The 71,816-nt window shown below is 44.5% G+C and overlaps 1 protein-coding gene and 5 non-coding genes across 6 annotated transcripts; all 6 read right to left on the bottom strand.

The window, feature by feature from the left end:
- Nucleotides 1–28,770: 28,770 nt before the first annotated feature.
- RPS3 (ribosomal protein S3) lies at nt 28,771–47,075 on the bottom strand. The gene is made up of 7 exons (XM_069203853.1): nt 46,956–47,075; nt 44,686–44,816; nt 43,974–44,067; nt 40,581–40,675; nt 39,667–39,854; nt 38,749–38,981; nt 28,771–28,834 (listed from the first exon to the last, which is right to left on the bottom strand). The coding sequence occupies exons 1-6, from the start codon at nt 46,983–46,985 to the stop codon at nt 38,752–38,754; spliced, it is 768 nt and encodes a 255-aa protein (XP_069059954.1). The 5' UTR covers nt 46,986–47,075; the 3' UTR covers nt 28,771–28,834; nt 38,749–38,751.
- Nucleotides 28,963–29,110, bottom strand: LOC138252464 (small nucleolar RNA SNORD15). Its single transcript, XR_011195209.1, has one exon. It is a non-coding gene; the product is annotated as a small nucleolar RNA SNORD15 (small nucleolar RNA).
- Nucleotides 39,207–39,351, bottom strand: LOC138252465 (small nucleolar RNA SNORD15). The gene has a single exon (XR_011195210.1). It is a non-coding gene; the product is annotated as a small nucleolar RNA SNORD15 (small nucleolar RNA).
- LOC138252468 (small nucleolar RNA SNORD15) lies at nt 40,360–40,505 on the bottom strand. Its single transcript, XR_011195213.1, has one exon. It is a non-coding gene; the product is annotated as a small nucleolar RNA SNORD15 (small nucleolar RNA).
- LOC138252474 (small nucleolar RNA SNORA29) lies at nt 42,784–42,920 on the bottom strand. Its single transcript, XR_011195218.1, has one exon. It is a non-coding gene; the product is annotated as a small nucleolar RNA SNORA29 (small nucleolar RNA).
- Nucleotides 44,183–44,327, bottom strand: LOC138252466 (small nucleolar RNA SNORD15). The gene has a single exon (XR_011195211.1). It is a non-coding gene; the product is annotated as a small nucleolar RNA SNORD15 (small nucleolar RNA).
- Nucleotides 47,076–71,816: the final 24,741 nt, after the last annotated feature.

Below are 71,816 nucleotides of genomic sequence, written 5' to 3'. Positions count from 1 at the left end.
GGGGAATGAAAGACTGTTGTCCATTTACTTGAGGTTCTGGACATAGTCATGCCCATGCTGGGCAGCCCCCATCCCTAAATTATAATAAAATAAAAAAAATATCCAGAGCTTCTAGTGGTCGTTCTGTCGCCCTTGGGCATATCAGGGGTAATTACCCCCAATCTGTCCCTCCACAGGGGGCAGAAAGACGTTTTTCCCATTTCTTATGAGGCTGCTGGCATGACCATGCTGGGCAGGCCTTGTCCCTACAATTTAAAAAAAGATAAAAAGTAATCCCTAATGCGTAGTGGGCTTTCTGCCCACCGGGGGAACAGATGGGGTTAATTGAAAAATTATCCTTCTAAGTGGGGGCAACTGTGTTTCCTTGCCTGCACTGGTGTAGGCAGGGAAAGAAAACCTGTTTGGGGTGGGCTCCCTGGGATACAGCAACTGAGCCAGGCCTGGTGTCACCAGGAGCTTTAGGGGCTCAGAGTGGCCCTGCCTTCTTTTTTTTTTTTTTCATTTGACCCCAGTGGGATGGTGGTGGTGGTGTCGGGGACTTTTTTAGGCGGGGTGATGACACAAACCCCTCTCCCCTTTTTATGAATTGGGTCCTGAGGGATGGCATCCCCAGGCCTAATAAGGCTCCAAGAGGACAGATGCGTGCCACTCTCACCTTTTTATAGTACAGTAGAGTAGATAAGTGAGTTGCATACAGAGGAGAAGCAGAGTTTTAAAAAGTTCTAATTTGGAAGGGCATTCCAAAGAACCAAGATACCTCTGCCACATTGGAGGAGGGGAGGGAGGAGGGGAAATCCAAACAACTAGGGTACAAACATATTTTTTTGGGGGCGGGGGTGGGAGACAACCTTCATGTAACAGTTGCAAAATAGGGGCGAGGAAATTTACCCCTCCTCTGCCAATAGATCCAATCCTCTAAGTCAACTTTTCATCCCACCTCTCAATCTTCCACCTCTTCCATCTCTCTTGACACTGCAGTATCAACTGGCACCTTCCTCTCTGAAACCATACCATTGGCTGATTTTCCACACTACTGGTTACTATCCTCTTACTGCTCTGCCATCAAACTATGTGAACACAGACTACTCCTAGCCTACTTCTCAAACCACCCATCCTAAAACCCTCAGGCACTGCCTTTCGCCCCTTTCCCACTGTCACCACCCGTCATTGCTGGATTGACAGTACATCCTCCACCACCTCTCTTCTATGATGAAGTCAACTTCCACACCTAGTCCTACACCACTCCTTTGGAGACTATCCCTCTTCACACGTAGTACCTCCTTGGAGGTCCATGTTATACCCTCATATTCCATTACCCTACAGGTTAGTCTATATTCCCAAATCCACAGCTAACTTATACTGGGAGAGTTAGAAACAACAAATATTGGCAAAGCCAATAGGTATAACCTTTTTGAATGATAAGTATTTAAGAAAGCGAACAGCAGCTCCTCTCAGGAGTGTCCTGGCACTAAGAACTACAGAAACCTAACAACCCTTGCTGCCATTAAAGAGAACTGTCATGTCTTAACTTTTCTGCAAAAAACAGTGATTCAGGGCCCAGGATCTGAAGTTCAAATGAGCAGATTTCAGGCCTTGGCTGCAAAAAAAAAAAAAAAAAAAAATGAATTAAAAAAATCCCTCTTCCTCATCCGCACTTGGCACTACCAACAAGGTAGCCTTGGCTGAACGCTGGTCTTTTGACTGCCGATAAAACAAAAACATTTTGGAAAGATACCAAGTACCCAAAGCGGAAAGGGCCCAGGGAACCAGGACCACGGCCTTGAAGAGGATCCTCTTCTTAACTGGCAGCCAATGAAAAGAGCCAAGATGCGCGCCTGGGTAATTTCAGAATTAGGCTAGCTGCAGCATTCTGGACCACTTGCAGCCATCTCATCCATCCTTCAGATAGCTAGAGGTGGGCAGCATTAGCATGATTGAGTCTAGAGGTTAACAGTGCATGAACCACTGTCTTCCTTGAGTTAAGTGGGAGCTTGAAAAGGAATATTTTAAGGGTGCAAGGAAGAGCAAAACAAAAACCTACCTTTGCAGATACCAGAGGTTAGAAAGAAAGTTGATTATCAAACTTGACGGATATTTTTTAGCCACTGTGGCTGGCAGCAAAGGGGATGGTAGAGTTGTTGGCCTACCCAAATCTTACCAGTTGGCACCATTGGACCCGAACAAGAGAATTTAGTCTCATCTCAACTGCACTTCAGCTAGCTCATTTGCATCCAGTTGAAGACTGCATGGAGACAGGCTTTCAAAAACGTCCCATCATAGTCTGAGATCCTCAAGAGCGAAGCAGCAGATCATCAGCACAGATTTTACACTCAAATGTGTCAACCAGAGGCACCAAAGAAGCCATATATATTATAATAGGGCTCAGAGAAGCATGCTGTTGCACCCCCTTGCTTAGGTGGTTTGATGACCAACGAAAAAAGGACATCCGGACCAACTGCACCCTGGAGCTCAAAATGGATTTAATCCAGCTCAATACTCAACACTAACCCTCAGATTGGCAAGAAGTTACGACAGGATGGAGAGGAAGACTGTACCAAATGCAGCTGAAAGAATAAGTAAGATCAAAATGGCATTCCTCCCCTGATCAAGGGTCAGCTTGATATGATCAGACACTTCTAACAGGGCCAGAGGCAAAACCCAGATTGACTAGGATGAAAAGCCTGGCTGCTCTAACACATCCAAGAGCTGAGTATTGATAAGCTTTTCAATTTTTAGATAAGGAGAGGAATGGGCAAGAAATTTGATAGCGGGTTGGGGTCCAGTGAAGGTTTATTTATTTTGGATTTTAATAATAATGGAACAACCTTAGCTGTTTCCAAGAAGCTTATTAATTGCCTGTAAACAGCGAGATATTGAAAACCGTATTTAAAGCCAGATTGTTCACCTCAACCACCATCACAGGAGGACGACAGGGTTCAGTGTTGGTGACCCAGACTTACAGTTCAGTTTTGCCCAGTGCTTAATTTGCGCTTGTTGTTTCCGGTGCGGAGCACCGGCACTTATTTTTAATGGGCCGGCACTTATTTTTCTGCCTCAAGCATTTACTGCGAGCAAAAAACACATTCGGAGGAAGAGAAAAACGAAAAAGTGTCACAATGGGAGAAATCAGAAAGCTGCAAGAGTGAGCTGAAGGGGCAGGGAGTGGCTGTAAATGGATTGAAGAGGCCCGAGATGGCTTCAGGATTACCCTGCCCCAGTATTCCGTGCTCACACATTTAATTGCAGCAGCGCATGTTTAAGTGGAGGGCTTTGGGCACCGGCACATTTGTATTTACAAATTAAGCACTGGTTTTGCCATTTCAGATTCTCTGTGAGAGCCAACTGCTTTTTTTTCCAGGCAGAGAAGGTTCAAGCAGACTCCTGAGAAGAAGTAAGCTTCTCACAAGCCTTAAGAGACAGGAATATTTTAGCTATCTGAAAAAATTCTCTAGGGCCATTGTAAACGGAACTGATTTTAAATTAAAAATAAGAAGCCAGAGCTGATTTATTAGCGTGTGACAGCACCTCAGGAAATCTTTGTAAATGCTCTCGCCAGGACAGTAGTTCTTTAGGCTCTCGTTCCAGCCCTCCTTTCCAAGGCAAGAGGGAGAAAAGAAAAGGGTCAGAGGTCACGCTCACTCTCCTCCTTCAGCTGGAGTAGGGCAAGAGCCTAATTGATAATCTATGGCATCTGAGAGAAAAGGAGCTGTATTGGAAAGGAAACCGGTGATCTCCTTAGCCATTATTTTATTCCAGGTGTGAAAAAAGTTTCTTTTAACGAGCCTGGTATGTTGCAAATATCTTTAAAAAAAAAATCCAAAAGGAATGAATGAAATACTGGTCAAACCAAACAACCAGCGAGCCCAAACTCCGGAGATTGGAGATTATCGGGCAACAGCGTGTCCGTTTAGTGAGTGATGACAGTGACTTCATTGGTCAGATTAGGGGAGGCCAGCTTGTCTACCAAGCAAAAAAGAAGTCCATCTGTCGAGTTATCCGTCTGTAAATTAAAATTCCGTAGCAGTGCACAGTTGGCATATTAGAGGGTCAGGTGAGCTAAGGCATCGTCCAATAAATGAATGAATTACATTGCATAAACTGGCAGCAGACCAGATTACCTGCTAGAGAGAATTGAGCAGAAACACAAACCTAGACTCACCTCCTCCCCCCGTATTTCAGGCAGCTGTAAAGTGGTTCAGTGCAGCACCGGTTTATAAGCAATCACTACCTCCCACCTTTCCTGTTCACCCTGTCTAGGTGCATCAAAAAAAAAACCACCAAACCCTTCAGTAATGTCCATTGTAACGTTAGGAGCATCTGAATCTTTCAGCCATGTTTCAGTCATAAAGAGAAAACCTGGCCTTGATTTACTCTGCTGGCTTTGAGAATGAGCTATAAAGAATTGTTTAATAAAAAAATTTAAAAAAGCAAAAGAAAAAAAATACTGTAGGAAAAGTAAACATCTTATGACAGCTCCAAAAAGTTTCAATCAACCTCTGAACCGAATTTATAAAGATACGGATTTGTCCGAATCTGAAGAGAAACACTTGCAAGACCCAACTTACTTCGCACAGGATTTAGCCATTTCCTTCTCTGCTCGAGCCCAGGGTGCAGGTTTATTGGCTTCCAAGCCACCAGCTAACCGAGTGCAGCAGGCAGCCCTTGATCCAAAGCCATAAAGCCTGTCAAAGCTTGTGCTTTCACACAAAATGTGGAATGCAGGAAATAAAGCAAAACAACCCTTAAAGTATGCTTTTCAGTCACACCGCAGCAAAAATATCCCAGTTGCGTTTTTACTGACAAGCTGGGAGGTGTGGAGAGCAATGCATTGCACCAGGGGGGGGGGGGAGGGGGAAACTACTTGAGGGGTAAAGCAGCACAAGAGGGAGAGAGCTTGCAAACACACCCACACTTATGAGTGTTGAATGGAAAAGGAAACCAGCATTTGCAAAGCCAATGGGTCTCCCGACTGGCTTTGGCAACATGGTTTAGCTATGTTGTACACCTTTGTGGCTGCTGTTCAGAATGGCTAAAAGTTGGTACAGTGGGGTAAAGTGAGGTGCGGTGGAGTGGGTTTGACAGGACTGGAGTGGGGTGGGGTAGATTTTAGTGGATAGTGGAGGTGTGAGGTATATTGGAGTAGTGTGGGGGTAGAGTAGATTGTGGAAGATTGGAGAGGAATGAGGTAGACTGCTGTGGAGTAGATTGGAGTTGAGTGGGGTAGATTAGGGTGGAGTGACAGATTGGGTCGATTAGAGTACGGTAGATTGGAATGGAGTGGGCTTCACTGGGGTAGAAAGAAGTGCAGTAGGGAAACTGGGGAGAATAGGAGTGCAACAGATTCGAGAGGGGGGTAGAGAGGCATGGGGTGGTGTAGAGTGGAGTAGACTGGTGTGGAGTCAGGTGGAGTAGGGTATACTGAAGTGTGGTAGATTAAGGTGCAGTCAAGTTAGGCGATTAGGGCAGAGTGAAGTGTGGTAGTTAGGGGAGTGGGATAGATTGTACTGGATCAATACTGGAGTGGAGTCGGGTAGACTGGAGTGGAGTAGACTGAAGTGGAGTACGTTGAAGTGGGGAAGACTGAGCAGAGTATGCATGGTCAGACATTTTTTGATTGAAATAACCATTACATTTGGACCGACATACTGTTTTACTGCGCACAAACGATAAAGTGTGCAAACGTCTTCACCTAGTGGATTGATCATATTCAAATATTTGTGTCCACACACTTGAGAACTACATAAAAGGTGCTTCATTTGTACTTTCCTAATTCTGGAATATACTGAAACATTACCTGTTCATTTTTGTTGCAATCTATTAAAAAAATAACATGCTACATCCTCTCCTCGCATTTAGGTACTCAGCAGGATTTGCACAAATTCTCACGGTGAAGTTAGAGAAAGAAAAGTAAGCACCAAGCTCCCTCATAAGACAGAGCCTGACATTTGACCTTCATCTTTCAATGCACGGCAAATGTGACAAAATGAGAGATTTCAAGCCCTGTTTACAGAAAGTTATTACTAAGAAGCCTACAGTAAACATGAGATGCTCACAGGAGGGACGAACTAACAAACTGGTCAGCCTAAAGCAAATAAAGCAGCAAAGAGAAATCAAGCAAGCAACAGAGTTACAAACCACAAAGCATGCAATGGGCGAAATGGATTCCCATGGGAGCTTACAGAATGCCCACAAGAGATCGTAAGCAAACCAGACAGCTGCACTGTCTAGTAGGCTTTGACCTAAAAAGGGTTTCCTTAAATGCCAGCATTGGAAGGATACAAGTCAGACAATCAAAAGGATCGTAAAGATGCTATGCTCCAGTGGAGAGAAAAAGCACAAGAGGAAAAGAAGCCACTGAAAAAGGAGAAAACAAACAAGGATGACAAGTCATCCAATAGTAAGCAGAGGGATTTTTAAGCCCACCATAACCTCACAACATCTTTCACAACCAGAAAGCTTATGCTGTCCGGTAGGCTCCATCTAAAATTGTGTGACAGCACTGGAAATCTCTACTCTGAAATCCATCCCTCTTTATCCTCTTCTCTCATATTCCTATAGACTCATCACTCAATCTATCTGCTGTCACCCAACATCGGTGGACCTTCTCTTGTGCCCTTACCATCTTCATAATCGCATTTAATTTTTATAATCAATCACCCCAGGACACCACAGCTTGCCTTCATAAGACCCCACTGTGCAAACTTCATTAAGTCAAATGCATCCCACAATATCCACCTGCTCTAAACCTTTTCTCTGCCTAAAGTGGGTTCTCCTAGCAGATCTGCTGCCTCAAACTACACTAACATCTCCACCATTCTTGACTATGATCCAGACTTAATCACCAGTCTAATTCCTAACATCATGCTACCCTTCCCCTCCCACACCCAACAGATGGGATAGACAAGGTAAAAATGGGGGTACAGTCACCATCAAGAGTAATCCACCCTGCTAAACTATTTCTTCACCATTAATCTCTTTTTAACTCCTTCAAAATCAGTCTGTCACTACCACATGTGCACAGACTAACTCATACTATCTCCCTAAAAACACTACTTTCCTAAATAAGTTTACAGAATTTCTCTACTTCAGCTTTCACTCATATGAGGATATCCGTCCTTGAGATTTCAATAATAAATGGACCAAACCTGTGGAGCTGACCACTTCTCACTCAACATCCTTTCTCAGCGGGCTTTTTAAATTCCTGCACAGGCTCGATTCTAGAGTTTATCCGCAAACAAGCTCTTGTTCAAGTCCTAGATCCAATTATCTTGGACTGGTCTGGTCATCTTAACACTTTTACATTTACAACCAACTTCCAACTATTACCTACTTTCAGACCAGTACATTTATTACTTGTTGTGCCATAACCATCAACTTTTAGACAAACTGACACCCCCCCCCCCCCATCTCATGTACCCCTCCCCCCAATTAAATCTCTTAAAAACACATTTAAAAACCAGCTCTTCTGTTGAAGCCACTGACAGAACTCATGTTTTCAGGTAAATCATGTACAAAAAAAAACAAAAATCAAGAATTTGAGTTGATTCTAACTCCGTCTCAATACACTACATCAGAAGAGCGGTCAGTGGAGAATTAAGAAAACTGTACTCACCCAGCTCCAACGGAAAGGCAAGCTACAAATTCTCCATCATCATCTCTTTCTGCCATTCACGTAGCAATTTTTCTTTTTTTTTTTGCAGTTTTACAGAGCACTTCAGATGTGCAGCACTTACAGTACAAAAGATCACATTCTTTTTTTTTATGTGGGTGGGAGTGAGGTTGAGTGATTTTTGAAAAATCATGGTAGGTTGAGCTGATGCCAAGACTCGAACCGGGATCCAAAATCAGATGCTCCAGACATACTACCACTTCCTCTCCACTAAATTGTTCTAATTGGAATTCTTTCTCATTTATTTGAAAAGTAATTCCTGCCTCAAATACTTTGCCATTCTCATAGTCCAGTGCCCAGTCTCCAAAATACATTCTCCTGGTCTTCTTTCCTCACTGCTTTGCCTTCACAAAACATTGTCAGAGAATGTGTTGAATCAAACTGAAGAAAATCCCTGAATGATGTAACTTACAAGGCAGTCTTAACTGCCTTATCTGGAAAAGGTTATTGAGAAACATGCCTCCTCACAATTGAGCAAAGAAAATAAAAAATTATAATGGGAAGGTTGGAGCTTTTCAAAATTTGGGTTATTTTTAAAACGTAAAGGCTAGACATTAGCCCTTTTTTTGTTTTTTTTTTGCTCTGAATGCATCCTTTTTTCGTCAGTGTATAGTAAGGCTTCTAATAGTGTTACCAATCATCAATATTACTGTTAGCTGTACTTGTGCGGCTCCCATGAATCAAGCTAAGGATACAAATACGATTCGTTTTTTTTTTTTTTTTTTTTACATTCAGTTTTGCTTGAGTGTATATGCACACTTCATTAGCTGCTAATATTTAATTTTCCAACACATAGGGGACCCACGGACCACAGGTGCAGAACCACTGGGGGGGGGGGGGGAGGTTCCGAATTACAACATTTTCAAGAATTCATTTGATGCACACTTGTTTCTGTTTAATTTTTTAAGCTCAACGTGTAGAAAATGCTTTGGCCAGGGTCACCAGCTTCCTTCAGAGATTCAAGGTGAGGAGTCCACAGAAGTCAATACTTTGAACCGCTGATCTCTTGCATTTGTTCCAAGCTGACTTTGGGGCTGAACATTGTACGGAAGGAAATGTTTAGTTACCAGCACAAATAGTTTTGCAGCTTGAAGAATTTTCTAGATTCACATGCTTTGCATTATTCCAACATTTGGTTTGGTCCAGAAACATGTTTTTCTTGTGTGCATCAACCACCACCATTTGGTGTTAAGGTCATCCTGGTAGGATTCTTTGATCAACTACATCCTCTGCACCTTTGTTAAAGGACACCTCATCTTATTAGGTTTAACAGTAGTCTTTTCAAACATTTGACCACTAAATGCCTTTAACACTCAAACAAGATGGGCCTTGAGAAAATTGTTTAGAAGTGGTTTCACTCCGACCTCGGTGTGGTTACAAATGGTAAAAATTAAAAAAAAAAATCTGCTCCCTCCTACATCTTGTGGTGCTGATGAATGCTTTATCCTTGAGCCTATTTGCTTTAATACATCTATGTAAAAACACAGGATGAACTTAAAACATCAAATCACTTCCTTCCACTAACTGGATACCTCTCATTATCCCCCCAATTGTGGGTCATCAATCTTTCATGTGCTGAACACCCACACCAAAAAGATTGTAAATTGGGCTTGCCTCCAAAACATCAGGTTCAGAAAAGGAGGAGGGAGAATGCGTGAAACAGAGCTTATTAAATCATACCAATGATGCTCCTTTGTTTAATGCCAGTCTCCCCTTTTCGTGAAAGTTATTAGCTCAAATGCATCATGGGGAAAAAAGCAAGAATATTTAGAAGCCTTTTTCCATAAATGAACACAATAGTTTTGAGCCAGTCCACAAACTGTTGCGCCAATGTAACCCTTCACATCTCCCTCCCACCTTTTCCTGGATCTTCACTTCTGACCCTTAACAGTTGTCCCACCACCTAATATGGCTCCACATTCCACCTACCTGTTCTATAAGGCACTACCTTCCACCTGCCATTTATAACTGCTGTAAATAGCAAAGGTTAACAAAATACTGCACCTCTTCCACCTCCTCTAGGCTCATGGACGGAGGACCTTAAGCTGGTTTTATCTCTGCCTTTCTGAACGAACACACTTGCATCAGGCTCACTGTTCAGAACCCCCAGAAGTCAGGGCACACAGCCAGACAAGGTTACTACTAACAAGTAGTTTTCCGGTATCACTGGTATTTTCCTGTCAAAACACGAAGCAGAAGGAAAATGTTACTTACCAGTAGATGTCTCTTCGTGTAGTGCTGCAGATTCACATGCTGTGCATAAGCTCCCCATCCAGTGTTGGGTTCGGAGTGGTACAACTTGTTTTTCTTCAAAGAAGCTTTCGGAGTCACAGGATCGAGTGACTTCTCTCTGTAATACTGCACATAGGCAAGGTGACCCTTGTGAAATTGTTTCTCCGCAGACGGGAGAGGTAAGTAGTGAAGAGGATAGAAAAGATGTCCATGCAACATATACACATATGTACAATATTTACATGTTAATAAATTGCAACAGCAACACACGTCTGGGGAGGAGGGAGGGTGCATGTGAATCTACAGCACTACAAGCCACAAACAGTTGTCTACTGGTAAGTAATATTTTCCGTTCAATTGCATGTGTGGCTGTAGATAAACAATATGCATAGACTGTAAAGCAGTCCTACCATGAAGGGGTGGCTAGAGTGCGGGAGTTGAAAAAGTGTTTTTAGTACTGCTTGTCCAACATTTGCCCGTTGACGTGCAAATATATCTACACAATGTTTTGTAAAAGTATGTGCTGTAGGCCAGGTAGCTGCTTTACAAATATCTGCTATAGGTATGTTACCTAAAAAAAAAAAATGCCATAGATGCACCTTTTTTTCCTAGTGGAGTGTTGATTGGCTTTATCATAGAAAGTTTGATTACACTTGACTATCCATCTAGCTATACTTACGTTAAAAACAAGCTCTCCTTTATGGGGCATTGAAAGAGCCACAAAATGTTGTTTTGTTTTTCTAAAGCCTTTGGTTCTGTCTATATAATACATACAAGTTATTTTAATATCAAGAGTCTGTAGAGCCCTTTCCGCTACAGGAAGTGGTTGGGGGAAAAAAAAAAGCCTGGTAATTCTATGGACTGAATTGTGAGGCTACTTTTGGATTAGTTCTTAATACAAGTTTTTCCTTTTGAATTTGGAATAAAGGTTCTTTTAAAGTTAAAGCCTGGAGTTCACTCACACATTTAAAGGAATTGATAACAACAAAAAAGGCTACTTTCCATTACAGGCATTGTAAAGAACAGGAGTGTAGTGACTCAAAAGGGAGACCCATAAGCCTTGTGAGGACAATGTCAAGATTCCAGGATGGGACTGGAGGAACCATTGATGGAATGACTCTTCCTTCCATAAACGCTTTAATAACCGGAACTTTAAACAAAGAAGTATGCTGTTTTAATGATATACAGCTAAAGCTGCTAAATGAAGACAAATGGATGTATAAGCAAGATTAGCTTTGAGTAAGTACAGTAAGTAAGAATCTCATGAACCATTGGCTTGAGAGGGTAAATCATTTTGGGTGGCAATAGCAAATAAAACGTTTCCATTTCACCACATAACATTGTTTAGTTGTAGGTTTATGTGCCTCCTTGAGAATATTCATACATTCTTGTGGAAGATGTAAATACCCACATTCTATGACCTAAGGAGCCATATTGCTAGGTTGAGCTATTTGGGGGTCTGGATGTCTTATTTGTCCTTGATTCTGTGTTAGAAGGTCAGATCTGTTGGGGGAGCTGCTGATGCGGAACTGTAGAAGCCTAATTATTCAGCACCCATCCAGATACAAACGACCGTTAGCCGGCTCTTCTAGATAAACAAAGAATTTATTAGTGATAGAATAGAAAGACATGTACATGGAGGATGCTCTGTACTAGTTGTACACGAACAGCCCGATTAAAGGAAGTAATACACGATCTTTTAGAACATTAAACCACAAACATAATTTGACGTTCTATTGGTTCTTAGGCATTGACGTAGGATTATTTCTACATTATGGCGGAAGGTGGTTCTTTCCTATCACACCATATATAGCAATGTAAAGCATAGACAAGGATTTTACACAAGGTGGCCTACGTGCCTAATATCACATGGTCCATCTTGTGACAGAACTTGAGAACATCACGTACTCAGACCGGTACTTTCTAGAAGGGATATTGCTTCAGTTAGCATGCAATGACGATGATATTTCATGGTGGCTGTTCAGAGAGCAAGCCTTGCAACATAATGCGTTCCTACCAGTAGCGAATTACATTTGTAGGCCTCTTTACTTAATGATAGGCCTGTGCAGAGATTGTCATTGTATATCACAGGGGCCACTAGGCATAGCATACATAAGAACTGTAAAATGAATTCCACAGAACTAATGTGTGAACCAGGGTTGACACGACCAAGTACGAACTACCAAGATTATAAGAGAAGATGGAGCTTCTCAACTAGAAAATGAATGAGTGGGAAAAGAGTAAGCAAATATTCCTGACCAACTCATCCATAGATCATTGCCTTTGGACTGAGGGTGAGGATACCTGGAGGCGAAGTGTGGGTATTTTGTGTTTTTAGATGTGGAAAATAGGTCTATTTGAAATGTTCCCATTTTAGAAAGTATTGGTGAAAGACTTGTGGGTGACATACCCAATCGTTGACTTATTGCTGCATCCTGCAGGGCTGCAACTTGATTGTCTGTCCCTGGGAGATATTGTATGTAGGAAGTTGGCTCTGTATGCACTATTTCAAAGTAAGGAATAGTATGCACAGAGTCGAAGGGTTCCCCCTTAGAGGTAAGATAGTGGCAAAAAGAGAATTCTAATGCTCTATTTTGTGGTAGTGTGGTCGAGCAGTAGGCTTATCAAAGGAGTAGTGTTAAGCATTTGTTGTACACACACAAGCAATAAATGAGGAACACACACTCAGAGACAATTCCAGGCCAATAGGTTTTTGTATAGAAAAATATATTTTCTTAGTTTATTTTAAAAACTACAGGTTCAAATTTTACATGTAATACTTCAAATGAAAGGTATTGCAGGTAGGTACTTTAGGAACTTTGAATAATCAAAATAGCATATACAGTCTTCACATAAATCACATATAGCTATTTTAAAACTAGACACTTAGTGCAACTTTCACAGTTCCTAGGGAGAGTAAGAGTTAGTTAGTTTTTGCAGGTAAGTAAACCACCTACGGGGTTCAAGTTTGGGTCCAAGGTAGCCCACCGTTGGGGGTTCAGAGCAACCTCAAAGTTACCACACCAGCAGCTCAGGGCCGGTCAGGTGCAGAGTTCAAAGTGGTGCCCAAAACGCATAGGCTTCAATGGAGAAGGGGGTGCCCCGGTTCCAGTCTGCCAGCAGGTAAGTACCCGCGTCTTCGGAGGGCAGACCAGGGGGGTTTTGTAGGGCACCGGGGGGGGACACAAGTCCACACAGAAAGTACACCCTCAGCAGCGCGGGGGCGGCCGGGTGCAGTGTGCAAACAAGCGTCAGGTTTGTAATAGGAATCAATGGGAGACCAAGGGGTCTCTTCAGCGGTGCAGGCAGGCAAGGGGGGGCTCCTCGGGGTAGCCACCACCTGGGCAAGGGAGAGGGCCTCCTGGGGGTCACTCCTGCACTGGAGTTCCGATCCTTCAGGTCCTGGGGGCTGCGGGTGCAGGGTCTTTTCCAGGCGTCGGGATCTGGGAATCAGACAGTCGCGGTCAGGGGGAGCCTTGGGATTCCCTCTGCAGGCGTCACTGTGGGGGCTCAGGGGGGACAACTTTGGCTACTCAGTCTTGGAGTCGCCTGGGGGTCCTCCCTGTAGCGTTGTTTCTTCACCAGTCGAGTCTGGATCGCCGGGTGCAGTGTTGCAAGTCTCACGCTTCTGGCGGGAATTGCAGGGGTCTTTAAAGTTGCTCCTCTGGAAACAAAGTTGCAGTCTTTGTTGAACAGGGCCGCTGTTCTCGGGAGTTTCTTGGTCCTTTTAGAGCAGGGCAGTCCTCTGAGGATTCAGAGGTCGCTGGTCCTGGGGAAAGCGTCGCTGGAGCAGTTTTCTTCTGAAGGGAAGGGGGGGGGGGGGGGGGGGGGGGGAAGACAGGCCGTTAGGGCTGGGGCCAAAGCAGTTGGTGTCTCCGTCTTCTCTGCAGGGTTTTCAGCTCAGCAGTCCTCTTCTTTAGGTTGCAGGAATCAGAGTTCCTTGGTTCTGGGGAGCCCTTAAATACTAAATTTAAGGGCGTGTTTAGGTCTGGGGGGTTAGTAGCCAATGGCTACTAGCCCTGAGGGTGGGTACACCCTCTTTGTGCCTCCACCCTGAGGGGAGGGGGGCACATCCCTAATCCTATTGGGGGAATCCTCGATCTGCAAGATGGAGGATTTCTAAAAGTCAGAGTCACCTCAGCTCAGGATACCTTAGGGGCTGTCCTCACTGGCCAGTGACGACTCCTTGTTTTTCTCATTATCTCTCCTGGACTTGCCGCCAAAAGTGGGGGCTGGGTCCAGGGGGCGGGCATCTCCACTAGCTGGAGTGCCCTGGGGCATTGTAACACGAAGCTTGAGCCTTTGAAGCTCACTGCTAGGTGTTACAGTTCCTGCAAGGGGGAGGTGTGAAGCACCTCCACCCAGAGCAGGCTTTGTGACTCGTGTCTCAGCAGCAGGCTGGCACAGACCAGTCAGTCCTGCACTGAACAATTGGGTAAAATACAGGGGGTATCTCTAAGATGCCCTCTGTGTGCATTTTTTAATAAATCCAACACTGGCATCAGTGTGGGTTTATTATTCTGAGAAGTTTGGTGCCAAACTTCGCAGTATTCAGTGTAGCCATTATGGAGCTGTGGAGTTCTTTTTTGACATACTCCCAGGCCATATACTCTTATGGCTACCCTGCACTTACAATGTCTAAGGTTTTTGCTTAGACACTGTAGGGGCATAGTGCTCATGCACCTATGCCCTCCCCTGTGGTATAGTGCACCCTGCCTTAGGGCTGTAAGGCCTGCAAGAGGGGGGACTTACCTATGCCACAGGCAGTGTGAGGCTGGCATGGCACCCTGAGGGGAGTGCCATGTCGACTTAGTCATTTTCTCCCCACCAGCACACACAAGCTGGCAAGCAGTGTGTCTGTGCTGAGTGAGGGGTCCCCAGGGTGGCATAAGACATGCTGCAGCCCTTAGAGACCTTCGCTGGCATCAGGGCCCTTGGTACCAGGGGTACCAGTTACAAGGGGCTTACCTGGGTGCCAGGGTTGTGCCAATTGTGGAGACAATGGTACATTTTAGGTGAAAGAACACTGGTGCTGGGGCCTGGTTAGCAGGGTCCCAGCACACTTCTCAGTCAAGTCAGCATCAGTATCAGGCAAAAAGTGGGGGTAACTGCAACAGGGAGCCATTTCTTGAGACTGTACTACTATGTGAATGTGGTGATAAAATGCCCATTTCCATATTGTTTGTGCAAGATGGGATAGTTGAGGCAATTGTGCCCCCCACCCCTCCCCATTTTTTAAGATAGTACATGACAGTCATGTCTGTACGTACCAACACCACCTTGTAGTGCAAATGTGGAAGGAACACTTTCTTTGCTAGGAACACTTTCATTGCTTGAATGACTGCTTGCAGTTCCATATGACTGATGTGTAGAGTGGTGTTCCATAGGCCCTGTACTATGAGGTTGTGGAGAGGAGCTCCCCACCCAGTATGTGAGGTGTCTGTAGTGAGAGTGATCTGAGGCACAGGGTCTAAAAAGGGCAGCCCCTTTCATAAGGTTAGTGCTGTTCCACCGATGCAGAGAAAAAGGAGTGTAGCAGTTCAACAAAACTAGATCTTCCATCTGACCCTGTGCATGAGACCTTTGACAAGAGAGGCACTGTGGAGAGGATGCATATGAAGTCTGGTATGAGGTACAATGGCAATGCAGGATGCCATCATCCCTACTGGGCGCGTAACAGTCCTTACTGTATATGAGTTGCTCTCCATTAATAGAGCAATCATTGTTTGAAAGGCTTGAACACAGGCTGAGCTGGGAAACACTAGTCCTAATTGTGTATTGAGAATCGCTCCCAGATAGGGCTGTATATGGAATGATTGAAGATGCGATTTGAGGTAACTGATGGTGAATCTCAGTGTGTAGGAGATGAATTGAGTTGAGTGTGGTGTTGACATTGTTGGTAGGCGATGGCTTTGATATGCGAATCATCCAAGTAAGGGAAGACCTGAATGTGTGGTCTTCTGAGGTGTGCAGCCACTACTGCAAGACATTTTATGAATACTCTGGGAGCAGTTGTGACCCCAAAAGGTAAGGCCTTGAATTGGTAATGTTTTCCTGCAACCACAAATCATAGGTATTTGCAGCGTGCCGGATGAATGGTAATGTGAAATTAATCGGCCTTTAGGTATAACGCAGTCATAAAATCTCCCTGTTGGAGAACGGGAAAGACATCTTGAAGAGTGACCATATTGAAGTGCTCTGAAAGGATGTAATAGTTCATGGGTAGGAGACCTACGATTAGTCTAAGACCCATCTTTTTTGGGTATTAGGAAATAGTGCGAGTTAACTCCTGTACCCTTGTGCTGTAATGGAACTGGCTCTGTAGCCCCGCTGAGAAGGGTGTACTTTCTCTTTGATAAAAGTTGAATGTTCCCGGGAAAGTTTGTGAGTACGAGGGGGTATGTTTGGCAGAATGGAAGTATGTTCCCAACAGTTACCATTTTGGAAAATTGAAAATACCCATTGATCTATGTAGTTTGAGTCCATTGCAGATAAAAATGTTGTAGCCTTCCCCCTACTGGAGTGCTGAGGTTTAAGCAGTCATTGTTTAGTGGCGGATGAGGAGCCTCAAAATGTAATTGTTTTTCTCAGCCATGGTTATTGTTCCCGCAATAGGAACCTCTATAACCTCAGGGGTATGTTTGAGAGGTGGGTGGGTTTTGTTTGTGTAGAAGACTTCAGTAAGGGATGACCGAAAGCCTCTTGAGAATCCTGGACAACGAAAATTACCCCCATGTGTGCTAGCTTGGAGTGTCCCTATAGCTTTGGCAGTTTCTTTGTTGAGTTTTCTAGTGTGGTGTCAACTTCTGGGCTAAATAAACACTTTTTATCGAAGGGTATGTGTAACACTGCCTGCTGTACTTCTGGTTTAAACCCAGAGCAGGTCATGCGTCTTATGGTGACGGTATGAATACTGCGTGCTGCTGTATCAGAAGCATCAAGCGCACATCTAGTAGAATTAGTAATAATTTGCCCTTTACCTAAAATTTCTGCACCCCTCTTACGATGCTCCTTAGGAAGATATTGTAGAAGCTCTTTCATGGCATCCCTGTGTGCCGTTATAGCGGGATAGTAATGCCTGTGCATTAGCAATACACCAGTGATTGGCTGCTTGAGGTGCCACCCTTTTACTTGCCGCATCTAGCTTTTTACTTTACTTCTCAGGAGGGTGTAGGTCTCCGGTTGATTGACTGTTGCAGCTGCTCTACACCTATGACCTGCTGAATGGAGGTGGAATCCTCAGATGGCGAGGGCCTAGCTGGGTAGATATCTAGATCATTAGGTTATAGGATCCTGATCATATGTATCCCATGGATCTGGGTCATCGAACATGTCTTGCAAGTCATGAGCCCCACTTAGCGGTGAATTAGGTGGTGTAAACCTCAAGGAGGGGGAGGGAGATGGATGAGAAGGATCTGGAGAGGAATAAGGAGAAGGCTGTGTAAGAGAGCTTTGTCCTTGGTAGGGGTTTTTGGAGACAGAGAGGAGTCAAGCGCCTCTTGAAAAGACAATTTCCTCTTTAAAGGGACGGGGTGATTTTAGAATACACCCTGTCCCCTCTTGAATCTGAAGTCTGCGCTGACGAGCATCTATAACTTCTAGAATTAGTTCCACTGGTGAAAGACTGTCCAGAAATCAAATGTATTCTTTAAAATTTTCAATACCAAAGATTTTACTTTGTGGGATTTTATCGGCACTGAAACAGAGGATGGAATAGCTTTGGTCCATGCCAAAATGGCCAGTACCATAGCACTGTGTGTTATTGGTCAGGTTGGTGCCAAAGTTGAGATACGGGCACACAAGGTGGATGCCGAAGATTTGTCTTTGGCTTTTTTTGGAGCCGATCCACAGGGCGGGGCATCCAAAGGGGTTTCTAAGCTCCAACCGACCATGGGCAGAAGGCAGTGGCGGATCAGTGACCTCTAACTGTAGTCTTTACAGTGGTAGAAGGGGGCTTTTTACTCCCGATCTGTGCCACCTGCGATGGCAGACTTTTTATGTCAGATGTAACATCCGAGGCTTCAAAATTAAAGGCATGTTCTTGTTGCGACTCCTCTTATGCAAGCTCTTCACCAAAGATATTCAGTGTGTCACCTGGAGTCCGAGACAACATTTGCATCCAACTAAGACTTCGGTCTCCCGAGTGTTTTCTTTGACAGAAAGGATCGACATGCTGCACATGTCTGCTCTTTCTGGTCAAGGGAAGACACACTAATTACACAACTGGTGGTGGCCGGTGTGTGGAAATTTGGAGTGACGTCGCAAAATCAAAATTGTCCCCTTTCCATTAGGTTTGCAAAGTTGGATGCCATACAGAGGAGATAGGCCAGAAGAGGGCCTTGTATGCCCAAACTCTGTTCAGGCGCCAAGTTAGATCTGAAGGCAGAGAGAAGGGAGAAAACACAAACAATACAGACGGTGATAGAAAGACGGAGAGAAAAACATTTTGGATTGTATAGAGCCAAGAACTCAGAGCGAGAGGAACACACGTCCTAATCCGACAGCAGAAAGAAACAATCTAACAAGGGACTAGATGCCCATGCGCAGTATTACCAAGGAGTCACTGCTCGATCCCGTGACTCTGAAAGCTTCTTCGAAGAAAAACAAGTTGTATCACTCCAAACCAAACACTAGATAATGAGCTTATGCATAGCATGTGTATCTACAGCCACACACCATCGAACAGTGTATCTTACACAATCAACAGCAAATAAAGTAAGAAAGCACATGAAGGTTATTTTATTTTAGCCATTTTAGTTATAGCTCCATGCACATTTTAGCATACTAGGCCTGCTGCTGTGCACTTTAACCTAGATATATTTTATTCAGCTTCATTCATTTTAACAATAGCCACTTTTGTGGTCTTGTTTTATTTCTCTCTATCTCGCTATTTTTTGCTTAGGCCAGCACTACGTTCTCAAACAAGACATTCTTGCTTACTTTACTCTGTGCTTCTTTCAAGGCTGCAGTAAGATAGGTTGCCAGTGAACGTGGTAAGTTTTGTGTCTGACATTCAGATAAAACACACATCCTTACGTAGGGACATTTTCTCTGAACATCAGTCAGAAATTCCAGCAAGAGCACAACTGTATGCCAATTGACGAACGCTTCGTTACATCGGCTTATGCAGACTTCAGGCCTTTGCTCAGGTATGGGGGATGTCGTCTTCCCAGGGGAACCTGAAGGGCAGAAATAGAGCTTAACATGCTTGGCTTTATTACACCTTAGGTAGGAATTAGTCTATTGACTCTAGTGACAATATGGTAGCGTTGTTTCTATGCTTCACTCTCCTTGCCACAATTCTAATCTGGTCATGATGTATCGCCCTGGTTATTGCAGTACATGCTTTGCAATCTAAGATGCAGTTGCTTCATTAAAACCTTATTGAAGCATATACTGCCTCGGTTTGTCATTGTGTACGTGAGACCAATGCAACTGAGAGAAACGGATGAGACCTAAGTGACCATGATTTCCCTGAGAAATTAATTATGTCATTCGCTCGGCTGCCCAATCATCTCTGCCCTAGGGTAGAGATGAGGCACTGCTAGTTAGCAGGAGCAAAGCCTGGATTAGGGCAACAGGTATCACCTGAAGTGGGTTAAGACTTAGTCTCCTAACACCACAGGCGATTCTGCCGCTCAAAATCCAGTAGTTTCATTAGAATTATGAGAGTCTACGCGACATGGCGCCCCAAACGTTTGGTCATGCTCAAATTTTCGGGCCCTGAGTATCTCAGTCTCACTATTTACAAAGACGCCCCAGTACTATATGCGGAGAAGTCCGTGGTATTGAGGATTTCCTCCTCAGCTAAATCTGAAAACAGAGGCTGTTCAAGCTTGAACTCTAAAAGGATATTCCCCATTTGGTGTGCTTATCTCTGAACAAATTTACAATTTAATATGGAAAATCCGTAACAGGTAGCAATTGCAGTTAATATGAGACAACCCCTTACTGTACATTTATTGGGACATGGCCTAACGGCCCAGGGGGGTCCAGTCACATTTGTGGTTGACGCACATGCAGCTTATAGAACAGAACTTTACTATTCTTGGGTCACAAGTCGAGCAGTTGATGGGAACACATACATTTCATCACTATACACTTGCAAACGCACCTGGCTAATACAGAGCATTTGCATACTTGGAAATACCTTTGTCTTATCAAGAACATAATTGGCTTGATGGCACCCTACCCCACACAATTCTACCTGCTAGGTTAAGTCCTCTAAGTAACGATGGCCCTACCTGGCCTTTATTGGCCACTTATACACCTCACCCTGTTGCAGCGTATCTAGCGGTAGCTGAAGTCTGTTGCTTATATACTGAGCCAACTGCAATATATCGATTAGTACAGTTTGGAAGGCAAACATTAAATACAATCCCAGCACGTGCTGCTCTAGCGCAACCACAAGCAGTGACGCCAGGCATTAACCCTGCAACTGTACATTCGATCATGGGTAAGGTACCCGCCAAACAAGAAGAAATTCCGTTTTGGTTAGCTCAAAAAAATAAGTGCACTGGAAGCAGTATTTCCCCATACCGAACCTCAGGATAAACACAGAAAAATCAACAATGTGCTTGCCATTTGGGATGGTTCCCACAGTAGATAACTGTAATACACGGGGAAAGGTATTTGCCGCTCTCTATACTACTGCCACAGTACATAGACACTTGCCAATTTACCGGAAGTGTTAAAACAAATTCAAGATCAATACTGGGCTGCCCCAGCCTTGGACTTGGGGAAGCAATTAATGGGCAATTTTGCCACAGTATCTTCGATTATATTAAGTACCTTAAAGGGGAAGCGGTCGCATTAGCGGTGTGCATGCGGCTCCGGGACCTTCTTCCACAGGAAGAACGCGAGCTGCCCAAGATTATCGCAGAGACCTACTCTAATATTGGTCGAGATAGTCTAGGGGCCAGACCAACAAAAACCACAATTTCAAGGTAAATCTAATAAAGATTTTACCAAGCAAGCTTCAGAGGATAATAAACGCTGAGATAAAAAACAAATACCTAAAAAAGAAAGGGGAGATTCTCCACAGAATAGATATAATCTCAGAAATAGAGATAATATAAAAACGCCTCACAGATATCAATATACTGGTACCCGCCAATCTCGTTCCTTTCAGGACTCATCGGAAAAACGCAGTGAGAGGTGGGTGGTCAGAGCCAAGAGCTGAGTACGTGAAACCGAGACAGGAATCACCACTGTTAAAAAGGATGAGAAACCTCCTAACAAAAACCTCAATTTAAAAAGAAAAAAGGTGGCAGCAGTTGCGGTTAGACATGCCACTCAAGAAGAGGGTCCCTTGAAGAACAAGTGGGCACTAGCGCTACTAGACAGCGCGGCAGAAGTCACAATAGTTCGCCAGAATCTTCTAGAGCATCTGGAGGTGAAAGCAACTGATGACTTCCTACAAGTGGAGACTGCAGACATGCGTGTCTCCATTCCAGACTGAAAGGCCTGAGAAATATGCCATGCGCCCTAGGGTACAGTGAGGCACTGCTAGTTAGCCAGAGTAAAACCCGGATTAGGGTGACAGGTGTCACCTGTAGTGGGTTAAGACGGTTTTCCACAACGCAGGCAATTCTGCCGCTCAAAATAAAGTAGTCTCATTAGAATGAAAGCCTATGCGACAAAACAATCATACCATGCAGTTACCCATCTTGAATGGTTACCGTACTAGGCATGCTGCACAGCTGAAACTGCCTCCCACACAAATCCATGAACTTCGACAAATCTCACCCAGAACCGTTATTGAGGCTAGAGGCTGTCACTCTCTACTGGAAAAAAAAAAAAGAAAAAAAGAAAATCCCCAATCATCAGTTTTGGGGAAATATGCTATGCAGATTCTTCTTCTGCAACTCTTCAGGAGGAAATGCCTTCCCTGTCCACATTTACGGCACTTCTGTTAAAGCTTCAAATTCATACCAGAGAGCCTGCTTCTTGAGGGACACTTGCACTCACTAAAGCAAATGAAAATGTCACTTACCCAGTGTACATCTGTTCGTGGCATCAGTCGCTGTAGATTCGCATGTTTTGCATAGCTCGCCATCTGGTGTTGGGTCGGAGTGTTACAAGTTGTTTTTCTTCGAAGAAGTCTTTCGAGTCACTGGACCGAGTGACTCCTCCTTTTGTCTCCATTGCGCATGGGCGTCGACTCCATCTTCGATTGTTTTTCCCTGCAGAGGGTGAGGTAGGAGTTGTATTGTAGTAATAGTGGCCATGCAATGGAGTGACTAAGTATGTACCTATTTAAGGTTAAAATAATATATATACAAATAGTTGAAGGTACCTTCCGAACTGCTACAGGCTCCCGGGGAGGCGGGTGGGCACATGCGAATCTACAGCGACTGATGCCACGAACAGATGTACACTGGGTAAGTGACATTTTCAGTTCGATGGCATCTGTCGCTGTAGATACGCATGTTTTGCATAGACTAGTAAGCAGTTATCTCCCCAAAGCGGTGGCTCAGCCTGTAGGAGTGGGAGTAGTCTGAAACAATGTTCTTAATACGGCTTGACCTACTGTGGCTTGTTGTGCGGATAACACGTCTACACAGTAGTGCTTGGTGAATGTGTGAGGCGTAGACCATGTGGCTGCCTTACATATTTCTTGCATTGGGATGTTTCCTAGAAAGGCCATGGTAGCACCTTTCTTTCTGGTTGAGTGTGCCCTTGGTGTAATGGGCAGTTGTCGTTTAGCTTTAAGGTAGCAGATTTGGATGCATTTAACTATCCATCTGGCTATACCTTGTTTTGATATTGGGTTTCCTGCATGAGGTTTTTGGAATGCAATAAATAGCTGTTTAGTTTTCCTGATGCTCTTTGTTCTGTCAATGTAATACATTAATGCTCTTTTGACATCTAAAGTATGTAGTGCCCTCTCAGTTACGGAATCTGGCTGTGGGAAGAACACTGGAAGTTCCACCGTTTGATTTAGATGGAACGGTGAAATAACTTTTGGTAGAAATTTAGGATTAGTCCTTAGGACGACCTTATTTTTGTGTAGTTGTATAAAAGGTTCTTGTATTGTAAATGCCTGAATCTCGCTTACTCTTCTTAGAGAGGTAATGGCGATGAGAAATGCAACCTTCCATGTTGGGAACTGTATTTCGCAGGAGTGCATGGGTTCAAAAGGTGGACCCATAAGTCTAGTTAAGACAACATTTAGGTTCCATGAAGGAACAGGTGGTGTTCTTGGTGGAATAATTCTTTTAAGGCCCTCCATGAATGCTTTAATGACTGGTATCTTATATAGAGAAGTTGAATAGGTAGGCTGCAGGTATGCAGATATTGCTGCAAGGTGTATTTTAATGGAAGAGAAAGCTAGGTTAGATTTTTGTAAGTGAAGCAAGTAACCCACTACATGTTTTGGGGTTGCGTGTAATGGTTGGATTTGATTAATATGGCAGTAGCAAACAAACCTCTTCCATTTACTGGCATAGCAGTGCCTGGTGGATGGCCTTCTGGCTTGCTTTATGACATCCATACATTCTTGGGTAAGTTGTAAGTGTCCGAATTCTAGGATTTCAGGAGCCAGATTGCTAGATTCAGCGATGCTGGATCTGGGTGTCTGATCTTTTGGTTGTTGTGTTAACAGATCCGGCCTGTTGGGCAGTTTGATGTGGGGTACTACTGATAGGTCTAGCAGCGTTGTGTACCAGGGTTGCCTTGCCCAAGTTGGTGCTATTAATATGAGTTTGTTTTGACTGAGTTTGTTTACCAGATAAGGAAGGAGAGGGAGAGGAGGAAAAGCGTAGGCAAATATCCCTGACCAGTTCATCCATAGGGCATTGCCGTGGGACTGCCTGTGTGGGTATCTGGATGCGAAGTTTTGGCATTTTGTGTTCTCTTTTGTCGCAAACAAGTCTATTTGAGGTGTTCCCCAGAGCGTGAAGTAAGTGTTCAGAATTTGGGGGTGAATTTCCCATTCGTGGACCTGTTGGTGATCGAGAGAGATTGTCTGCGAGTTGATTCTGAATCCCTGGGATAAATTGTGCTATTAGGCGAATTTGGTTGTGAATTGCCCAATGCCATATCTTTTGTGCCAGCAGGCTCAATTGCGTTGAGTGCGTCCCCCCTTGTTTGTTTAGATAATACATTGTTGTCATGTTGTCTGTTTTGACGAGAATGTATTTGTGAACTATTATTGGTTGAAAAGCCTTTAGTGCTTGAAAAACTGCTAGCAGTTCTAGGTGATTTATATGCAGTTTTGTTTGATGTACGTTCCATTGTCCTTGTATGCTGTGTTGATCGAGGTGTGCTCCCCACCCTGTCATGGAAGCATCTGTTATTACGTATTGTGGCACTGGGTCTTGGAAAGGCCGCCCTTTGTTTAAATTTATATTGTTCCACCATAGAAGCGAGAGGTAAGTTTGGCGGTCTATTAACACCAGATCTATAAGGTGACCCTGTGCTTGTGACCACTGTGATGCTAGGCACTGTTGTAAGGGCCTCATGTGCAGTCTTGCGTTTGGGACAATGGCTATGCATGAAGACATCATGCCTAGGAGTTGTAATATCATCTTTGCTTGTATTTTTTGTGTTGGATACATGCGTTGTATGATGTTGTTGAAATTTTGAATTCTTTGCGGACTTGGAGTGGCTACTCCTATTGTTGTGTTAATTATGTCTCCTCGGTATTGTTGTACCTTGCACGGCAGAATGTTGGATTTTGCGAAGTTGACTGTGAACCCTAGTTTGTAGAGGGTTTGTATGATTTGATTTGTGTGGTGTGAGCACGTTATTAACGAATGGGTCTTGATTAGCCAGTCGTCTAGATACGGGAATACATGTATTTGCTGCCTTCTGATGTGTGCAGCGACTACTGCTAGACATTTGGTAAAGACTCTTGGTGCGGTTGTTAAACCGAAAGGCAGTACCTTGAATTGGTAGTGTATTCCTTTGAATACAAACCTTAGGTATTTCCTGTGCGATGGATGTATTGGTATATGGAAATACACGTCTTTGAGGTCTAATGTAGTCGTGTAGTTTCAGCAATGGTAACACTTCTTGTAGTGTGACCATGTGAAAGTGGTCTGATTTGATGTATGTGTTTAGTATTCTTAGGTCTAGGATTGGTCTTAGCGTTTTGTCCTTCTTTGGTATTAAGTACAGTGAATAAACTCCTGTGTTTATTTGTGTGTTTGGTACTAACTCGATTGCATTCTTTTGCAATAGTGCTTGAACTTCTATCTCCAGGAGCTCGGAATGATGTTTTGATAAATTTTGTGCTCTCGGTGGTATGTTTGGAGGGAATTGTAGAAATTCTATGCAATAACCATTTTGGATAATTGCTAGAACCCAAGTGTCTGTAGGGATTTCCTCCCATGCTTTGTAATAATTACCTATTCTTCCCCCCACTGGTGTTGTGTGGAGGGGGTGAGTGACATGTGAGTCACTGCTTAGTTGTAGGGGTTTTGGGGCATTTAAATTTTCCCCTATTCCTAGGGAATTGCCCTCCTCTATCTTGGCCCCGAAAGCCTCCCCTGTACTGTCCCTGGTAACTGGATGTTGTTGCCTGTGAGGTACTGGCTTGTGTGGCCTGACCCCGAAACCCCCCTCTAAAGGGTGTTTTGCGGAAGGTGCTGTAATTTCCTCTGCGGGGAGTAGAGTGCGCCCATGGCTTTAGCAGTGTCCGTGTCTTTTATAAGTTTCTCAATCGCCGTGTCCACTTCTGGACCGAACAGTTCTTTTTCGTTGAATGGCATATTGAGAACTGCCTGCTGAATCTCTGGTTTAAACCCAGACTTTCGTAGCCATGCATGCCTTCTGATGGTCACAGATGTATTTATTGTTCTTGCAGCTGTGTCTGCTGCATCCATGGAGGAGCGTATCTGGTTGTTTGAAATGTTCTGTCCTTCCTCAACCACTTGCTTTGCCCTCTTTTGTAGGTCTTTGGGTAGATGTTCAATGAGATGTTGCATCTCATCCCAATGGGCTCTGTCATAGCGCGCAAGTAGTGCCTGAGAGTTAGCGATGCGCCACTGGTTTGCAGCTTGTGCTGAGACTCTTTCCAGCTGCATCGAACTTGCGGCTTTCCTTATCTGGGGGTGGTGCATCCCCAGATGTGTGGGAGTTGGCCCTTTACCTAGCTGCTCCTACAACGACAGAATCTGGTGGCAGCTGTGTAGTGATGGAAATAGGGTCTGTAGGAGGCGCTTTATACTTTTTTTCCACCCTTGGTGTGATTGCCCTACTTTTGACCGGCTCCTTAAAGATGTCTTTTGCGTGCCGAAGCATACCAGGGAGCATAGGCAGGCTTTGGTAGGAGATGTGGGTGGCGGAGAGGGTGTTGAATAGAATGTCATCCTCGACTTGTTCTGAGTGGAGGCTTACATTGTGGAATTGTGCTGCTCTAGCCACCACCTGAGAATATGCAGTACTGTCTTCTGGTGGTGATTGCTTTGTAGGGTATACCTCCGGACTGTTATCTGACACAGGGGCGTCGTATAAGTCCCATGCGTCCTGATCCTGGTCACCTTGGCTCATGGTGGTGTGAGCCGGGGAATGTGATGGAGTTTGTGCTGGTGAGACGTGAATTATAGGTGGAGGAGAGGGTGGCGGAGTAACCTTTTTCACCATTTTTGTTTGTGGTGTTTGGTCCGTTTGAAATTCCAGTCTTCTCTTTCTCCTAATAGGGGGAAGGGTGCTTATCTTTCCTGTCCCCTGCTGTATAAAATTAAGTTTCTGCGTATGGTCTACATCGGTGGATTGCAGGTCTTCCTCAAACCTATGCTTTCGCATTTGGGAGGTTATTGATTGCTCTTCTGTATAAGAGCCTGAAACTGGGTCGGTTGCAGGTTGTTTTGACACCGAAACCCTGTCTGCATCTTTTTTCGGCTCAGAGGTGACTTTTCTTTTTCGGAGTCGAAACATCTCGGCGTCGATCTTCCGTCGGTGCTGCTGTCTCGGCGTCGAGCCGTGTCTACACCGCTATCTCGGTGTCGATGTATGTCTCCAGCACTTTCTCGGTCCCGAGAAGGCTGGGTGCCGGTGTCTCGACCGGAGTCGGACGGTCTCGGCACTGTTTGGGCCTTTTTCGGTGCCGACGGTCAGTCACCGAATTTATGGGTGGAGCCATGGCCTGGTGGCAGTGGCGTCCCCTGGGCCTTGACAATCTTCTTATGAGTGGTTTTCGACGTCTTACGGTTCGTGGATCGTCGAATTCCACGGAGTCCGATTCGTGTATCGAAAAGGTTTCTTCCTCTTCTTGTATGTCGAACTCTCGGTGGGCTGTCGGCGTGGACGCCATTTGAAGTCTTCTTGCTCGACGGTCTCGGAGTGTTTTTCGGGACCGGAACGCACGACAGGCCTCGCAAGTGTCTTCACTGTGCTCAGGTGACAGGCACAGGTTACAGACCAAGTGTTGGTCTGTATAGGGGTATTTGTTGTGGCATTTGGGACAGAAACGGAACGGGGTCCGTTCCATCGGCGTTCTTCTACACGCGGTCGGGCCGAGCAGGCCCCGACGGGGGAATCGAAAACTACCCCGAAGGGCTCCGGAGCTCTTCGATGCGGTGTTGATTCTAACTACGCCGATCCCGAACGCAACAATACAGACGAAAATCTTCCGAAATTTAGCTGTTTTTCCGTTCCGAAACTCGGAGCGACAGGAACACGTCCGAACCACGATGGCGGAAAAAAAACCAATCGAAGATGGAGTCGACGCCCATGCGCAATGGAGACAAAAGGAGGAGTCACTCGGTCCCGTGACTCGAAAGACTTCTTCGAAGAAAAACAACTTGTAACACTCCGACCCAACACCAGATGGCGAGCTATGCAAAACATGCGTATCTACAGCGACAGATGCCATCGAACACCCACTTTCATGCAGCACATTCAACGGTCACTTATTTTGCATTGTGTCATGGGCATTTTTTAATGTACTGAGTGGTCCTATTTGGAATGAGCACCTTCAGTAGGAATACATTTTTAAATGCTCTGCTAGCACTTTAACGTGTTCCATCTATGTAATTCATGACCAATCATTTACTGTAATCTAGGTGTACTGCTATTCTACCTTAATATCACACCTCCCTGCTGAAACTCCCCTTTTACCCTAGGGCTATCACATCCCCCACTGTCGGTCACCTTACCTGCAATATTAAATATTCCTTTTGGTTATATGCTTCTACTTTCATTGTGCTAAAATTTACATGTGTGTTCTTGGTAATGCGGTGCTTGTTTGGTAACAATGTACCTTGTGTGAGTATCTCTCAGTAAAAAGATACAGCAGTCTCTTAATGTACGTGATTTACAAAGTAACAATCCTACCATACAATTACTCAGTGTTTGTACTTCAATCTGTGAAAAAATACCTATAACTTCTGTTTAAGGAAAATAGTTGCTTTTTAAGGAGCTTACCTTGGGTTTAAATTCTACCACTCAAACCTACTTATCACTTTCAACCTCCAACCACTTCCGTCCGATACTGACAAACTGAGTTCTGCACATTTACTGTTGTGCTGTGAAGTTAAGATAGTGTAAATCAGTGCCAAACAGCCTCTGAAGGATGCCAGGTACTCATCACTGCTATTTGAGTAGTAGTGTTTCAGAACTAAGGAGCAACAACGGAGAAATGAAGTAATTTGGGGTGGGGCATCAAGTTTGGGGCACAGCTCAAGAGCCTGGGGAAGGCTTAGCTTTACTTATTAGTTGTTTTATAAAACACAAACTTCACCCAACCATGCTTCAGAGCGCTATACAAAGGAGGATGTCAACACCAGTCTGCCACGTGTCCACTGGGGACTCATTTTTTCATATAAATTAGACACTTAACATGGACTATGCTCAGCATGCTCATTCCCAAAACAGTCCACTCCATGATGACACTACCTTCAAAAAAGTAAACACAACCAGAATTTGGTCTTTCATATTTATTTTTTTACAGCTCTGTATCCTGACATTTCTCGGGTGCGCCGTGACCTGCAAAAAATAAGATAAAACTTAGTAAGAATGTGTTCATCCAGCACAACTTAAACTTGAGGCAATTAGGCTGGGATGATTGTTTTAAAAACATTTTTTTTTACAGCTTATTAATGTACGCCGTTAGCCCTTCTCAGACAAATGCCTCGAGTTCAATCAAGTAAGAGAACAGGTCTTTAAAAGCAACCAAGGCCAGCAGTACAGAACGTAACACTGGACAAGTTAACTTAGAAAAGAACATGTCCTTTCTGACTCGTCATCGTATCATCACTGAAGGGATTCAAATGGTCGCAAGGAAAGAGGCTGGTGAAAAGTCACCCAAATAATAAGACAACATTTAGACAAGAAAACACTAATTGCAGTGGGATCTTAAGTACTGTATATGCCACAAGCAGAACTTGTGGTTTTAGTTCGTATTGCAGCACTGCACAAACTTTAAGCAAACTCTTAAATGCGGATCACAATAGGGTACATATCATTGAGACTCCATGTACAAGTTGACAAGCCCTCTTGAGCACTGAACTTCACCAGTCCATAGGAAATGTCTATTGGCGATCTTCAGGTGCAAGCCAACTGTCAATCCCATGCCACAACATCCCACAAAGTGATAAGCCCACTTTCAGGATATTCACTGCAGCCCCTTCTCCTAAGACTAGGCTCCAGGGAAGAACCGAAGCGCACTAATGAACATCACGTGATCAGGTATACAAAACCAGACTGCATTAACACCGGCACCAAGCAGCCTATGAGCAGGTCACAATCCCATGACTGAGAAGCCTAGTGTCTGAGCCAGTGGATCCTCCATAACAGGCCTCAACACGAATAAACGCGCTTTTAAAGCCTCTCAGTTCGAAGGTCATGTATGCCTCTCAGGAGTGGTCCCTGGTTCCTCAAAATAGTTATCAGTTTACACAGCTTAACCTTTTTTGAAAAACGTTCTCAAAATTAAAGATCCTGACCGATGTATAAAGTGTGTGCGCGCACTCTAAGACCGGGTAAACGAATGTAGCATTAGCACATTATAGCAAAACAAAGAGCCAGCCGGAATGTCCCCCATACAGTTCAATGCAAGCACATCAGTGAAAACTGAAGGATACATCCAAGGAGCCAAAAGCATTAAGTGCGAGACAGATGCTCCACTGGGCTGAGCCAAGAAGCAATTGCCTCAAGACAACGGACTGAAACAGGCAGATGCAAACTCCACTATCTACACTGTTAATATGTCAGTTGGACAGCTATATTGTCAAAACACAAGTAAAAGGGGTGGGCATGTATGACAAGTTGCAATAAAGTGTGGCTCTTTGTATAAGCACCTTTGGGACCACAAAACTCCACACGTCAAAGCGCCTGGATTTCCTTTCAGTTGATTAGTGCATTAAAACCTATCAATATAACGTAACAGATTATTCTGAAGCAGGAGTCTCTTATGCCATGTGATTTTCACTTTTTTCTCTAGATACTTGGAATTGTTAGTCTTAGCTTACATGATGCAGCAGATCTGAAAGTGTGGGTGACTTGAAGGGGCCTTTTGGATTGATCCTCCAGGCAGGTGTATCCTGGTGTGACTGTCTGCTACTCTGCTAAAGACAGAAAAGGTCTCTCACTGACTACACATGTCCAACACAGATCCGCAATGACCACCACGTCCTCATATGGTAAACTGTACACATGAGTAGTGGCTAACAAATTTTCAGGACACCCACCCAAGACCAGACTTAACAGGACTACAATGACGCAAACCAATAATAAAAAAGGTCTTTGCATCAAACTTACTGCCCAAAAAAAATCCCAGAGACAGGACATAGTCGACACATGGATTTTAACTTGCAACCATAGTCATGAAAATGTTATTGTGCCAACGTCTTGTTTCTTGCAATCCCTTTTTACCCCCCCCCCCCCCCCCGACACTGAGTCAGCTCCCTCCAAAAACCAACTACCTGGCCATCCAGGAGTTACAGGCTCTCAGATCAGGGCTTCCATCAGTTTATGTGCTGTCTGGTCAAGTGTGAAATGTGATGAATTCTCCTTTGATTATTGTCCATAAGCTCCAGAATGTGTTTAATGTCCGATTAATCCATTTGTTGTTCTAAAGCATGTTTTGTTCCTTTAAATGAATGTTTTGTAAGTTTCCTGGCAGCATGCTTCATTCGAGTCAAAAGTCCAGTTTCCTTTGTATAGGAAGAGGTTTTCGGCTCCGAAGATGGAGTCTGACGTAGGAGGGCGCAGACTCTGCTCAGAGGTGGAAGCCTGTATCTTTCGCCTCAACCCGAAACAGGTGTGGTAGCCTGTTGGGGGGGAACTGTCTGGGCTTTTTTCGGCACCGAACCAGAGGGTCAGTCGACAATTGTTTTCAGTTCGAACCATGGCTAAGAAGCAGTCACCCAAGGCCTTGCGCAGGTTTTGTTGTTGTTTTTTTTAACTTGTTGGGGCTGGTGTATTCATGCACTGCACCGCAGATATTGATTTGCTGTCCTCGCCTGACTCCTCGCTCTGAGTCAGAACCTGGAATTGTGCCTGTTCTTAGCCAAGGATGTCACTGGTGGGCATTGTGAATTTCTACGCCATCTCCAATTGTCTTACTCTTCGATCACTTAACGTTTTCTTCGATCCAAAAGACACACGCCTCACAGCTTTCTTCCTGATGGACTAGAGAAAGGCAGAGATTACACACCAAACACTGGTCAGTGTAACTTGGCATGGTACAGAGGACAGAATCAGAATGGAGTCCGATCCATGAAGCTATGACGCAGTAGGCCCGAAGAAGCCCGAGAAGGGCGTGGGCGCCCAAAAGGGAATATAACTGATCCAGAGGGTACGAAGGGTGCCCCCAACCTTTCAAAGGTGCCAGCACAATCCAAATTTAAAGTAGAGTACAGCTTTAAACTCCTGCGTAACAAACTTGCTAAAACCCCTTTCGAGAAAAAAAAAAAAGCAGTGGTGTCAAGGGCACAAACTTCCCAGTCTCGGGCATGGGTGTCATTTGGGGAATCGCAGCTGCACCCCCTGGCTTGCCCCTTGCAAACCCTTGCCTCACAGGTGGCAAAATCAGTGCCTGGGACACAGGGGTAACTCTTCCTAATGGATGTCGAGGCTTCACTTTCCTGGTTTTCGGTCAATGTTTTTTTATTATACAAATAGTGATTAATATTACAAAATGGATGGGTGTGATAAAAATAGAGTATAATTTGTTGGGATAAGACCCTAACTGGCAACTACGGTAAGCAAACAATGTTTTCAAATGTGTGTGGTATGGAAAATGTCACTTACCCAGAGTATATCTGTTCGTGGCATTAGTCGCTGCAGATTCACATGCTGTGCATAGTCCACCGTCTGGTGTTGGGCTCGGAGTGTTACAAGTTGTTTTTCTTCGAAGAAGTCTGAGTCACGAGACAAAGGGACTCCTTCCACTTCGGTTCCATTGCGCATGGGCGTCGACTCCATCTTAGATTGTTTTCCCCGCAGAGGGTGAGGTAGGAGTTGTGTATGCTAATAATAGTGCCCATGCAATGGAATAAATACGTATGTACAAAATGAAGGTTTAATGTAATATATTTACAAATGTTCAAGATCTACTTCTAAACGGCTACAGGCTCCCGGGGAGGAGGGTGAGCGCATGTGAATCTGCAGCGACTAATGCCACGAACAGATGTACACTGGGTAAGTGACATTTTCCGTTCGGTGGCATGTGTAGCTGCAGATACACATGCTGTGCATAGACTAGTAAGCAGTTATCTCCCCAAAAGCGGTGGTTCAACCTGTAGGAGTGGAAGTAGTTTGAAATAAAGTTCTTAGTACGGCTTGACCTACTGTGGCCTGTTGTGCAGATAACACATCTACACAGTAGTGTTTAGTAAATGTATGAGGCGTAGACCATGTTGCTGCCTTACAGATTTCGTTCATTGGAATATTTCCTAGAAAGGCCATAGTAGCACCTTTCTGGTTGAGTGTGCCTTTGGTGTAATAGGCAGTTCTCTTTGCTTTAAGATAGCAGGTTTGGATGCACCTTACTATCCATCTGGCAATACCTTGTTTTGAAATTGGATTTCCTGTATGAGGTTTTTGGAAAGCAATAAATAGTTGTTTTGTCTTCCTAATTTCTTTTGTCCTGTCAATGTAGTACATTAGCGCTCTTTTGATGGCTGTGGGCAGAACACTGGTAATTCCACTGTTTGGTTTAAGTGGAACGGTGAGATAACCTTTGGTAAGAATTTTGGATTTGTTCTAAGAACAACCTTATTTTTGTGTATTTGAATAAATGGTTCTTGTATGGTAAACACCTGTATTTCACTTACTCTTCTTAGAGATGTAATGGGAACGAGAAATGCAACTTTCCACGTTAAGTATTGCATTTCACAAGAATGCATGGGTTCGAAAGGTGGACCCATGAGCCTTGTTAAGACAATGTTGAGGTCCATGAAGGAACAGGTGGTGTCCTTGGTGGTATAATTCTCTTTAGGCCCTCCATAAACGCTTTAATGACAGGTATTCTAAATAGGGAAGTTGAATGAGTAATCTGCAGATAAGCAGATATTGCTGCGAGATGTATTTTTATGGAAGAGAAGGCTAGATTTGATTTTTGTAAATGTATTAAATATCCTACTACATCTTTCGGAGATGCATGCAATGGTTGAATTTGATTATTTTGACAGTAACAAACAAATCTTTTCCATTTACTTGCATAGCAGTGTCTAGTGGAAGGTTTTCTAGCTTGTTTTATGACCTCCATACACTCTTGAGTGAGGCCTAAGTGTCCAAATTCTAGGATTTCAGGAGCCAAATTGCTAGATTCAGCGATGCAGGGTTTGGATGCCTGATCTGTTGTGTCAACAGATCTGGCCTGTTGGGTAGTTTGACATGAGGTACTACTAACAGGTCTAGTAGTGTTGTATACCAAGGTTGTCTTGCCCAAGTTGGTGCTATTAGTATGAGTTTGTTTTGACTCAATCTGTTTACTAGATATGGAAGGAGAGGGAGAGGGGGGAAAAGCGTACGCAAATATCCCTGACCAATTCATCCATAGAGCATTGCCTTGGGATTGCCGGTGTGGGTACCTGGATGCGAAGTTTTGGCATTTTGCGTTTTCTTTTGTTGCAAATAGATCTATTTGAGGTGTTCCCCAAATTTGGAAGTAAGTGTTCAGGATTTGGGGGTGAATTTCCCATTCGTGGACCTGTTGGTGATCCCGAGAGAGATGGTCTGCTAGCTGGTTCTGGATTCCCTGGAATAAACTGTGCTATTAGGCAAATGTGGTTGTGAATTGCCCAATGCCATATTTTTTGTGTTAGGAGACAACTGTGTCGAATGTGTCCCCCCCGGTTTGTTTAAATAATACATTGTTGTCATGTTGTCTGTTTTGACAAGAATGTATTTGTGGGTTATCATGGGTTGGAATGCTTTCAACGCTAGAAATACTGCTAACCGTTCTAGGTGATTTATATGAAACTTTCTTTGATGTACGTCCCATTGTCCTTGGATGCTGTGTTGATTGAGGTGTGCTCCCCACCCTGTCATGGAAGCATCTGTTATCACATATTGTGGCACTGGGTCTTGGAAAGGCCGCCCTTTGTTTAAATTTGCACTGTTCCACCATAGAAGCGAGATGTATGTTTGGCGGTCTATCAACACCAGATCTAGAAGTTGACCCTGTGCATGTGACCATTGTGATGCTAGGCACTGTTGCAAGGGCCGCATGTGCAATCTTGCGTTTGGGACAATGGCTATGCATGAGGACATCATGCTTAGGAGTTTTAATACCATCTTTGCATGTATCTTTTGTGTTGGATACATAGCTTGTATTACCTTGTGAAAATTTTGAACCCTTTGTGGACTTGGAGTGGCTATCCCTTCTGTTGTGTTGATTGTCGCTCCTAAGTATTGCTGTGTTTGACACGGCAAAAGGTGTGACTTTGCATAGTTGATGGAGAAACCCAGCTTGTAAAGGGTTTGTATAACATAATCTGTGTGGTGTGAACACTGTTAGCGAGTTGGTCTTGATTAGCCAATCGTCTAGGTACGGGAACACGTGTATTTGCTGCCTCCTGATATGTGCAGCTACTACTGCTAGACATTTTGTAAAGATTCTTGGCGCTGTTATTCCGAATGGCAACACTTTGAATTGGTAATTTATTCCTTTGAATACGAACCTTAGGTATTTCCTGTGCGAGGGATGTATCGGTATATAGAAATACACGTCTTTTAGATCTAACGTTGTCATGTAGTCTTGCTGTTTCAGCAGTGGTATTAAGTCTTGTAACGTGACCATGTGAAAGTGGTCTGATTTGATGTAGGTGTTTAGTGTTCCGAGATCTAATATTGGTCTCAGACTTTTGTCGGTATTAGAAAGTACAGTGAGTAAACTCCTGTGTTCTTTTGTGGACTTGGTACTAATTCTATTGCATCTTTTTGCAGTAATGCTTGAACTTCTAGTCCTAGAAGGTCTATATGCTGTTTTGACATATTGTGTGTTTTCGGTGGGACGTTTGGAGGGAGTTGGAGAAATTCTATGCAATAACCATGTTGGATAATTGCTAAGACCCAAGTGTCTGTTGTTATCTCCTCCCAAGATTTGTAGAACTGGCTTAGTCTTCCCCCCACTGGTGTTGTGTGAAGGGGTTGTGTGACCTGTGAGTCACTGTTTATTTTGAGGGGTTTTTGGACCTTGAAATTTTCCCCGGTTTCTTGGGAATTGGCCCCCTCTGTATTGGCCCCGAAAGCCTCCCCTTTGATATTGTCCCTGGTAGGTAGGTGGTCTTGCTTGTGAGGTGCTGGTTTCTGTGGCTTGACCTCAAAACCCTCCTCTGAAAGTTGTTTTGCGAAATGTGCCAAATGTGCCTCTGCCCTGCGGGGAATAGAGTGCGCCCATGGCTTTGGCCGTGTCGGTGTCCTTCTTTAATTTTTCAATTGCAGTGTCCACTTCCGGCCCAAACAATTGTTGTTCATTAAACGGCATATTGAGCACTGCCTGTTGTATCTCAGGTTTGAAGCCAGATGTGCGCAGCCATGCGTGCCTCCTTATCGTCACAGCAGTATTTATTGTTCTTGCAGCTGTATCTGCTGCATCCATAGAAGAACGTATCTGGTTGTTGGAGATATTTTGTCCCTCTTCAACCACTTGTTGCGCTTGTTTCTGGAATTCTTTGGGGAGGTGCTCGATGAAATGCTGCATCTCGTCCCAATGGGCCCTGTCGTATCGCGCTAGGAGTGCTTGCGAGTTGGCAATGCGCCACTGATTTGCGCAGCTTGTGCTGCAACCCTTTTCCCAGCTGCATCAAACTTGCGGCTCTCCTTGTCCGGAGGTGGTGCGTCGCCTGATGTATGCGAGTTGGCTCTTTTACGAGCTGCTCCTACGACTACTGAATCTGGTGTCAGTTGTGATGTAAAAGCAGGGTCTGTGGGCGGTGCCTTGTATTTTTTCTCCACCCTTGGAGTTATTGCTCTGCTTTTAACTGGCTCCTTAAAAATCTGTTTAGCGTGCCTTAGCATTCCCGGGAGCATAGGAAGGCTTTGATAATGGCTATGGGTGGAGGACAGGGTGTTAAAGAGGAAGTCATCCTCGATAGGCTCCGAATGTAGCGATACATTATGAAATTGGGCAGCCCTAGCTACCACCTGTGCATATGCTGTACTGTCCTCAGGTGGTGAGGGTTTAGTCGGGTACGACTCTGGGCTATTGTCCGATACTGGAGCGTCATAAAGGTCCCATGCATCCTGCTCATCTTGGCTCATGGTGGTATGATCTGGTGATTGTGGTGGAGTCTGTGCCGGTGATACACGAGTTGACGGTGGTGGAGAGGGTGGAGGAGTTACCTTCTTTACCACTGGTGCTTGTGGTGGCTTGTCTTGTTGCTGGAAGTCAAGTTTCCTTTTCCTTCTGATTTGGGGGGGGGGGGGGGGGGGGGGGGGGGAGTGCTGATCTTCCCTGTACCCCTTTGGATAAAGATCCACTTTTGCGTGTGATCTACTTCGGTTGTTTGTAATTCCTCCTCAAATCTGTGTCTTTTTAGTTGGGAGGACAGTGATTGTTCCTCTGAGTAGGAACTGGTTTTCGGTTGCCGGGTGTTTTGGCACCGAAAAAGTTTTTTTCGGCTCCGACAAGAACGTTCTTTTTGGCGCCTCTGTGCCGAGCAGCTTCGGCGCCGCTGTCTCTGTGCCGAGCAGCTTCGGCGCCGCTGTCTCTGTGCCGAGCCTTTTCTGCACCACTCTCTCGGTCCCGAGATTGCTGCGTGCCTGTGTCTCGACCTGAGTCGGACGACTTCGGCACCAGCTCGCCCTTTTTCGGTGCCGATGGACAGTCACCTACTTTATGGGTTAAGCCATGGCCTGTTGGCAGTGGCGTCCCCTGGGCTTTGTCTGTTTTTTCGTGTGATCTTTGTTTCGACGTCTTACTCACGGTTGATTGCTCTTAGACGTCGAATTCTTCGGAATCCGACTCGTGGATGGAGAAAGTTTCTTCTTCCTCGAACCGTTGTTGTCCTGTCGGCGTGGACGCCATCTGCAACCTCCTGGCTCTTCGGTCTCTGAGCGTTTTTCTCGACCGAAACGCGCGACAGGCCTCACACGTCTCCTCCTTGTGCTCGGGGGACAGGCACAAGTTACAGACCAAATGTTGGTCTGTATAAGGATATTTATTGTGGCATTTAGGAGAGAATCGGAACGGGGCCCGTTCCATCAGTCCCGATGTTGCACGCGGTCGGGCCGACCAGGCCCCGACGGGGGAATCGAAAATACCCCGAAGGGCTACCGGAGCTCTTTAAGGTTCGGTGTCGATTTGCCCTAACTATCCCGAACGAAACAATACCGACGAATTTTCCCGAGATTCTGACTAACTTTCCAACCCGAAACACGGAGCGAAAAGGAACATGTCCGAACCCGATGGCGGAAAAAAAACAATCTAAGATGGAGTCAACGCCCATGCGCAATGGAACCGAAGTGGGAGGAGTCCCTCGGTCTCGTGACTCGAAAAGACTTCGAAGAACAACAACTTGTAACACTCCGAGCTCAACACCAGACGGCGGACTATGCACAGCATGTGTATCTGCAGCTACACATGCCACCGACCGCATGCTTGCGGGTGTGTCTTACGTGAGTGTGTGAATGTGGGTGTATGAGTAAGCATGTGTGTGAGTCACAAAGGTCAAATGGTATGTAATATCACTTCCGCTAACCCTGCATTTTGGTGAACCGGCGTCCAAGGTCAAGAGGAGCACATAGCCCTTATAAGCCAAGCAACAGAGTAATGGAGCACTTGTTGTAACACCAGTACAAAGCTTGGCTAGGATCTAAAGAGTTGTAAATGAGATCTATCCTTAATACAGCTAACACGTTCCATGTGATCCTGACACCATTTAAGACAGGCAGTTCTCCCTATGTTTCCTTATACAAATATACTGCTATTCCATATTCTTCCTAACATGAAAGCAACAAGGAAACTTTTCCCAACGAAATCTAAATTATGAGCCAGACAATATGAACACATATCCTGAAACAAGAGCACCAGTGCAAGGACTGGGTTAACTTTTCACAACAGAAACTTAACATGGTTCTGTGCATCTAATAGGGTTGCACACTAGTTTACCAACTCTAAATTATTTACATCTCACTTTTTGTATTGTTTGCAGAAGCGGTTTCATAAAAACACTGTTAAGCATAAATTCACGTGAAACAGAAATGAACAACACTTCTGGACATCAACGGGAAAGAGCAGGTGTCCCTCGAGTCAATTCATGATCTGTGATGAGGCACGGATCTTAACAGCACATGGGTCACCAAAGTTAATTGCAAACACACTGTTCAAAGAAACCTGAAATGCAATCAGAAGCCCTGCTGCTTCAGCTACCTGCAGCTAGCAGGACGCTCCGACAAATTTTGCAGGAGCCTGGGAGTAGAAGACCGTAATACTCAGCACAAAAACATACCCATTAGGCTGTAGGAACCGGCTGAGGCATGGCTGGTGGTTGCTGCGGCGGCTGTTGTTGTTGTTGTGGGGGCTGTTCTGGTTTTCCTCCTTTCTGCTCAGACATGGGAGTTGTAGGGAGGATCTCATCCTTGGGCTCAACAATGCTGACATGGTCAGGCAGTGGCTTCTTAGGCCCAATCTTGCCGCTTGGGTCCCATGGAAGCATAATTTTCACTTTGATCCCAAGCACACCTGTAAACAACATGGACTATGAAATGTCACATCTCATACACTTGAACTGTACATTCTAATTTCCACAGGATAAAATATGAGGAAAGAATAATTGTTTTAAGAGAATAGCTTTCAAGGTCATCTCTAAAAACTGATACTAGCTGGGAATGATAATCGGGCAACAACCATAAATGCGGGACTTCAAGATAGACTACAAGCTTGCAACAGAACACACAGCTCATTAACCCTCCTCAGACAAATGCCTCAGGGTCATTCATGAAAAAGGACACAGTCGTAAGACAACCTAAAACAGAACCACAGAACGTGGTACTGAACAGGTAGAAACTTAAGAATATGCCCTTTCCGATTCGTCATCGTATCATCACCGAAGGGTTTAGTAACAAGCTAGTGAGCACTATTGCTGCCTACTACAAGTCAAGACTGAAGGTTCAGTTGATGTTATGGCTGAACCGGATACGGAGGCCACGTTTTAGAAACAAAAAAAAAAAAAAAAAAAAAAACACAAAGTACTGGTGGGCTCAAGACCGGAGGGGATCTTCGAGGTCAAGGAACTCAAAACAACTCAGTCTAGAAAGCATCAAAATACACCGCTGAAAACATTTACTTGTTGGTGAGCTAGGATATCGAAGCAGAACAAAAACAACCATTTAAATTTCTCGAGCAAAAATTCGCTTTGCAAACGTACCTTGCCTGAGCAGCACGTGGCGGACTGCAGTATCAACATAATAGTTTACAGGATCTCCACTGTGGATCATCAAGCCGTCCACAAACTTCATGGACTTGGCTCTCTGGCCTCGAAGTTTACCGGAGACGACAACCTCGCAGCCCTTGGAGCCACTCTCCATGATGAAACGCAGGACACCATAGCAAGCTCTGGGAAATAGAATTGACATTTATAAAGTACCATGTTAATAGTGTATTTGTTTTTAATTACCAACGTTGTAAGTACTTAAGTGTTATGACACTACGTAGAGAAACCAGTACATTTAAAATGCAAAGATGCATTTGGTTAACGACAGTCTGTATATATGCTGGGTCACACCCAATTGGCTTAAACTGATTAGAATAACCTCACCAGAAGCCACTCTGGCTCACGAGACTCCGTGCAGTGGCTACTTGTGGCAGACCAATAAGGTTTTGTTTTTTGCATTTTTTTCCAAACATAAGACATTAAATATTACATAGCAAGCATATTAAAGAACCCAAAAAACATAGGCGAGACTTATGAAAGCCTGGGATAAAAATTACAAAAGCGGATGCAGGTCTCCAAAGAAAATAATTTTAGAAAAATGCGATTGCGTCTCGTTAATCAAATATAGAAAGTCTCTACAAATTACTTTTCAAAGTTGCTCCAATAAAGTAAAATGTTGGAGACATCCCTTCTCAGACAAATGCCTCTTGATCATCCGTTTAAGGACAACAAAAATCCGAGGCCCTAAAACCACGGCACAGAACGTGACGTGGTACTGGGCACTCGGACAAATGACATGTCCTTTCAGCCTCGTCATCGTATCGTCACTGAAGGGTTAACAAATGCCTGCAGTTTAATTATGTTCATTCAAGTACAGGTAATCCATACAAGCAGACAATACTGCTTACCTACGCACCGCTAAGCCTCCTAGGAGTTTGTATCGCAGAGACTCTGCTTGGGCGATGGCACACAGACCTCTTGTAGCCACTTTCTCAGCATAGAGCTGTAAAAAAAAGAAATGTAAATCACTAAATCAGCTAAGATTGAAAGTCAGGGAATATATTTATTTTGAACACCTGAGCATACTCTAAATTCTAAAGACAAAAAAAAAAAAAAAAGCCAACAAGCTAAGAAAATACTAATACGGTCATGATGGAAAAAATGTGGATGCCATTAATTTCAGCAAATGTAGGTAAACTACTGTTCCTCTAACAAACATGTAATACTCTGACACAGGGTTTCTTAACCCGTTGCCCAGGGACGCCTAGGGCCCACGAAGCATATTGTGGGGGAGAGGGGGAAATGGGTCTGTTGACTGTTCAGATTAATAAAGTGTACATAAAGAACCAAAATTAAAACATTTAAAGTGTTCCGGTCCCAAGATTCCAGTAACGATTAAGTTAGGGTCCGCCATTTTCCCGAAGAGGGGTTTTAAAGTATGCGCCTCTGACCATAACTATTTCTAGACAATAAAAAGGTGGACACGTTTTGTTAACAAGGCTCTGAAGCAGTTTGTTGAGAAACGCGCGTACGTGACTTCAATAGCTCACGGCCTACAAGCGCCTCAAGGTTAGGTCTGTCAAAGCAGGACCGTCAGGTAACAAATCTTCCAACCTCTGCCATCTTCCAGAGGAGCCATTACGGAGCCACAGATAGTGACTGACACCCCCTCACAGTGATCATATGGGCTCAAATCCTTGATATCGCTGATGAGCCTTCCCTTGTGTAGCAGCTCCTACAAACTCATGCATCCAACAAAGCTATTCCACAGGTTACAGAGCTGACAGTGTTGTCATCTTTCAGGTTACAGTGCGCTTTCGGGCCCCTGACAATAACAATCTGTTATTTAGGGGATATTTGTAAGACTCAAAACTCTACTATTAAGTTCTCAGGCATCTAACAGCAAACCTGTATTACTTCAATAAAGATGCAGGGCTGTCTGCACTTGCAGGCACGTTGCAAGAATTGTGTGCAAACTTGTAAGTGAATACCCAATCACCAGCTTTTTTTTGGGTTAAGTTCTCTCACGTGTTTTCTAGCTGTCTCTCTGATGCACTGCCCTCCCCGGACCACACATTGTTACTCTTTCACTCGTATGCTTTTTCCGCACCCTCCTGTTGTACCCATCCTTGTGTACTTCTTCCTGGCATTGCCTTCTCATCTGTGTAACCTCCACTCCACCACATTCTTCTTACCCGTTTCTTCCCTAACCCCCACAACCGTGCTACTTCCACACCCAGAGATTCCCACACCGGTGTCCTTTGTGATGATTACCTCACGTCTGCCCCAAGTAGCACCACACACCAGCTCTTAAACTCTTGCCCCGCACCCCCCTCCAAAACCCTTTGCTCAAACTTTTTATTAATTTAACATTCCAACTCAGTTACATGTGTTATATGCTGTTTTCTGAGACTACTAAGTGTATCAGGATACACACAGTCTGTATCAACAGAACTACAAACAAAAGATAACGCAAACCAGTCTTATTTGTTAAACTGGATCACTGTTTTATTAACCTTTGGATCTCTGACTTAGCCCAGATGTAAACAAACACTGAAGAAAAAAAAAAAGCCTAATTTATGGCGTCGCCATGGTTTTTGCAAAACTTGTGCGTCTGGCAGCTTCCCCGACAATAATTGCAAAAAAAAAAAAAAATGATTAAAACCGAACTATTTTGGTCTTAAGGACAGAGTGCCATAATAGGCCAACACTTAATCGGACGTACTTCATTTGTGGATGCGCTTGTTGTGAAATGGCAGTTATAGAGAGGTTCACCAATGGCTAGAGACTGACCCACACTGTATGGAAGAAATAGTTGAACGATACCATAACAGACCAATGAAAAGGGGGTTGGATAGAATTCTTCTGACCATTATTCCGTCTTCTGCGGTAGGTTACTGGTGGTGGCGGCAATCATTACACATCAGGCAGCTTTACTATTGCGAAAGCCACCACTACTTGCCAATACAAATACTGCCCATAACTCAGGTCGTCAATTTACGCCTATAGTGTGTTCAGAAGCCAATGATTTCAGGGATCTTCAATTAGGGCATGCATCCGCCACACAAAGAATTAACAGCCAATCAAATTTAAAAAAGTAATATTACAATTCTCTCAATGTTCAACCATTTCATATAGGAGAGACGGTCAACACCCATCACCTCCTTCAGACGATGGCTGTTTTGCTCTAGCCCATTAGCATAGCCGCTTATTCTGTAAACCGAAGGAAGCGGTACTAAAACGGGCCATGCTATTTTCTCAGAAAGCATTTAAATGACAAGCTGAAATGATTCGGAACTGCAGAACCAGAATGTAAAAGAAGAATACTAAGATGCCATACCTAGAATAGATCAATGTGCGTTAATTGAGGTTTTCAATGAACAAGATGGAAGGACATAGGAGTATTATTTTGAGATTTTGTCAACCATGACGTCCAGTTAATATGAAGCAAGGAATGTCAGCCCTACTGCCAGGACACTAAGGCTGGCAGTATGATTCAGGGTTAGCTCCTAGAGCACCACTGCTGGCCATTAGTGAAAGCTCGGGGTACTAGTCACTCAGACTGTTACGAAGCAGCAAGGGATGAACTTTCTTCATATTAAGATGGATAATAAATTAACCCTTATTTACGAGACTTCGTTGATGTGACCACGTGTGGAAGAGAGCACAGTGCCATTTATTCAAGTAGTCTTAAGGAACGTGAGGTGATGTCTACGGGGACTGCAGGGCATAATTATCTTGGAGCCATTATAGGAGACGTTGCTCTTCCTTATGATGCCTAGTGTGCCATGGAAAGACAAGATCCAATTATTTTTTTTAGATGCGCAATTTGCCTGTGACTTTTTCAATAACACAGGCCGGTTTTGTAGATCTAAAAGCAGACCGGAGCCCAGATTTTCGAAGGTGGGATGCGAATGCAATTATGTATTTATTTTGCATATGCAAACGCGCAAAAGTACAAACTCCGCTCATGTATACAGAGCAGACTCGGTAGAGAGGCGCTTTGCAAACGTCATTCATACAGATCAGAAAAACCGCTGGGGACTTTAAGCATGGGTACCCTACGACACAGACCATTTTGCACATGCCTCAAGCTGTCGATGAAAATGTAGTATCAACAAGCGATAGAGAACACCACACAGAATTAAACTGCAAAAACAAAAAAAAAAAAACACACACACCTCTAAGTGATTACAGAACGATCATCAATGTTACAAAATGTGTCAAACGAAAGAAACAGTCGAACGCAAAAGTTTGGCTAAGCGAAGAGCAAATTTAAAGCTTGTACAAATATTCCTTACCTCCACACTGCCTTCAGGAAAGCCAAACCTCTTCTGAACAACAGCAGTCAGTTCACGGATACGACGACCCTTTTCACCCAGGACATTCTGGGTCCTAAAAATATATGTACGCTTGTTAGTTTTTTCTTTCTCTCGAAACTACGCGGAAAAAGCACACGTTGCTTGCTGAACACAAACATGCAAGCGGCAGTCACTTATTGCAAAGAAATCCTTCTCAGACAAATGCCTCTAGATCATCAATTAAAGAACAATCCAAGCCCGGGGCCTAGACGTCCACTGCACAGAACGTGAAGTGGACCAAAGCACCCGAGCAAGAAGTGCCCTTCCAGACTCGTCATCGTATCATCACAGAAGGAGGGAGGTATGCTGTGTGTGTGCAAGAGGATAGCGCAGGAAAAAAAACAGGGCTGACCGAACGGCTCAACCCTCTGACCCATCCTCTTTTTGGTCAACTGCTGAAAACACGGACATCTATATAAAACAACTTCAGCAAAGCTACTTGTCCAGGCCTTTCCCCAGCAAGGAAGAGGATTGGTAGAAAGAATATGACTGCAGGTGGCTGCCACTGTTTCACTGTATTCTTAGCACCTCGTTTTTGACAAGCTGCCACGAGGAAGCTGGATGGGCATTTATCGTGTTCATCCATTATTCTAGAAACCACAGGTGGCAAACATTAATCTGAGAACAGCCACCCTACGATTAAAGGTCGTACCTGGTGGCAAGGATGATTATTTCGGTTCTTGTTGGTGTAACTCTGACTTCCACCCCAGAGTAGCCATCTTCAGCCAGCTCACGAGTCAGGAACTCATTCAACTCTGCTTTGAAGATGCCATCAGCAACAAACTGAGGAAAAACAAACATTACTCAATCAAAATTATCCAGTAACAAATGATTTAAGACTGCTATTTATGCAGCCCATGAAATCCCAAAACAAGATTGGATCGTTCCAATTCTATCCAAAAAATAAAAGTACATTACAATTAAGAGTATCAGTTTTCCCCCTAAAATAAATACATGCTACCATGGACTTACAGCAGAAAGGTAGATTAAATCTAGACATCAAAATAAAATGCCAGCACCAATTGGAGCAGGGTCAAGACTGACTTGCATATGACTTGGTTCAAACTGATGCGGCATGGTGGGCGAAAAACTGTTTGTCATTGACTGGGATTAATTCAGGTTTTCTATTCACCACCATAATGTTGTCGCAATAATCTTTCGGCACACTGATAAGAAGGTCAGATTTTTTAATTAAAAACGTTTACGAGTTGAGAAGGCTAACCCGCTCCCAATAACCCATGGTAGAACACTTAAGCACGTGTGGTTGTAGAACCCACCGCCTCTCTTCGCCTACCTTGTGCGCTTTATTCCTGTAAACGTTTTAATGTATCCATAGTCTTCGAGATTAACAAACTGCTCACTTCTATGACCCTGCCAACAGGAAGAAACTATTTTATTTAGGTAAGCATGTGCGTAACTAACTGGTCATTCTGCCTTCAACGAAACAAGAGCGCTGAGTAACCAACTACTCTGCATCATCCGCCCAACGGGCTTTTAGGTCGATATACACGGATCTCTTCATACAATACACCTAAATCCATGCCTACTGCTGCGCTGGCTGGCATTCAGAATCTCAAACGTACTGCCAAGAGCGTTCTTTCCACATGTCACAAGTGACAAAATTCCTTTGGCATCAAGAGACAGAGACAGGCATGGAGGCAATTAGAGGACAAGTCAAACAACAAAAAAAAAAAAAGGAATCCAAAAGCACTTATGGCACATGGGAGACTTAAATCCCTGAGTGAGACAACTGTATGTGACCAGTTAAGGTTTTCACACTGTGGGATAGCCCTTCTAGATGCCAACAATCTACGAGTTCCAAAAGGTGCCATACCCCATTTAGATGCCAAAGTAAGCGGCTGCGCCAAACCACCACCAGAATCTCCACATCAAAATAGAAAAAAGCGTCTACACGAGTTTTACGCACGGAGTCGCAATTAAAAGGACATCTTACAAGGATTTACTTGACTGGTCGGAAAAGAAGTTATTTTCTACTTTCAGCACTCTGAATAATGGGTAGGAGACGCGAAGCGCATAAGACGTTATCAGGCTACTACCACTAGCCTTTAGACACCTTGGTAGCACCACATAATGTATTCTACTGCTAGGTTCGTTTCTTCCTCTCGGTTACCTAAGCTGCGGATCCAGACAGCCTAATTTGCAGTGTGTTCATGACACGATACACAGACCTGTTACAATAAAGTGAACATGCCGGCGTTGTGTAAAGATGTTGTCTCGTGCATGCTTGTGGTTAAGGAGCAGGTACTGTATTGGACAATATACCCGTGAAACTGCCCAAAAGTTGTTTCTGACAGAAAATCAGGATTTTTCTATTTTAAGTACTTTTTGGTTTCCTGTATCTGCCAGTGATCTTACACGCAAGTGCGCTAAGCAATCACGGCGATAATGTACAATAAAGTTGCTTTGCAAAAACGAAGTAAATTTACGCAGCTGCACTGAACACGTCAAATTCACATGAATGAAGCACTAACCGACCACAAAGCCTGAAAGTGTGCAGTTCATAGTGACATCGGTAACCACTAAAACGTAACGATTATGGTCTAGCAAGCAATCAGTGCCCCTATCGCGGAACAAGAAGTGAACAGTAGGGCAGTGTCTAATCAATTCAGGGCAATTAGCAGGGAAGGTACGAAAGGCTCTTGCAGAGACAGCCATCCGTACCACACTCAGCCGGTTCAAGGGACACGCGAGACGTCTGAACGCGAGGTGCAACAGCCATCACCACTCGCTAAACTATCAGGGGACCAGCCGCAATCCGACGCCATCCTTCGCTATCAGCGCATAAGCACAGAACAACTGTAGGCCCACAGCTATCTGCAGAATAACGGGAAGATCCCCCCAGTATTATTAGAGGGCTTTTTCCAACCAGCAGCTGCCTTTTCGACATTAAACACGGCTCACCTTCCTCTTCTTGGAAATTTGGACCGCCATCTTGCGCAGCGCCGCTGAAGGGAAAGAGAGAGCGCTTCCGGCGGAAGCAGCTATAAACCTTAGCTGCAATCCGGAACTTCTTTTACCGAAGTGCGACGCACAGAATGTCGCGTCACTGGTGTGCGACAGGTGGGGGGGAGGGGGGCAATAAACCAGCATGGATGGTTTCGAGTAAACAATCATAGAAAGTAGTTGAGTCGCGAAAAGTAGAAGTGACTCATGCTGTTATTTTTTTTGTCAGTCTTATATAGTTGAAACCTGACCTGAAGCTATCGGAGCGCTTTACATTAGCTCCAGTTTAGTTATACAACGACACATTCTTTTTTTTTGGTAGGTACGGGAGATTGGGTGATTTGTCCAGAATCACAGAATGTTGAGCCGACGCCGAGATTCGATCCTGATTCCCCAGGTCCAGAGTCGGCAGCTTGGGCACATCCACTCTTAACCGTAGTATTCATTACACATTTTGATTATGAAGCAGCATTAACTATTTAAATGCTTTACTTTTTTGCAGTTTTACATAGCGCAAACTCGACCCGAAGGTCGACACGACACCAGTTAGCTTACACAAGGACATATTCGTGTTAGGTAGGCACAGGGACATTTTAGTGATTTGCCCTGAATCACAGGATGCTGATCCGAAGCGAGAATCGAACATGGTTTCCCAGCTCCAAAGACAAATTCTCATTATTTTCAAGGTGCTGTTGTTCGTAGATGGCCTTTTTTTAAATGCTAGGTTGGTCCATAATACACTTGAAAAGGGGTCATCTTGAAGAGGTGAGGGGATTTATTTCCCAATAAGATAGTCTGATGACCATTTGGCTTCTTGTCACTGTGATGCATCTGTTCCATTTATGGACTTTACTTTTACATATAATTGTCAAGTGTCTTACTCCGAGGGGTTCAATTAAACTGAACCCATAGCAATATGATATGTAAAAGTAAAGTCCAGGAATGGAAAAAGTGGTGGCCTGACGACATGTAATCCTCTGGTAATATTGGTCAGAACAATAGTTGCTTTCCAAGGTATTGAGAACGGAAGTTTCAATTCTAGTAAGGACTCAGATTCAAGGATCATGCATTACTTTCTTCACTTTATGAACCAAAGCAGCCTTTTTAATGTTCACCACTTTCCATAAACAAATATAAGCAAAACTACACTTCCCACCAACCTCTGGGAATCACTAACCATTAGTAACAGTCTGCCAATCAATCAATCAAAAAAATTGTACAGCGCGCTACTCACCCGTGAGGGTCTCAAGGCGCTGGGGGGGATGGAAACGGAGGGGGGGGGGCAGGGAGGGTCACTGATCGAACAACCATGTCTTGAGGTTCTTTCTGAAGACCAGTAGGTCTTTGGTTTTGCAAAGGTCGGTGGGGAGGGAGTTCCAGGTTTTGGGGGCGAGGTAGGAGAAAGACCTGCCTCCTGTGGTGGTGCGGGGGACTGTGGCTAGGGCGAGGTAGGCTGATCGGAGATTGCGTGTGGGAGTGTGGAAGTTAACTCTTTCATTTAGGTAGGTTGGGCCGGTGTTGTGGAGGGATTTGTGTGCGTGGATGAGGATCTTGAATGTGATTCTCTTGTCTGTGGGGAGCCAGTGAAGGGATTTGAGGTGTGGTGAAATTCGTTCGTGGCGGGGGGGGGCAAGGACGAGGCGTGCGGCTGTGTTCTGGATTCTCTGGAGTTTGAGTTTGAGTGTGGTGCCGGCGTAGAGGGCGTTACCGTAGTCCAGTCTGCTGCTGATGAGTGCGTGGGTGACTGTCTTCCTGGTGGAATCCATTTGAAGGATTTTTTTTAGAGTGCAGAGTGTGTGGAATCAGGAGGAGGTTAGAGCATTGATTTGCTGTGTCATGGAGAGGGAGGGGTCAAGGATGATGCCGAGGTTGCATGCGTGGTTTGCGGGGGTGGGTGCGGGGCCTAGGGTGATGGGCCACTAGGAGTCGTCCCATGTGGTTTTGTTGGGGCCGAAGATGATGATCTCGGTTTTGTTTGAGTTGAGCTTGAGGTGGTTAGTGGTCATCCAGTTGGCGGTGTCGAGGAGAGCGGCGTGTAGGTTGATTTTGGCGGTGGTGGGGTTGCTGGTGAGGGAGAGGATGAGTTGGGTATCATCTGCATAGGAGAGGATAGTGATTCCGTGTGCTCGGAGGATGTTGGCTAGGGGGATCATGTAGATGTTGAAGTGGGGCTGAGGGAGGACCCTTGGGGGACTCCGCAGGTGATCTTGGTAGTGTTGGAGTGGAAGGGCGGCAAGCGGACTCTCTGGGTCCGGTCAGTGAGGAAGGAGGTGAGCCAGTCTAATGCTTCGTGGTGAATTCCTATGTTGTGGAGGCGTGTGCGGAGTGTGTGGTGGCAGACGGTGTCAAAGGCTGCGGAGAGGTCTAGGAGGATGAGTGTGACTGTCTCGCCTTTGTCGACTTTGGTCCTGATATCGTCAGTGCATGCGATGAGGGCGGTTTCCGTGCTGTGGTTTTTGCGGAACCCGGATTGTGCGGGGTCAAGAGCGTTGTTTGCTTCGAGGAAGTGGGATAGGCGGGTGCTGACTAATTTCTCTGCAACCTTGGCGGGGAAAGGGAGGAGGGAGATGGGGCGGTAGTTGGAGAGGATCTCCGGGTCGGCTTTTTTTTTTTTTAGGAGAGCAGTGATTTCTGCGTGCTTCCAGGGGTCTGGGTAGGTGGCGGAGTCGAAAGAGGAGTTGATTATGTTGTACAGTATGGGGGCGATGGTTGGGCTAGCTTTGTTGTAGATGCGGTGTGGACAGGGGTCGGAGGGGGAACCGGAGTGGATGGAGTTCATGGTTTTTTTGGTTTCTTCGTGTGTGGTGGGGGCCCATGTGGAGAGTGTGGTGGGGGGTCCTGAGTGGGGGTTGGGTGATTGAGGGGTGTGTGTGGTGGGTGTGTGTGGTATGAAGCTGTTGTGGATTTCCAGGATTTTGTGGAGGAAGGGGTTGGAAAGGGCGTCACATAGGGGCTGTGTGTGTGTGGGGTCTATGTTGCTGGCTTTGGGTTTGGCAAGTTCATTGATGATGGTGAAGAGTTCTTTGCTGTTTTGAGAGTTGTTGTCAAGTTGTGTCTTGTAGTGATCTCTTTTGGCGGTGCGTATGAGTTGGTGATGGGTGCGAATGGTGGTTTTGAGGGTGGAGAAGTTGGTTGTGGAAGGTTCTAGTCTTCATATTTTCTCAGCTTGGCGGCATTTGCGCTTGGAGTCTTGGAGTTCAGGGGTGAACCATGGGGCGTTCTTGATGTTGCGGGTGGCGATGTGTTCTCTGAGGGGGGCTAGTGTGTCTGCGCAGGTATTGATGCATTTGGAGAGCTTGTGTGCTCGTGTGTTGGGGTCGTTGGTGTTGGAGGGGGTTTATGGGCCAGTTGGGAGTTTAGTCGTTCTGTGGGGATCTTGTCCCACATGCGGTAGGGCGTGGTGTGTTGATGGTAGTGTGTGGGGGGGTTTGGTGAAGGAGAAGTGGACGCAGCGGTGGTTAGTCCAGAGGAGTTCGGTGGTGTGGGTGTAGGCTATGTGTTGGCTTGAGGTGAAAATTGCGTCGAGCGTGTGTCCTGCTGAGTGGGTGGGTGCGGTGACCAGTTGTTTGAGTCCGAGGTTGGTGAGGTTGTCTATGAGGGAGGTAGTGTTGTGGTCTTGTGGGTTTTCTAAGTGAAAGTTGAAATCACTGAGGATGATGTAGTCTGTGGAGGTGAGGGCGTGCAAGCTGATGCTGTCGGCGATGGTGTCGCAGAAGGTGGGGCGTGGTCCGGGTGGTCTGTAGATTAGTGTACCTCTGAGGGTGGAGTTGTTGTTAATGTGGATGAGGAAGTGGATGTGTTCAGTGTTGTCGATAGTGTCTTGGGAGCTGGTGGTGACTTTGATGGTGTCTCTGTGAAGGATGGCGATGCCACCGCCTGGCCTGTTGAGGCGGTATTTGTGTTGGAGTTTGTATCCCTTGGGGGTGGCTATGGCTATGTCGGGTTCCGAGGAGGGGTTGGTCCAGGTTTCCGTGAGGAAGGCTATGTCAGGTGAGTGTGATGTGATGAGGTCCCAGAGTTCTATGGCATGTTTGTGAAGGGAGCGGATGTTGAAGAGCAGGCAGTTGAAGTGGTTGTGGTGGGTGGCGTTGGCGTGGTGCGTGAGGGTGTTGTTGCGGGGTGTGGTCTGGTTGTGGGCTGGTGTGCTGCGGGGTTAGTTGGTGGGGGCAGGGTGGGTGAGTCTTGTGTTGGGGTGTTGTGTTTGTTGAAGGTGGGGTCGCTATGGTTGGTGTGTGGTGTGAGGGATGACGAGCAGGAGAAATGGCAGGTGTGGCAGGTGAAGGGGCCATGAGTGTGTGTGGGGCTAAATGTGGTGCATGTGAGGCGGGGGCCTGGGTTGAGAGAGTGGAGGGTGAGGGGGGAGTAGGTGTGCCTGAGAGGGCCATGGGGACTGGCGCTGGGCCCGGTCTTGGCGCAGACGGGCTTGCCTTTGGTGCGCCTTTGGTGCGCCTTTGGCGCGCCAGCGGCGCGGCCGTGCCGCGGCTGCCATAAGAGGAGGGGAGGGTGGGAGTGGCAGCTGGGAGGAGGGAGGGATTGACGAATGAGAGGGCTGGGGGGTGGGGCCGCAGGGGACGCAGCTGCAAGGAAAACGAGGAAAACAGAGACGGTGAGGTGGAGGGGGGTGGCGGGAGGAGCCACAGGGGACGCAGCGGTGGGGAAACAGGAAAACGAGGAAAACAGAGACAGTGAGGTGGAGGGGGGGTGGCGGGAGGGGCCGCAGGGAACGCAGCGGCGGGGGAAAACAGGAAAACGAGGAAAACAGAGACGGTGAGGTGGAGGGGGGAGGCGGGAGGGGCCGCAGCGGCAGGGAAAACAGGAAAACGAGGAAAACAGAGACGGTGAGGTGGAGGGGGGTGGCGGGAGGGGCCGCAGGGGACGCAGCGGCGGGGAAAACAGGAAAACGAGGAAAACAGAGATGGTGAGGTGGAGGGGGGTGGCGGGAGGGTCGGCAGGGGATGCAGCGGTGGGGAAAACGAGGAAAACTGAGATGGTGAGGTGGAGGGGGGTGGCGGGAGGGGCCGCAGGGGACGCAGCAGCGGGGAAAACAGGAAAACGAGGAAAACAGACGGTGAGGTGGAGGGGGGTGGCGGGAGGGTCCGCAGGGGACGCAGTGGCGGGGAAAACAGGAAAACTAGGAAAACAGAGACGGTGAGGTGGAGGGGGGAGGCGGGAGGGGCCGCAGGGGACGCAGCGGCGGGGGAAAACAGGAAAACAAGGAAAACAGAGACGGTGAGGTGGAGGGGGGCGGCGGGAGGGGCCGCAGGGGACGCAGCGGCAGGAGAAAAGGAAAGCAAAGCCGGTGAGGAGGTGGCGTGGATGGCGGAGCGGGGAGCGACCTGCCTGCAGAAGCAGGGTCAAAGGTTGCTCCCTGTTACCGCGCCGCAGCTGCCATAAGAGGAGGGGAGGGTGGGAGTGGCAGCTGGGAGGAGGGAGGGCTTGACGAATGAGAGGGCTGGGGGGGTGGGGCCGCAGGGGACGCAGCGGCGGGGAAAACAGGAAAACGAGGAAAACAGAGACAGTGAGGAGGAGGGGGGAGGCGGGAGGGGTCGCAGGTGACGCAGTGGCAGGGAAAACAGGAAAACGAGGAAAACAGAGACAATGAGGTGGCGGGAGGGGCCACATCTAAACATGACAAAAATGACAAAAGAAAGCAAGTCCTTTAGATGAATGAAGAATTAAAAAATGATAAAACAACAAATTGCTATGCTTCAACAGACCTGGCTCAAAACAAACAACCCTCAAGACAAAATATGCCTATACCTACATAACAGAATGTACAAGTCAACAATAAAAAATGGTATTCAAGCAGATTCCACAATGCAAAATGTGCCATTAAAGAATTTCATATAATTATCACAGAACCGAGGTGTTGCTTGCATGGGGACTGATGGGGCAGGAACTGATGGATTTGGCTCTCGATGGGCAAACTGAGACAAGGTTCATGCAGACTCCTAATGCAGAGGATGGGCGGGAGGAATCTGATCAGCTACAAACCTAAATGTCTATGTATAAACTGGACTAGCGAATTTATCGGACTTCAAGGGTTTATGCAGAAATCAGATGGTGAAATGCTTTCAGGAGAGAAGGGTCCAGGCATGGAGGGGATGGTTATGGGGAGGGGGGATGGGAGGTGTTGGGGATTTAGTTTTTTGCAATTGTATTGCAATACTGTGGCAACCTTCAGCCAGTGGCTGGGCAGAACATATTGGTCAAAGGGTTTCGATAGAATAGTTTTTTCTGAGTGATGTTTGCTTGTGGATAGAAAACGTAGTAAACAAATCTGAAAAAAAATTCTCACAGAATTTCTTAAACCAAAATGCACAGTAGGAATCCATCCCATTTCTCAAGATTTTATTCTGACAAACTGGCAGATCTTTACATAACCAAACTAGACATGATAGATTATTATTTAATCCACAAAAAAACCAACAGAACCAACCCAGTTCCAACATCCCCCTCCAGGGGTAGGTTAACACAGCCTCGCCACTCCTTCAAAGAACTGTCACCAATTGAATTCCCTGAGCTTGTGAAAGCGAGGAGGCAAGCTGGTTGTTGTGCTGACCCTTGTCCACCACAAATCTTCAAAACATTATCTTAACATCTTTAGTCTTCACCCCAGTCAGAATACTGTCCACAACTCCTTAACAGCAGGAGCTTTTCCAGAAGCCTTAGAAAAGCCATACATACACCCAGTACTACAGAAAACAAACCTGGTCCCTCAAGACCCAAACTATAGACATATAGTTAATGGGTACAAAGAGCAGCCTTCGCCCAGATGTCTTAATGGAAGAGAGCTCTCAACTTTCTAACTACCGAACACATCTTCATCCAGGAAGGGGCACTGAATGTTCCCTAGTCACCATCTGGGACACCTTTAAAACACAGTAGACCAGAGCGGGGTTCCTGCCGTGCTTCTCTTGGACCTTTTAGCTGCCTTTATAATAGTCGATCTTGACATACTAATCCAATGACTCAACGAAATGGGCACAGAGGATACTGCACTTGCTTGGATCACACCCTACCTACACAATAGAACAAATGTCATCCATGTTCCTCCTTTAGCATCCAAATCCTACAACATAAAAGAAGGAGTTCCTTAAAGGCTCCATCATCTCACCCATGCTTTTTAACATCAACGTGAAATCATCATTTGGAATAATTAATGATTTTCAGTTCACCTGCTATAACTATGGAGAAGACATGCAGTTACTTCTTGAATTGGAAAGCCCCAAGGACATTGGCACCTCCAACATCTTCAGTTGCCTCTGAACAATGGATCAATGGATGACATGGAGCCACCTCAAACTGAATGCATCCAAAACTGAAATACTCACCTGTGGCAACTGTAAAACGCATGACCCTCTCTGCGCCTGGCCTGACCATCCAAAACGTTCCCAGGAGGTAAGAACATTTGTATTACCGTGGGCTCCAAGCTATTAATGAATACCCAAGTGGATAAGGTAGCCAGACCAAACTTTCTTACAATGATAGCCCTGTCACACACCTTCCTGCACCTAGAATTGCCCACAAGCTCAAGCAACAATCTTTCTTGTCCTATCAAAATTTGATTACACTAATGTTCTGTATCACAAATCGCCTTTATCAATTATGAGTAAATAAATGAATAAATTACCCATCAAACCTCTCCAAAAATGAAGAAAAAAGAATTCAAACACAGGCTTCTAAAAAGCCTACCAGAAGCTATCATCTCTGACACCTACCTATGTGTGAAAAAAGGAATAATAAAACCCAACCACATCTTCTTCACGCAATGCACAGCGAGGTGGAGAGAGAGTCAATGCATGCACTCCTAGAGGTCTTGAACACCACTAAGATACCCACTGTCTCCCCCCCACTCCTTTATAAGGCAGAAGTAGTAACATTATCTACAGGAATTACAATACTGGTGCAAGGGTCTGAACCAAATCTGGAAACCTTTGATTGGTAGTTCCCCAAATTAAGAGCACACAATAGAACAGCAATACTCAGGTGCTCTCTTCATGATTCGTCAGTTACCTCACAGGAACCACAACACACTAGGCAAAGGCCTAAACCCAGCTAACATTGACTGATTCCATCCAACAGAACCACAATTACAACAGGAACTAGTCATGTTTCTCTTCAACTTTTAGCTTCCAGTAATGCTGTCACCTTCCAATCACCTCTCCACACGGTTACACCATATGAGGGAGAGGATCTGAAATCTGACATGATCTCAGCAGCAGATACAGCTGGCCACCTAAACAGGACAATAGAACAGAGCCAGAAACAACACACCTCGGGGACGAAGACATTCACAAACTCACACCTAGAACTGACACTCGCACCACAAAGAATGCCCTACACAGGCTACCGAAACTCCATTAGTCATACACTCAGTTAATTTTATCAGATGGAGCAACAGAAAGAACAAATCACTAGTATTATCCCCTACAGTGGTCATGTCATGACTCTACAGGGACACGTAATGACCCCTTAAACACAATGAATACCAAACTCAGACTTCATGGAGATAATTGATCTCACATCCAGATCAAGCTTTCTGGGAGGATGTCACAGAGAGCAACATATTAGGGATTCCCCAGGGAATGCCCCTACCTGGAGACATGATCAGACTCTTTGCCTACACAGCCATTTTAACAGGCTAGAACATAAAAGATACAGTCTCACATGTGACACGTATTATCTTCAACAAACAACATCTGCTCCCACACAAACACAAACACCCATGGCCAGCCGCACCTGCACCACAAGAGCCCTGGAATGATGAGGATGACACACAGGTATCTACTCTAAAGCAGTTCCTCACAGATCAAAACCTGACCAAATTATGCACAAGCCAGACAGCAAAAGGATAGGAACCCAAACCGAAGCCATCGGTTAGAGATACCCGAAACATGAACAGGAAGGAGCTGGCTTCTTTTTATCTAAGAAACCACACTCCCTCATCAGATATACAGAGTGTTCTCACATTAATGAAGCACTAAAACCAAACTGTTACAAACATAATGGAGACTGTAGCCCTACTTAGCTTCAACAGGCAGAAAATCAAACCCTCCCACCCTTGGTGCAATCAAAATCTAAACAATGAAAGAAGAAGTCTCAGATGCCTTGAATATCTGTGGCGACACCAACCCTGGACAGACCATCTAATAAAAGTATGGGAACAATGGAACAACTACAAAAAAAAACATTTGGAATGCAAAAGCATCAAGCTTGATAACACAAGAAACCAACCAGGTATACTTTTCTAAATTGTCAAACAACAAATAGTGTCAAACAATGCAACATGAGTCAGTAATAACTTAAAGGAAGACAGTGAAGCTTTCTCAACCTTATTCAATGAGAACATTTTAGAGATTGTAAAATCAGTCGTTAGCAACAGAGAAAGGTTTCAAGTTATGATCATCAGCAATCATCCTTCCCAATGTGATTCTCTATATACAGAGGAGGATTAAATTACCAACCATTCATCCAAGAATAAAAATGAGGCAATCTAGAATGAGTCCAAATCACTAAAGATGAGACTTCCAAGACCCTTCTCTCTTTTAAACCAATTACACAATTCAACAACCCAATCCCATCCACAATACTAAACAAACTCAACCTCCTTTTCTCTCCTCCTGTTGATGACGATCAAAAATCCATCACTAAGTCAAGGTACAATCCTGAACTACTGGAAGATAGGGCAAGTGATGCTACTCCTGAAAAAAGCGGGGACAAACCCTACACTCCTGTACAATTTTTGCCTGGTGTCAACCACATGCTTCCTTGACAAATTGTTGGACAAATGTCTACACAACCAACTGTATCAACACATTGAACAATCCAAGTTACTGAACAAACTTCAATCAGGATTCAGACCCGGACACAGCACAGAAACATCCATTGTACACATGGACAACAACCTCACGATGCTAGGCCATAACAGTTCCTGCCTGGTAATCCACGGTCAATCGCAACAGCATGTTAGAACTACTAAGAAACAAAATGAAGAAATCAGGAAACTTACTCAACTGGTTTGCATCATTCTTACAGAGCTGTTTATAACAAATTAAACTAGGTTGCTCACAATCAAATGCTTCCACAGTAAGACGTGGCGTAGCATGTGTCGACCATCCCCCCACACTCTCCAACTTCTATATTGTGGCACTTATGGAAATCAAATATTTTGCTCCTGTTCTAGACTATGTACAGTGCTCTGATACGCTAAGGTCATGTTCGCGCTTAGTGAATAGTTGTAACACATATTTTTGTTTATGTTTTGCTTCTGTTTTAGACTATGTACAGCGCTCTGATACTCTAGGCTCATGTTTGCCCTTTATAAAGCTCTTTTAAATAAATACAAAAATAAATAAATTAGAACTTTACAGAGAATGTTAAACTCTGCTGCCAGGTTTCTCTTTCATAAAAAGCCATAAGCGTATCTTTTCCTTGCCTTGAGGGCCCTACATTGGTTATCAGTTGCCAGAAGATCCGCCTTCAAGCTGCTTTGTATTACCCACAAAGTGATACAGGGAAAAGGAGCACTTTTCATCAGGAAGAACATTACTAATTACATACAACAAAGGAGCCTCCGCTCGCTCTAGACTGGCACCCTGCCTCAAAATCCCAGCATAAAAGAAAACAAATATGGGTGAAACATATTTTTCTGTCCAAGCAGCCAAAATATGGAATTCATTACGCCCAAACATAAGATTCACAGACAATCATCTAAGCTTCAGAAGATTAGTCAAGAGTTGGCTCTTACCTACATGAGCACAAAACAAATAGCACAAAAATGCACACAAATAGTATGTGCAGGACATCAAAACCATAAATATAAAACATTAATTAAATACGTAAATTAAAAAATAAATACAAATTGAAAAATTAAAAATGTGTGTGTATATCTATATATACACACACACATATCTATATAAAGTTAACTCCTTTACTGAATATGTATATATTGTATATAAATTTACAACTTTACACATGTATATATGTTCCATATATCTATAACAGTGCAATCCTTATACAAAGTACAGACCTAAATATTTTAACAGAGATACACATAACAATGTGTCAATGCATATTTATACATAACCTTTACTTACTTTATATATAAATATGCATGGCCACGTCATTATGGGTATGTATGTGAAGATATTTAGTTCTGATTTAGTTCTGTACTTTGTGTAGAGATTTCATTGTTCTGTCTATGTATAGAGGTATATAGAACACACACCCACACATATGTGTGTATATATGTGTGCATATAATTTTCTAAACATATATACACCCATAACAATGTGTCCATATATATATATACACATATGGACACATTGTTATGGGTGTATATATGTTTAGAAAATTAGGTCTGTACCTTGTGTAGGGATTGCACCGTTCTGAAAAAACCAAAGGTTACAGGGACGTTTTAGTTAGGTTCACGTTTTACCCACACAAAACCATAGAAATTCAGCAGTTATAGTTATACTTATGAAGAAACTATAACTCATGCTGTTAAGTAACTTTAGTTTAATGGTTAATGGTACATCTTAATGGTACGTTAGTGTGATGAGCCAATACATTTGCGGACAAGAGAACTTTGGGCAAATTTCGGCGTGCTCCAAGCCAAGAGTACTGCCATAATAAACCTTTGCAGCTTTCTATACTGTCCCCTCTCACCCTGGGAGGGTGTCTGGGTGCTCTACTTTCCTCCGAGGAGACATCAAAGCCAGACTTCACTCGCATCCATCCCATAAACCGGGGTTGGTTCCCATGCAAATGTATAGGAAATGAAAAAGCACCCAAACCAGATTAAAGGACACAGGCGCTGCTCACGCTGACCCTCTCCCGGACAAAGGCTCCAGGGGCTGCGTGAACGAGCCACAGACATTCCTGGGGTTGCTTTTTACTGAGATCCACTGTGACAAACTTACTTAACTTTAAGATGGTTCGGGCCAGTGCAGTTGTCTTGTCAGATTGTGTTACCAGTGAAGGGGCTTGCAGGAAGCCTGAGGTCGCCATGCAGGGCTGGCTGGGGGACAGGGTGAACGGTGAGGCCAGCATGTGCATTGCTGTTAAATTTTTGTTGCAATCACGGACTACAAGTGTAGAATAACTGCAAGTTTCTAAATTTTTTTTTTATTAGATTAAGCTGTGCAGAAGCTGAAGTGCCTTTTTAATGACTGAAAAACAGTGGGCCGCTGTTTTCATAACCAGCATGACACCTTAAGTGTACTTGTGCACTGTTTTTCAGTCTTTATGGCTTATGATGGAAGCTCTCAAAACAGCTCATACTAAAACAGGCAGACAGGATTGTTTTTAGTTACAAGTAGGCCTTAACACCCTTCCTAAGCCTGAGGCCTGTCCTCCGGCTGGCTGGCCTTGCTTCTAGTCATGGCTCAGCTACTGACCCTGGAAAGCAGAGGTCGCATACATCTTGCTGCCTCCTGAGTTTAGAGTGCCAAAGCATTACTGCACCACGCAGCTGGGGACTCCACATTACCTTGGTTCTAATCTGAAAAATGAAATGGTAAAATCTGCCTTCTTTTTGACTGTTTGAAGAGATTCTTTAAATGCAGAGGTAGTGTGGGGGTGATTCTCAGGCGATACTGGCTTTCCATGAAATGAACAGTGCAGCAGCACAAACATGTATTGCTTTTCATGAGACTTGGAGGCGTGAGGCATGCGCTCTGTATTGTCAAAAGACAGAAACTCGGTCACAGCTAATGGTGAACAGTACACGTGCAACCACATTCTGCATTGGATTTCCATTTACTGTGTCCGCAAGTGAGGTACTACATTGGGTTCTAGAGGGAGGATGAGTGTGCTTAAATGACAAACCACTCGGATCTAGTTGAAATTACCTCCCAATCTTCACAACAATGCCAGTACCCCCAGAACTGCCTCAAATATGTACAGAAAAGCAGCACTTTCACTTTCAGTTTAGAGAGTAGAATGCAACAAGTCCAGCAGGCTGCTACTCCTGTAGAGACTTTTGGGTTTAAAAGAGGATCATAGGACCATAATATCCAATAATTTCACTCCAAGGTGATTTTAACCCATAAGAGCGTTGACTGCGAATATAGGGATACCTTTGGCAAATGCAAGGTATTTTTATCTCTGTAGCGTCCCGTGGTAGGAATAATAATAAAAGTGCTCCCTTGAATATGGTTGATCCCACCCTGGCTTTTAGTGGCTAGCGTGGACCCAATTATGAAGCATGCCACTACTAGAGTGGTGAGGGTCACATATCAAAAGAAAATGATCTGAATTGATACCAGGATTTTGCGTAGGAAAGGAGTCTCACAGATTTCGGCTGGGGATACTCTGTTTTGTGATATGTGTTCAATATGGGGAGTGTGTATTCTCCAGACCTGCTAAACAAGAAATATCTTCCTTTCCCTCCCCATGGCAGGGCTGTATCCGGCCCTTGTCCATTTGTTTGCGGAACCAACACGGAGCAATGCCACACTATTACAAGTCAGGTTATAGAAATCTTTTTAAAGAAGGAGAATTAGTGCCTTGCTTGACATAAAGTAACCAAGACTATAACTCATTACCTTAAATCATTCACGTGTCTTTTTTGTTTTTTTTCAGTGCACTTAATGCATGTGTTTCTGATTGTATGTAAATGCTCCAAATTTTGTCTGAAAAATTCAACAAAAGCACAGGGTGCTGAACTGATTTTCTGGGGCTCACTCACTTTGTTAACCGGGGAAGCTGAGATTAGAATGTTAATGCATTAATGTTTCAGACCTCCTTCTCCCACTAGTGTACTGCCTTGAGAGGACTCTCACAGTGTATTTACACCACTATCACATGCAGTCGAGGGGCAGAAAAGCTGATGCAATGAGCAGGCAGCTATTTAAGCCTATAGGTTTCAGTTTATGCTGTGCTGTAAATTTGCTCCATTTTGCTTTATCCCGTGGGGGGGAACCCCTGCCCCAGAAGCCCTGCTTGGAAAACATGGCCTACTTTCTCTGTTTACTTTGGCACAAATAATTACACCACCTTTAAATTTCACCAGCTGCTACTGGTCTTATGGTGTAGTGGAGAGTCACGGTCTACCGTACTGTTCAGTCATGCATGTTTGATGGACGTGAAATCCTCAGGTTTCTTTCTGTCTGTGCAACAGGCTACTCAGAAGGTTTTGTGGATACCTAGTGAAAAATGGTCTTACAGGATCCCATTCCTCTTCTCAACCAAAATGTGCTTGAGAATCTGTAGTAAGTGCATTAATTTTAGATTATATCTTAGGGTCAGTGGCCAACAGTTGAGTGTATTTAAAGACTCTTTGGTGGTCTCTTTTGAAGACTTTAGGGAACATCAATGACAATTTGAGATTTTTAAATCTGCGTGGTAAGTAACATTGATCAAAATGAACTATATATTATGTGAATGGGGACATGAATTTTGGGGAAAACTAGTGAATTACCATTGACATTGTTTAAAACACAATAGGATTTAAACAAATGTTTACATGGAACTTGTAGTTTCACTCTAAAGATTATTTAAGGTAAAGATATGCTGCATTTAAAGCAGGGGGGTTAGCAGTGACCAGATCATGGTTGTGTATGAGGAAAAAGCTAAAAAGAGAAAGATTTTAAAATAGAGTTATAAACAGGGAGATTTTTAAAACGGGTGATATTTATGAAAGCAGGGATCCGCTGGGACTGATTCAGCCATATGCCAGACAACAATATATTCCCTGATGTGTGATGAACTCTGATCCACCTGTAGCAAAGATCCCACCCACAGTCCTTACAATGAATCCACAATTAATGCATTTCAGTACTTCTATAGTGCTTTTCAATATTGTGGTGCTTTCTATAACTGTTGTCAAGGACTTAAATCAATTGCCACATTTGTGATTAGGTAGAACCTAATCTCCCAATGCCTGGGTGTTGAAGGATGCTTGTTGTGGTGTCATCTAAAGTGTAGAGTTTTTAGGTTGTGCGCGAGTGTCCATGAGTATGCTCTTTTTCAAAGCAAAGCAGCATACGCATGAATGAGTGTAGAGGTAATTTGAGGTCTTTTCGTGTTTTAGTCTTTCTTGGTGATCTGAATACCCTTGGCTTTAATCTGCATTAATGTTTATTTGGCGAAATCTAAGGTTTGCATGGCAAAATAAAGGAAGTTGCCCCTCGAGGGCCTATTCTTGGAGTTGAATCTGGTGCATTAATGTCCTAATTTGAGGAGGAACTAATATGCCCCAGTAAATTACTTTATTGAGTCTAACTAGGAGAGATAGGATTCCAACATCTGGAGGCATTGCTAAAGCACTAGTAAATGACTTTATGGAGTCGACCAAGAGCAGAGGCTGACCTCCGGGAGCACTATTACACCAGTAGTAGGCAAATTTATGGAGTCCACCCAGGAGCAGTGCAGCGTCTAAGACCAAGAAGACACATTTAGGACACAGTCAGTTATTTACTACGTCGTGGTGAAATCCAGGTTAGCTGCACGCGCTCCACCTTTGAATTAAACAGAGGATAACTCAACATGGGAGGCACAAGGGGATGATGGCAAGTGTTCTGGGTGAGGTGTCAGGGTTTATGGTCATAAACCGTAGCGGCTCCTAATATGCACAAATTGGAAAGATGCTATAGGAAGACTCCCTGTGACAAGGGCTTAAGTAGAGGTAGTTTAGTTAGGAGAAGTGGTATTTAGTTCCCAATTCTGTTGGGTGGATTCATGTACTGATTGTGCAGATTGTTGAGCGCAAACACAGAAAGTACCCTGTCTGAGGGTGTGTTGTATGGTGTTACCCGCATGTGCTTATGATTTATATGAGGTTAGTGTGCACTTGGAGTGAAGAGCAATACCTCAGTTTCAATGCTGTAGAATTGGGGAATAGTAATCCCTTGTCCCATGAGAATGTATGGGAGGTACCCTGTGGTGTGCGCAATTGGGGATCAGTTATACCCTGTTGCACGGGGATGCATGCAGAAGTATCCCATGGTGTGTGAAAGTGGGGAAAAGTAGTACACTGTTGCATGATGAACCGTGGGAAGGTGTAGTACCCTCAATGTTGTGGCCTGAAAGAAAAAGTAATTTACCTTCTGTAACAATATTTCGGGTGGATATTCTGTCTACCTGCAGATTCCTCCCCTCTTGAATATCCTTCAAGGCTGTACACTGGTCTAGAAAATATTCTTTTGTAGCTCTCCCCGATGGTAGGGATGCCGTCTTTAAATTGGCAGTGTCTGTGATGCCATGTGATGTACAGGAGCTATAAAGTATCCACTCTATCCAAATGACGTTAGTTTTCCATCCACTTTATTGCCTCTGCTGTAGCTGCAGGAGGTGAGTGGCATCAGGTTGAGAAACGTAGTCCAACAACATAAGTGGAATCTTGGGGGGCGGAGTCTGACCGCTAGCCAAGATGGCTGGCTACCTGACTCGGGAGCTCTTAATATTGTCGGACAAGTTTCGGTCACCGGAACCGTTTTTTCAACAAATAATGTTGAAACGCTTTTCTCAATAGTACTGGACCTATTGGTGAGTACAAGTACTCACTTGGATCTGTGTTCATTTTTGACTATTAACACCTTCATTTCACTCTTTCTTATAGCGGCGGCCATTTTGAAATAATATATGCACCTGACTGGATTTCTTGCGCTCCTTCACTGAAAGGAATGTTCCTGCCCTAACATGTTACTTATGATGTGTAGCTACTATATGGAGTTTCCACATTTTATTCCCTATTTTGAATATTGTTTATAAGTTGCCAGTACTCACTGTGGAAATGTCATTTGTTTTTGCTGAGACCCCTCTTTGCTGTAACATCATTTAATTTTAATTTTTGATTGCTTTCTTTCTTATACTGAAATTAATGAGACTCTTGAGTTCTTTTAGTCTCAAAATTGCATTGTGCTCTACTCCTTCCGGATGGTTCTCTTCTATGAATTTTATATCTGCTTCTTAAAGGGATTTCTATACAGTATGTGGGCAAATGGAAGAAAACTAAAATTTCCCAACATCATTCGACGCCCTCTTCTAATAAAAGCTTGCAATGTCGTAAACTAGATAATTGCCCTATTAAATCCACTTGCTTTACTTCTAGAATGTCCTCAGCGTCTTCTCCATCTCCTAAATCCTCTCAAAATATGTCTACTCATAAAAGAGTCAAACAAGACCCACCTTCCCCTGTGAAATCTCCTTTACAATTTCTCTAGGACTTGTGGTTTTAAGAAATACGAACATTATGTCCATTTATCGAAGAAACTAACTCTTGGATGCAAAACTTAGACAACAAATGGTGTCAAATGGAAATAAGAGTTTCTGCACTGTAGTAATGTGTTAGTGATGTGCAAGATGAATCTAACAAAATTACAGTTTTGTAGAAGGAAGTGGCAAATTTAAAAGCTCTCTCTGAAGATTTAGAAAACAGAAATAGATGAAATAACCTTTGTCTTTATAGTTTACCAGAAGGTCTTGAAGGTAATGATCCGACTTCATTCTTTGCTTTATTTTTACCACAGTTAGTGGGCTTGCCGACTTCTACAGTACTAAACATTTAGAGGGCACATTGTTTAGGCCAACATCTCAAAAACTCTCCTCCATCTAAACCAAGAGGAATGCTAATCTTCCTTCTTGAATTCACTGACTTATTAAAAGTCCTTCTCGCAGCAAAGTCTAAAAAGCAAATTTCCTGGCAGGGAAGCAAGATCTTCATGTCGCAGGATGTTTCAAAAGCCACAGCAGCCAGAATTAAATCATTTTTGCATTTTCGTACACAACTTCGTTCTTTGGGAGTTCGTTTTGGATTATTTCATCCCTGCCTTTTCAAAGTGACATATCAAAATAAAACATCTTCATATACATATCTAGAAGCTCTTCGAGATTTTCTATGCCTGCACTCTATAAGTTCCATGGAAACAGTTGGTTCTTCTACAAGTTGAATGCATACCTAGTTTCACCTAACATTTTCATTATAAACTCTTAATTGCTTGTTTATATTTGCTGGTCCTTTGTTTACTGTTTACATGTATTTAATGTAATTATTTGTCTTTATTGTCTAACATTTTCTTTTTTGCAGGTTCCTGTAGTCCTTTGTATTATTACCTTTGCTCGTATCATTCGTCTGTTGATGCGTTCCTTTCCCTCGCTGTGCCGTCTTCACCCTGTGCTTTCATCGTCCCTACCCTAGTGTTCATCCTTATAAGGTATGACTTTACAGTCGCCATGATTTGACATGCACTGTCTTTCTTTTCGCTGATCTTCTACCTTCGTTTTTCTTATTGCTTTCCCTTGCTTCCTCCATACGTTTCTGTTATATACTGGTGGTTTTGTTTATCTCTTTAATACACGCTCACAAGAGCATTGTATTCTGCCCAGGAGCGCTCGTCTTCAAATGCGACTTTCAGATTGTTAACCAGTGTTCTGTGAGCCGGTTGGAGGTCGCGTCAGAGGTTGAGCACTGCAGGACATTGTTTCGCTTCATCTAATAAAATATGTATATTCTCATGAGAACTTACTTAGTTGCAGAAAGCCTCCTTTACTACACCACCACATAAATTGGCGACGAGCGGATGACCTACGTGTAAGGATGTGAAGTGTCCCCCACCGGGCGTTCGGTCTTTGGTCAGCTGGATTCAACGGACATTCTGCCTGTTTTTGGAAGCTGGATCCGGTGTGTTTCACTTCATCCCGATGCAATTTCTCTCTATACACGCAGAGGGTAACTTTGAGCTGGTGAGTCTGTTTCATTTCGGGTCGGCTCTTCAATTCCGCATTTGGGCAACGTCACAACGCACCTCCTCCCTGAATTGAATTAAAGGGGCAGGCGCTCTCTGCCTTGATTTAAAGGGGCACTGTTCTGTTCGGGAACCATTGAACTATTATGCTCCCTGTTCCACAACGCCCCCTGCTTGGTTAATTTACAGAGGTGCGCCTCACTAGGGCTCTGGCAGTGTTTGCTCCATGAAGGACAGATCGGCTGTTTAGGGCTTTGTTTACACAAGAGGATGCTTCCATGAAGCAGCAGTGACACGCACACCTCTACTTCTGCATTGACCTTCGCCTATCCGGTGATAGGCACACCTTTTCAGAACAGACATTTGTGTGTGCTATACTTTGACTTGGATAATCTTGATTATTAACATTGAGATACATACTGTAACACAGGTTTTGCAGGGAAATTCTTATAAAAAAATAATAATAATGATAATAATAATAATTCATACATGCAGATGGCAAATTTGCCTAGTGCGTTCTTAAGTGAACTGGGTCTACCCAAGGCCAGGTGGAGTCAATAGTTCAGGTCATTCAATAGCTTCTTGATTGCAATTGATGGTGTGAGTTTCCCTGCTGTAAGGAAGAGAGATTTATTATACAATTGCTTGGGTACAGAGGGGCAGAGAATTTTTGATCATTTACCAGTGGTGGCATCACTAGCAACTACAGTAATGGATGAGCCAGAGGCTTGAGCAACATTTTGAGAAGGAACCCAGTATAATTGTGGAGAGGCATACATTGTTTTCTCGCAAACAACATGAATATAAGTCAGTTGATGATTTCATTGCTGAATTGAGAGTGTTGGCATCTTCATGTGAATTTGCTGGGCCTATAGAACAATACTTGAGGGACCAATTGGTGGTAAATTGCTTTGATCATAAGGTCCAGGAAAGATTACTTTGCAGTTGTACTCCCACGGTAGCAGAGACATTATATATTGCTAGAGGGATCGAGAGGTCATTAATGGCTTTGAAGGAGTTAAATAAATGCAAGATGTCTTCAAGTGAGAATATTAACTCCATCTTGTGCAAAATGAAACCGACTAACCAGAATAGGATGGAGGGGAGTAAGTCTGACAAGAGTGGGATTTGTTTTAGGTGTGGATCAAAGAATCACTTGGCGAATGCTCATAATTGCCCAGCAATCGGCAAATCGTGTTCTAAGTGCAGGAAGGTGGGACATTTTGCACAAGTGTGTAAGAGTGCTTCTAAGGTGATGCTGGTTTGAGGTGCGGATGTGCAGGAAAGGTCTTCAGGTGGGGTGGAAAAAGAAAGTGGTGTTATCGATTAAGATGGTTGATAGAGTTCCAGATAAAGCTTTTAGTGGTGGTGAGCCAGTGTGTGAGGTGAAGATGGGCGACTGCTATGTTTGCGTCACAGTTGACTCGGGATCACCAGTAACTATCATTTCAGATGGATTTTTCTGGGAGAATTGGAATGTTGTGGAGTTAAATCCTCCAGATATACATACGATTGCTTTTGGAGGTCAAGAAATAGACTTGTGTGGTTATTTCATGGAGACTTTGCATTATAAGGACAGAATGATTCGTACAAAGGTTTATGTGGCCAAACGTGGATACAACATATTAGGGTGGAAGGACCAGGGAAAATTTGAAATGGTCCTTAGACCTGGTACCACACAACCGATCTCTTTAGTTAATGAGAGGGTGGATGATATTGATTCTTTGGATCAAATCCTGTTGAAACACAAGGAAGTTTTTAAGGATGAGTTGGGAGTTGTTAAAGGATATGAACACAAAATCATTTTGAAACCCAATTCTGTTCCTGACACTCACCAGGTTAGGCACATACCACTGTGTTTGAAACAAAAGCTTAAAGGCCATTTGAATCAATTGTGTGTGGACGGGGTCATTGAACCTATTGAATCTTCTGAATGAATTTCTCCCATTGTTGTAGCTGTCAAGAAGTTAGGAGATCTGAGATTTTGTGTTCATTTGCGGTCACTAAATAAAAATATACAGGTTGATTGTTTTCCATTGCCAAGAATTCAGGACATGCTGGTGCATCTTGGTGGTACGAAATTATTTTTAACAATTGATTTGAGGGCAGCGTACCATCAAGTTGAACTGGCTAGTGAATCTAAGGATTTAACAGCATTTAATACACCATTTGGGGCATTCCGGTTTTTGAGAATGCTGTCCGGATTAGCATCTGCAGCTTCTGTTTTCCAGAAATTGATGTACCAGCTCTGTGGAGAGGAGTCTTAACTTATCAGGACGATATTTTAATATGCTCCAATACAATGCAATCTAATTTAAGCAAACTGGATAGAGTATTGGGCATATTGGAAGAGCATGGTATGACAGTTTCTAAACAAAAATGCAGGTTTATGTTGAAATAAGTATATTTGGGTCACACAATAAGTGAAGAAGGGATTAGACCTAAGAATGACTTATTAGTGTCAATAAAGAGATGTTCACAGCCTGAAAAGAAGGACCAGTGGATGTTGTTTCTGGGAATGTGTGAGTACTATTAAAGATTTGTTCAGAACTTTGCATTACAAAGTAAGCCTCTCCTGGAAACTTTTACGGAAGAATGCGAAATTTGCATGGGAAGAAGAACAAGTGGAGGCATTCGGTGTCCTGAAGAAGTTGATTATTGAATCACCTGCCATTCAACCTTTCAATGACAAAGCTACATCTGTTGTGACTGTGGACACCAGTAATCTGGGGATTGGTGCTGTGCTCACCCAGTTACACAAAGGACTGGAAAGCACAGTGGCGTTTGCTTCCCGCAGACTTTCTTCATCAGAGAGAAATTACAGTACATTGAAAAAGTGTGGTGTGTTCACCATTTTGAGTTTCTGTTGGTCACGGATCATAAACCTTTAATGTATTTATGGAATGACAAAGGCATGAGCAACGCTAGTCCCAGGTTGGTTTGATTATTGTCCAAAATGCATGTCTTTAATTTCAAGATGAAGCATATTCAAGGGGGAGAAAATTGCAGAGCTGATTTCTTGTCCAGTTGTCCAGATGTCCAATAAGTGAGAGTGGAGATCCTTCTGGACATGGTGAGGAGGAGAAGGAAATGGTGATTGGAATGGTTGATGGTGTTGTTGCATTGGTTGGTGTCCTTTCAAGAGAGTGTTGGGAGAGCAAAGTTGCAAATGATGTGGTGCTAACACGTTTGAAGGGTTGTATTGTAAGTGGGTGGCCTACAGAAGGTCAAGTTGTAGATGAACTAAAACCATTCTTCAAAGTTAAAGATGAATTAAGTGTGGAAAGGAATTTGGTCATGAGAGGCACAAAACTGATACCACCATCTGAACTGAGGGGTGGGTTGGTGAAGCTTGCCCATAAGGGGCAAGTGGGAATCTCAGGCACGAGGAAGAAATTACGGTTGTATTACTGGTGGCCTGGTATGGATGCGAATGTGGGAGATATGGTTAGAAGTTGTGGTGAGTGTTCTCGTGGTGAGAAGACTATAAATGTGCGGAATACTCCTTTGTGCCGGGTGGAATTCCCTACGACCGTGGGAAAAATTTGGCATGGACTTTATTGGACCCATTGGGGGTTTGAATGAAGGTAAGAGATTTGTGTTGGCGGTGGTGGACTATCACTCTAAATGGGCATCGTATGAATTTTTAAGGGAACCCAATACCACCAGTGTGATTTTGTTCTTAAGGGAGCTGTTTCAGTCAGAAGGTAGTCCGGCTTTTGTGGTCACAGGTAATGTAGTGCAGTTTGTCTCGTTTCTAAGCGACCTGGGGATTAAGCATTTGACAACTGCTTATTATAGTCCTCAAGGGAATGGTATAGTGGAAAGGGTGAATCGTATGATGAAGTAGACGATTCAGCTAACTATTGATACTGGTAGGTCGGTTCAAGAGGCAGTGGGAGACAGAATTTGGTGTTATCATAACTCTCTGCATTCAACGACGGGAGTGACTCCTTTTGCATTGTTGAGGGAGAGTGTAGGAGGCTGGACTGGCTTGTAGTGAGTACCAAGGGGTACTTACACATTGCACCAGGCCCAGTTATCCCTTATTAGTGTATAGGGTGTCTAGCAGCTTAGGCTGATAGATAATGGTAGCTTAGCAGAGCAGCTTAGGCTGAACTAGGAGACGAGTGAAGCTCCTACAGTACCACTAGTGTCATATGCACAATATCATAAGAAAACACAATACACAGATATACTAAAAATAAAGGTACTTTATTTTTATGACAATATGCCAAAAGTATCTCAGTGAGTACCCTCAGTATGAGGATAGCAAATATACACAAGATATATGTACACAATACCAAAAATATGCAGTATAGTATTAGAAAACAGTGCAAACAATGTATAGTTACAATAGGATGCAATGGGGACACATAGGGATAGGGGCAACACAAACCATATACTCCAAAAGTGGAATGCAAACCACGAATGGACCCCAAACCTATGTGACCTTGTAGAGGGTCGCTGGGACTGTAAGAAAACAGTTAGGGTTAGAAAAATAGCCCACCCCAAAACCCTGAAAAGTGAGTGCAAAGTGCACTAAAGTTCCCCAAAGGACATAGAAGTCGTGATAGGGGAATTCTGCAGGAAAGACACAAATCAGCAATGCAACAATGATGGATTTCCAAACGAGGGTACCTGTGGAACAAGGGGACCAAGTCCAAAAGTCACAAGCAAGTTGGAGATGGGCAGATGCCCAGCAAATGCCAGCTGTGGGTGCAAAGAAGCTGCTACTGGACTGTAGAAGCTGAAGATTCTGCGGGAACGACAAGGAGTAGAGACTTCCCCTTTGGAGGACGGATCCCTCACGCCGTGGAGAGTCGTGCAGAAGTGTTTTTCTGAAGAAAGACCGCAAACAAGCCTGGCTAGCTGCAAGTCGTGAGGTTAGGGTTTTTGGATGCTGCTGTGGCCCAAGAGGGACCAGGATGTCGCCAATTGCGTCTGGGGACAGAGGGGGCGTCGAGCAAGACAAGGAGCTCTCTCAGAAGCAGGCAACACCCGCAGAAGTGCCAGAACAGGCACTACGAAGTGGAGTGAAATGGTGCTCACCCGAAGTTGCACAATGGAGTCCCACGCCGCCGGAGGACAACTTAGGAGGTCGTGCAATGCAGGTTAGAGTGCCGTGGACCCAGGCTGGACTGTGCACAAAGGATTTCTGCCGGAAGTGCACGGAGGCCGGAGTAGCTGCAAAAGTCGCAGTTCCCAGCAATGAAGTCTGGCGTGGGGAGGCAAGGACTTACCTCCACCAAACTTGGACTGAAGAGTCACTGGACTGTGGGAGTCACTTGGACAGAGTTGCTGGATTCAAGGGACCTCGCTCGTCGTGCTGAGAAGAGACCCAGGGTACCGGTGATGCAGTTCTTTGGTGCCTGCGGTTGCAGGGGGACGATTCCCTCGACCCACGGGAGATTTCTTCAGAGCTTCTAGTGCAGAGAGGAGGCAGACTACCCCCACAGCATGCACCACCAGGAAAGCAGTCGAGAAGGCGGCAGGATCAGCGTTACAGAGTTGCAGTAGTCGTCTTCGCTACTTTGTTGCAGTTTTGCAGGCTTCCAGCGCGGTCAGCAGTCTATTCCTTGGCAGAAGGTGAAGAGAGAGATGCAGAGGAACTCGGATGAGCTCTTGCATTCGTTATCTAAGGAATCCCCAAAGACAGAGACCCTAAATAGCCAGAAAAGAGGGTTTGGCTACTTAGGAGAGAGGATAGGCTAGCAACACCTGAAGGAGCCTATCAGATGGAGTCTCTGATGTCACCTGCTGGCACTGGCCACTCAGAGCAGTCCAGTGTGCCAGCAGCACCTCTGTTTCCAAGATGGCAGAGGTCTGGAGCACACTGGAGGAGCTCTGGGCACCTCCCAGGGGAGGTGCAGGTCAGGGAAGTGGTCACTCCCCTTTCCTTTGTCCAGTTTCGCGCCAGAGCAGGGCTGAGGGGTCCCTGAACCGGTGTAGACTGGCTTATGCAGAAATGGGCACCATCTGTGCCCATGAAAGCATTTCCAGAGGCTGGGGGAGGCTACTCCTCCCCAGCCCTAACACCATTTTCCAAAGGGAGAGGGTGTAACACCCTCTCTCTGAGGAAGTCCTTTGTTCTGCCTTCCTGGGCCAGGCCTGGCTGGACCCCAGGAGG

The sequence above is a fragment of the Pleurodeles waltl genome, chromosome 8 (genome assembly GCF_031143425.1).
Source record: "Pleurodeles waltl isolate 20211129_DDA chromosome 8, aPleWal1.hap1.20221129, whole genome shotgun sequence".
Lineage (NCBI taxonomy): Eukaryota > Metazoa > Chordata > Amphibia > Caudata > Salamandridae > Pleurodeles > Pleurodeles waltl.
Note: the sequence above shows the minus strand (reverse complement) of the source record. Positions and strands in the feature narration are given on the sequence as shown.

Excerpts from the sequence above, each read along its gene's own strand:
- RPS3 (XM_069203853.1), bottom strand. The coding sequence starts at position 46,985 with ATGGCGGTCCAAATTTCCAAGAAGAGGAAG. Across the intron at positions 39,855-40,580 it reads GGAGGCTTAGCGGTGCGTAG|AGCTTGCTATGGTGTCCTGC; the intron begins GTAAGCAGTATT and ends TCTATTTCCCAG. Across the intron at positions 38,982-39,666 it reads CCACGTGCTGCTCAGGCAAG|GTGTGCTTGGGATCAAAGTG; the intron begins GTACGTTTGCAA and ends TGTTGTTTACAG.